At 31.3% G+C, this 71892-nt stretch overlaps 9 protein-coding genes and 1 non-coding gene across 10 annotated transcripts in view; 5 read left to right on the top strand and 5 right to left on the bottom strand.

The window, feature by feature from the left end:
• Positions 1-3751, bottom strand: part of LOC106752657 (exocyst complex component EXO84B) — a 9549-nt gene extending 5798 nt beyond the window's left edge. Inside the window, exons 1-2 of the mRNA XM_014634385.2 lie at positions 3294-3751; positions 1729-1826 (exon numbers count right to left, since the gene is read on the bottom strand). Of these exons, the coding sequence (XP_014489871.1) occupies positions 1729-1826; positions 3294-3443 (248 nt within the window). The 5' untranslated portion in view covers positions 3444-3751. The remainder of the gene's footprint in view (positions 1-1728; positions 1827-3293) is intronic.
• A 2025-nt stretch (positions 3752-5776) lies between these two features.
• LOC106752634 (ATP synthase subunit epsilon, mitochondrial) lies at positions 5777-7455 on the bottom strand. The gene is made up of 2 exons (XM_014634346.2): positions 7195-7455; positions 5777-6020 (listed from the first exon to the last, which is right to left on the bottom strand). The coding sequence occupies exons 1-2, from the start codon at positions 7376-7378 to the stop codon at positions 5992-5994; spliced, it is 213 nt and encodes a 70-aa protein (XP_014489832.1). The 5' UTR covers positions 7379-7455; the 3' UTR covers positions 5777-5991.
• A 12662-nt stretch (positions 7456-20117) lies between these two features.
• Positions 20118-24008, top strand: LOC106752660 (probable xyloglucan glycosyltransferase 5). Its single transcript, XM_014634388.2, has 5 exons — positions 20118-21354; positions 21676-21984; positions 22085-22375; positions 22644-22757; positions 22843-24008. The coding sequence occupies exons 1-5, from the start codon at positions 20629-20631 to the stop codon at positions 23485-23487; spliced, it is 2085 nt and encodes a 694-aa protein (XP_014489874.1). The 5' UTR covers positions 20118-20628; the 3' UTR covers positions 23488-24008.
• A 2161-nt stretch (positions 24009-26169) lies between these two features.
• LOC106752654 lies at positions 26170-30955 on the bottom strand. Its single transcript, XM_014634382.2, has 8 exons — positions 30817-30955; positions 30506-30725; positions 30365-30427; positions 30143-30282; positions 29671-29708; positions 29531-29576; positions 26946-27110; positions 26170-26683 (listed from the first exon to the last, which is right to left on the bottom strand). Exons 1-8 carry the CDS (start codon positions 30926-30928, stop codon positions 26508-26510), a joined length of 960 nt encoding a protein of 319 aa, XP_014489868.1. The 5' UTR covers positions 30929-30955; the 3' UTR covers positions 26170-26507.
• Positions 30956-31073: 118 nt separating this feature from the next.
• LOC106752655 (glutamyl-tRNA reductase-binding protein, chloroplastic) lies at positions 31074-32945 on the top strand. Its single transcript, XM_014634383.2, has 5 exons — positions 31074-31477; positions 31571-31642; positions 31745-31849; positions 32142-32291; positions 32394-32945. The coding sequence occupies exons 1-5, from the start codon at positions 31106-31108 to the stop codon at positions 32631-32633; spliced, it is 939 nt and encodes a 312-aa protein (XP_014489869.1). The 5' UTR covers positions 31074-31105; the 3' UTR covers positions 32634-32945.
• Positions 32946-33085: 140 nt separating this feature from the next.
• Positions 33086-35986, bottom strand: LOC106752602 (exocyst complex component EXO70A1). Its single transcript, XM_014634313.2, has one exon. The coding sequence runs from the start codon at positions 35226-35228 to the stop codon at positions 33204-33206; it is 2025 nt and encodes a 674-aa protein (XP_014489799.1). The 5' UTR covers positions 35229-35986; the 3' UTR covers positions 33086-33203.
• An 882-nt stretch (positions 35987-36868) lies between these two features.
• Positions 36869-43307, bottom strand: LOC106752645 (coatomer subunit beta-1). The gene is made up of 4 exons (XM_014634361.2): positions 41061-43307; positions 40291-40803; positions 38201-38286; positions 36869-37421 (listed from the first exon to the last, which is right to left on the bottom strand). The coding sequence occupies exons 1-4, from the start codon at positions 43107-43109 to the stop codon at positions 37217-37219; spliced, it is 2853 nt and encodes a 950-aa protein (XP_014489847.1). The 5' UTR covers positions 43110-43307; the 3' UTR covers positions 36869-37216.
• A 19573-nt stretch (positions 43308-62880) lies between these two features.
• Positions 62881-66336, top strand: LOC106752664. The gene is made up of 6 exons (XM_014634396.2): positions 62881-63196; positions 63599-63731; positions 63851-63924; positions 64537-64622; positions 65088-65664; positions 65760-66336. The coding sequence occupies exons 1-6, from the start codon at positions 63095-63097 to the stop codon at positions 66036-66038; spliced, it is 1251 nt and encodes a 416-aa protein (XP_014489882.1). The 5' UTR covers positions 62881-63094; the 3' UTR covers positions 66039-66336.
• Positions 66337-70063: 3727 nt separating this feature from the next.
• Positions 70064-70136, top strand: TRNAK-UUU. The gene has a single exon. It is a non-coding gene; the product is annotated as a tRNA-Lys (tRNA).
• Positions 70137-70971: 835 nt separating this feature from the next.
• The window catches only part of LOC106752598, a 1019-nt gene continuing 98 nt past the window's right edge, over positions 70972-71892 (top strand). Inside the window, exon 1 of the mRNA XM_014634311.1 lies at positions 70972-71292. Coding sequence (XP_014489797.1) covers positions 70972-71292 — 321 coding nt within the window. The remainder of the gene's footprint in view (positions 71293-71892) is intronic.

Genomic DNA, 71892 nt, shown 5'->3' with positions numbered 1-71892 from the left:
ACAAGAGTAATTAATAGGATCCAATTAAACTATTTATTTAAAATTGTTCATTAAAGAATTGAATAATAGAATTTTTATTACTTCGTTATGTTTTTTTATTGCAATAATTTTGAAATAATTCTTGTCATTGATAATTTTTGTTTTTAATAACATTATTAATTTTTTTTCATTTCCTTAAATCATTTCATTGTTATCTTAACATTTTTGTATGTTTAAATATTAATAATTCAAAAAATTTATTTTTGTATTGGTATTTGATTGTAATGTATATAAAATACAGGGGTGTTTGTGTAAAGTTTAAGAAATAGACTAGACAAAGGATTTTGTGTAATCGGTCAAAATCTGTAAAAATAATATTTATCTCAATTTAATTTAAAAAGAAATGTTTGTGTTTGCCTATATCAATTTATAAACTAGGAGGGGGTTTGCGGAAGTTTTTTTTAAGATAATTACTTTGGTTTATGAAACGTAAAATGGAAGGGACATTGGAGTAATTTAGCGGGAAAAAAAAGGTACATGAACAACTCTCTCCCCAACCAACATACCCAAACATTCAGGGATGGAGATATTTCTCACAAACAAAGAATGACCAATGTCAGAACCCTTTTTCCAATGATATGCTGATATAATATTTATTTGATATCATATGATGTTACAACTAAAATATTAGGACATTTTTAGAATTTTTAAGCACCATAAGATTTACACAGATTGCGTACAAACCACTGAAACCAGAATTTTCAAAACCAAACCAATCAAATTGGTAAGCAGTTCGGACAGACTTCTAAGTCGAAGAATGAGAACCCCTCAAAACCATTAAAATAATACAAACTGATTGTAGTCTGACTGGCCAAACTGATTGAAAGATCATTTTTATTCCTCTACCACTCAATACTTCAGTTATGACAGAAATAAAGGCAGAACTAGGGTGTGGTAGATGACTGTTTGTTAAACACTAAAGCATTGGTGTTTATTACTAAGTGATTTTGTTTATATAGATTATCATGGTTTGTATGCATGCTTTGTGAAAATCTCAGTATATCAGAGGGGAATTTCAATTACAGATAGTTTAAATGGACCCAATGAATTTAGGGGCTGATGCCACAAGTTTTACATGTGCTCCCAAACAAGAATTTTCAAAATTTTATTTCTCATCATCCATTGCCTGAATAATTGTTTCTGTAGTTAATTGTCAATGATGTTGGACCGGTTTGCCTGTAATTATCTTTTTTTTTTTAAAAAAAAAAAAGGTGCCTATTAAAATAAGCAGATTTATGTTTTTTTTTTTTTTGTGTTTGTCTGATATTGTTATCTTAAAAATAAACAGTTTTCCGCTTTTCTTAATAAGCAAATCTTATACTGCTTCTTCAATAGCTTGATTTTTCCAAAACATTTATTTTAAGTTTAAACAAACTAACCCTCATATACAATGATTTTCAAGAAACAGCTGCATGTGACGATTATGCAGTTCAGAAAGATCCATTGCCTCTTTCTCTTTCTATCCACATTAACTTACTATAGTATCATTACTCAATTATACAGAATTAGAGATATATTTTAGTTTCTATAACAACATTTGTGTACTTAAGTATTTAATATATGTATGCTAATATTGTTTACAAGTCTAACAAAATTTTAGTGCGATTTCAGCACCTTGAATCTCTTTCTTTATTAGTAAAAAGGACCAACTCAGTTTTCAAAATATTGATACAAACTGGCACAACTAACCGTATGAAGGCTGCATAGTTAGCATAGACACTTCGACGCATCTCCTCAGCAGATGCTTTCTTCAAGTCCACCAAATATGAGCACAATTGTTTAATTTCCTGAGGAACAAAGTAGCATTACTTAGAGCATATTTTTAACATCTGAAATCTTAGATTACAGCTGTTTTTTTTCAGAAAAAATCTTTGAGAAATAAGCTATGTTTAGGAAAATAACTTAAATTTGAAAGAAAATCTGGAGAAATAAATTGTTCTTTTAACTTGAAAATCTGAAAGTTACGATCATTTTTCAACAGTTCCATTTTTCCAGCATCGTACACTCTTTTTTATATGCCAAAACTGTTTTTTTTTTTCATCCAAACGAACTTAATTATCATACAATCACTTTTCAACAAACTTATCAAAACATAGAACATTCTGAATATAACCAATAATACATATAATTGATTATTATGATAATATAATTTTGAAGTTGTCCCAAGCATACCCTTGATGTGAAGGTCAAGAAAATTTTTCTCTACCTGGTGGGAACTAGACGGATCCAACAACAGGTTTCAACACTACATATGACTAAAGCCCTGTTTGGATAATTTTTTCCTTAAGCCTTTATAGGAGAAGAAAGTAAGAAAAACAAATAAGCTTACGTAGAAGTTAATTTGTAGAAGATCTCTTGTATAGCTTCTCCAAAATCTTCTTTTTAACTTGCATAAGCTAATCTCAGGTTAAGGAGAAACTTTTTTCATTTTTCTACTTATTTTCTTCTCCTTCTAGTGCTTATGGAGTAGTTTGTCCAACTCTAATTGAGAAAAAAGTATGCCTAAGTGGCTATCACTACATGTTGAAAGCTATTTCACAACTACATGAGTCTTAAATAGATGTTGAAGGAGACATGTATCTAATAGCACCGAGAAGGTATGAAAGAAACTACAAATTTTCCCTTTTCAGCCAGTAAAAGGAGTCAATTACAAGTAAAAGCTATCTCAAACTGTAAAATTTATGAATAACAGGATTGACAAAGGATATCACATGTTGCCAAGGTGTGCCACATGATACTTCAATAAAAAATAAAGCTTGTCCTCTCTTGACTTCCTAGCTTTAAGGAGTGGCTTTATTTTGAATTAAAAACAACTTAGATTCTATTGTCAAGAGAACATTAAAAGAAATGAAGCATGCAACAATGAACTTCATATATCTAAGTCTAACCAGTTGAATGATCTTCATAGGCCTCAACACAAGCATCATTTAGGTATAGCTAATAATTAAGCTCCTATTATCGAGATATCAATAAATACTCAATTAGAGTAACATGACAGACAAGAAAAAGAAAGAGAAATCATTCACCAAATATTCACTGTATATTACTGTCGTTTGCTTATGCTGTGGCAGAACAATGCATCTCCCCGTGAGGAGAAATTTAGGAAGCATCTATAAACTTGCGAATATAGATTTATAATTTAAACAGAGTTTCGAAAAAAGGAGGTACTACGAACAAACGCAATTGAAAAGGTGTGGAACGGATCACTGAATATGCAACTAATAGGAAACGGTAAAGTGGAAAACGAAAAGAACCTTATCGTTGAGCGAGCAATTGGACTGCACATAGGACTCTGCGTCGAATTTTTCAGTCTTGAACGGATTGAGACCTTCTTCAAGCTTAGGTCCATTTTCCTTCGCATTCGCCACCGAACTTCTCGACCGAGATGTCTTCGCCGTCGCCATAACCACAGATTCCAACTGAGACGAGATCACCAACCACCGAACTTTAGGGTTCAAATTCAAACACTGGAATCCAAAACGTAGATCGATCTACGCACGAATAAGAGAGTAAGCTCACTCAGCAGCACAGAGGAGAAATAGAAAAGAAGAAGACTCTGTTTCCGTTTCGCTTCAATTTCAATTTCAATTTCAATTTCAATTTCTCTGATCCCTAACAACGCGGTGAAGGCAAGAGTTAAGATTGCCCCGGAGAGAGAAGAGAGGAGAAGATTGCCAGCACACCACGCCTTATTTTTCTTTTCTTCTCTCAAAATAAAATAAATAAATAAAATAATGTGCTTTTTGCTCTAACTTCTCCAACTAATAATTACTTGCTTCTCCATATACACTTTCTTTTTGTTTGTTTACCTGTAAATGATTTACCCTTTTCACCAAAAAGTGATGTTTAAAATAATCAAATTAATGCCAAATCAAAATATTTGGTGGTAAGATATTCAATTAGACAATAATACTCACGTAATTTTTTTTTTTACAATATTTAAATATTATTTATATGTCATCTTGTAATTGATTCAAAATTATTCTAAAATTAATAATAATAATAAATACCACCATGAACTAATTATATAATAAAACTAAATGAGATTCGAGTAAAAAAAAGTGTTATATAAGTATATTATCCTATTTAATTATGGCATTTTATTTTAATCTTTTAAAATTTTATCCATCGTACATCCTCCAAATGAAGAATGTGACTTACTTGATTATTAGGTAGAGAGTTGGATGTATAGGATGGCATGAGATGGACTGCGTTTTATGATTTGTTGTATTTTATTTTACACATTTTAAGAAATAAAAAATATAAAATATGAAGATAAAAAAATGTTATCTGGCACTCATTGAAAAAGGTTGAATTAAGGAAAATAAAATGAAATAATTGATTTATTTTTTTCAAATAGAGTCAAAATTGACAATGAAATTATAATTACTAAGATTTCAGTTAAAACAAGTACACACAGATTACATCTTCATGTCTTAAAGTACATCATTACCAAGACCTTAGATTAGAGGCAACACGAGGTTCATATAGTAGAACGTAGCATCATTAACCAGTTATTTTTTTTTCTTTCTTTTTTTTTTTTGCTAAAGGAGAGTTTTAATAGTTTGGAATGGTTTTTTTTATCTAAACTATTTTTAATGATATAATAAAATCCTGAACATTTTTTTTTATAATTTAAACATTTTTTGGGTATTAAATTGGGGTGGAATTATTGTGTACTATTTTTCCATAGGAAGAATGATGAAGGAGTCATATCGTTGAACTTTAACATGTAATTTTGTTTTGTATTTATCTCTTTTTCGAATATGGAATAGGTCTCACTTGGTACAAAAAATAGAAGGATAAAGCACATGCACGAGACTACCTGAAAAGAACAGCAAACAGCATAGCAAAATAATCAATATCAGCCATTAGCTGGCTATTTGAACAACTCTTTTAACTTATACATATTTCCTTATCTTCTACATTTCACAAGATCCGTTAAGAAAACATATTAACTGCTTTGTATTATTTTGTAATTTTTCTGGTTATCCTATGATCTTTGAAGTAAAATTAGATTTAAGTTTTAATAAGTAAACTTCTCTACATATTTTATCATAAATATATCATGGTGTGTGCTGTAATGATACTATTACTAATTGAAAAGTTAATAAATAAAAATTTTCATGAAAACGTGTTAATGTACCTTAATGTGAAAAAAAAAATTAAGAAAATAACTTTGAACTGCATTTTCACATTTTGAGAATAAGTTTACACTTGGAACATTTTTTGTCCATTTTTCATTTTCCTTCTTCGTGAAGTGTTTGTTTTGACGGAAGAGATTGAAAAACGACATTAGCACTTGCATTATAGCAAGTGCTGCCTGCAAATTTTGCTATTGGATTAGTCTTTCTGTTCGTAAAAAATTATTTCTTTCACTCAGAATCATTAGTGCCATTAGGCCATAGCTAATCACAAATCATTAATTACAAAATGAACCCTTAAAAAGACATTCTAACCACAAAAATGACTACTTGCAACATTACTTGACAGATGCATTGCGTGTGATATCATATATCCCACTTTTCTTCAAAAACATCATTGAAATTACAAAGGCTAATAAGAACTCAGTATAATAAAATGATCCATGGAGCATTCTGTGTATATGAATCTTCGAATATCGTAAAAAAATGTATAAAACCCGATTCATTTCAATTTATTCTAGGATTATTTCACAAACTTACGACCCAGCTTAACATAGTTGAGCAGCTTTCTCATTTCAGGACCTGGAAGCAGATTGAAGTGCAAAACCACTTGTCATTAAGTTCAAAATCATTTGTTTAAACTTCATTATTACAAGAATAACCATCTGAATCAAAATCCAGTAATGTTTTTTTTCATGGAACGAAAAAAAACAAAGAAATTAAACATAAAAGACCACAAAAGGTTCAAAATGACAATCAACTTCCAGATCTCAATGATTTATGCATTTATTGCTTCCAGCATTCCGAATCACTGCCCTGGGGTGTCAGAACGAACAGCTGAAAAAGAAATTTGAACACTTTGGTCAGAATACACGAACATGATGTTAGCTGAAAAACATTTGGCGATGAGTAACAGCAAAATATGATCAACTCAAGGACCCCTTCTAGAAGTATGTTTAGAATTTCAGTAAAGGACATATAGAGAGTATCCTTGTTCAAAAGTTTGTTCAGCACTTAAAAGTGTGTTTAGAATGTTTTATCCAAACATCACAATATCCTATTCAAATATTGTATTAAATTATTTTCTATTGATATACCAAAATAACTTTAGCTTAACAAGAGAACCCAGCACTGGTGAACCAATTGTCCAATAATCCGTATCACTAAATTGTGTTTGCAGCAAGGTGAAGTTTTGGTTTGCGAAAATATTTTCTATTTTCAATCTGTTAAGATTTAGAAAATGTGCTATGATGTCACCTCTTATTTTCAATTTCAATTTCCTGTTTACTTTTAAAAAACTATTACAATGGCTCATCAATAACAGTGACAAGGGACTCCCATGGTTACCCGTGATACAAAGCACAGAAAACAGAAAATAAAAACAACTTATTGGAAATTTTAACCTGATTTTAAATACATTTTCTTAAATTATTTTCTAATGATCAACCAAAGATACTTTAGCTTCATTTTCAGTTTTCTTCGAAAGTGAAAATAGAAAACACTCAAAGTAATATGACAAGCATTCTCCATTAATCCTTAACAAGTGCAACGCTTTAGCTTAACAAATCTTGTTCCCACAAAATAGGAACCTGCAGACATGGATGCCACGATCAATATACATGCATATAAACACATACATACATGTAATTAAGACTAAAAAACGGAGACAAAGGTTAGCGAACCATATCAATAGCTTTTATCATCAATTAAAAAACATAGAAATGGAGCATGCCAAGGGAAGGATCTGGTGACAGCTAATTCGCACAAAACGGGAATTGATCCTCCCACGACATGATTACGAGGAATATAAACGAAGATAAAGATCAAAATTTGCCATGCCAAAATTAGGGTTATTGATTTTGGCGAACGAGGGAATCTATTCCCATACTCCACACAGAGATAAAACGTATAACAATGATTACAACCTTTTCATCTGAAATTAAAATGAAATCTATGTGGATGCAATTAAACGAAACAGATTATGAAAATTGAGAAGAGAAGAGGCGAATACTTGGTTTTTCAGGCTTGCCCTCGACCCATTTGGAGAAAGAGAAATGGACCTTCTCACGAGAGAGGGCTTCGGCCTTGTAGGGTTCCTTGAGGCAATTTCTGACGAGATTGGCGCATATGTTAGAGTATGTGATGTAGGTCATACCCGCTGCTCTCCAAAACGGCACCGCTCCGCTCGACGCCATCTTCACACTTTCTTTCTTTTCCCAACACTAACACTCCTTCTCTCCGACACCGTACCCTTTCCTCCTTAACAACACCAATGCATCGAACCAATCAGACACACTATGTTATATGGGCTGTCTCGAAACCCACTCAAGCCCAGCCCAGCCATTCGTTTTACTTCTCGGCCCACTTATTTTTCATTTTTACTTTTCTACATGTTATCCGTTTTATTTTAGGTTGAAATATAATTATGTTCTTTTTTCTTCTTTTTTTAAACGTAATTTTAGTTGTCCTTCTGAAAACTAAAAATATTTATTTATTTAACTATCTAAATAAATAATAAAGGAGACTTCTCCTAGTCATTGGATTGAATTTTCAATATTATCGATCTTGACAACTTCAATATTTACCAATTCTATATTCATGAGAACCACATTTTTCTTATAATTTTTTTTTATCAAAATAATTAAAGTTTTATTAATAAAAAAATTTGAATACTTCACTTTATAGTTTGTCATGTATTAATTATAGATGTGAAATCCTTTTATAGAGATGTTTATTTACTTAATTAAAAAAATTTGAATTGTTTTAAAAACATTGTATAGGGAACCTCAGTTATAAAATAATATTAATATTTATCGACTTATAATATTTACTTTTTTGTAATTATCTAAAATTACATAAGCAAATGTTATAGATTCTTGCTTAATAAAATATGTAACATCATTATTTAATTTATGTATTCTAATTGAATGTTAGAATAAATTTTACACATTAATATCAATCAATATCTTGATAACAGAATTTAATCAACAAATTCTTATAAAATAGTTTAATAGGGTAAAATTATAATTAGCTTACTACCAAATGTACATCTAACTTAAAATTTGACATATAAAACTTAGAATGATGTTTATATACGGTATTTTCAACGAATCACATGTTAATATATAAAAGAACATGTTTAATATATATGAATCTTCTAAAAATATCTAGTGATTAAACAACAATTTTGAGATGTGACTATATTTTTTTACATCTTATTAATCATGTTTTAATTGATATTTGTAACATTCCAAATATATAATAAAACATAATCATATAATATAGGCGTCATCATCCAAATAAAAGAGATTGGTTAGAGTAGACTTACGATTAGGTACAGGATTACAGTCATCCAGAATGGCCTAAATTTAAAGCTTTTAATCACAACAAAGTGTTTCAGAGTAACCTAAGAAGTATCTCAAAATAGCATAAGATAACTAAGAGAAATCCAAGAAGACTACACTGCAGCACCAACATCCTTCAGTACTTGCTCCAGGGGTACCTCCTTAACATCTGCTCACATCCAAGTGGATGATAATCGCAAACGAAAAACATACTCAAGCAACACACAACACAGAAGTAAGGGTGAGCTAGATACACAAGTAATATAGATATGGCACAATCATTCAGTATCACTATTTTCAATTACATATAGAGAGAACAATCAAAGGCATACAATTCAAACCATGCATCAAGTACTCAACACGACTCATCTGAATTTGTATAACTGTTGAACTATTGGTCGTCTTTGCACTTGCATAGTTCAGTTGGCCCTCCCCAACACTGTGCAAGGTAAATCCTCATATCAGTTTATGTCTAAACTCTAAGACTATAGACGAGGACCTCCCTCTACTTTCACCACTCACACCGTTCTTCTCTATTTGAGCATGAACAGTGCTTTGAGTAGGGATAGACTTACCATTTCAAAGCTCCATACAATTATACAAGACAATAACACAACCTCTACAACCACTTCCAATCATCTCACCCTGAGATGTCCAGTTCATACTCAATTATATCATTCTATTCCACAATCATATTCTTTCAAACCACGCAAGCCATATATGTAAACATACCTGACACTCTGCCAAGCAAACAACATTAATCAATCCAAATCGCATGAAATCATTCCATATAGATTACCAGACAATAACAGTCACAGAAGAACCACTAAACAACACAAAACCTCGTAACTCATACTTAGACAAAGAAAATGGCTTTGAAACCATCACCAACAATTTCAGAAAGGTCTAAAACCCCCAAAAAACGACCTAAAGAACGTCCAAAATTGATACTTAGAATCCAGATTACTACCTAAAACTGTCCTAGATGATTTTCCGACGACAATTATCGATTATCATACATAATAATCGATTATTTACGAGAGCTTTGAAGAAAATATGACTCTCTGACTAGAATAATCGATTATCAAGTGAGATAATCAATTATTCTTATCAGTTTTTGATAGCAAACTGATTTTTCTGTTTTTGGTGCATATGAGACATATCCAAATGATCAATTTAAAATTTGTAACACTAATATTGATATGAAACATGTTTATAGATGAAAGTAAAGTATTGCATTGGTCATTTGGTAGGAATTAGATGTACTAAACCAACTCATTCCCCTCCAAAACATCAAACTCGATAACTAAAGGACCTCAAACCCAATTCTAACACTTTGTACCTATTTGGACCAATTTGGTGACTCAAATAAGTCTCAATCCACATGCTAAGACTGCCTCAATGGCCCAATTATACCTAGAACACCCACAACTCAAAACCACTACCTCACTTCCTCTCAAGAGACCACAAAACACTATATTTTTCCTTAAACTTCTATCAAATTCAACTACAACAGATTTAATACCCCAAATACTCCCAAGCACTTCCAATATGTCCAATTACAGCAACTAATTACATACAATTCACTTAACAGACATTACATTACAATTTCACAAGTTCCATAGCACAATACATACAACTTAATACACTTAAAAGCGAACACACAGTCAAAACAACATACAAGTTCAAACTCCATCACACATACCCATCATAAAATCAATTTACAGGAAATAACTAGCTCCCCTTACCTTGATTCAAAGCACAATTTAACTCACAAAATGCTTTAATAACGTCTCACACAGTGAAGAACCCAACCGGACCTACAGATCACCATTTTGGTGATGAAGAACAACCCCCTTAAATCAATTTGAGCTAGAAGATGGAAAAAGACACTAAAAGATCACATGCACAACAAAGTTTTTTCATGCTCAAAGCCCTATAAGCATGAGGAAAGGGAAGAACAACATACCGGCTGAATAACGAGAAACCAATCGGTTCAAGTCGAAGCTCTCGACTCCGGGAACGCGTGACCACCACCTAAACGAAAATACATTGGTTTAGTGAGAAGCAGTGATAGAGAGAAGACAAATGACTAAAGGAAAAATGGGTTCTAAAGAGAAGCTCTTATGAAAGAAATGAGCTGAACTTTTCTCATACTTTTATAAAATTGTTTTTCCTTTTAATAAAAAGTCCACCCCTTTTTACTTAATATTATTTTCACCTCATTTCCTTTTAATATATATATATATATATATATATATATATATATATATATAATATGTTTAAAAATATACTAATTTATCTTGTAGATTACATGTTACAAATGATATAAATAAAATTATCTAAAAAAAAGTGAACAAATATTTTATTTTTACATATGCAAAATTTAGGACGTTTTGAGTTGGTTAAATATTAAGTGATATTACTTAATAATATTATATATTATTTAAATTGGATATTATAATTACATTTAATTTTGTATACAAATATTTTTTTCATAATGCCGCTGAATTATATTTAAAATAAAAAATGGATATAGTTGAATTAATAATTAAACAAAACTACAGATAATTCATGCTTAATTAAAAGTTATGAAACTAAAACTATATTTTAGAAAAAATGAATGTAAACATTGTGAATTTTATAATATATATATAAGTGGAAATTAGATTTTAAATTGAAAAAAGGGACAAGATATAATTTTTCTCGTGTAAACACACCGGGTTGCACGTGCAATTGCCACATCCGACTTGAACACATGTTAGGTCCTCCGATTCTCAAGACGCATAATACCTCACATTCGCTTAATTATTGTTTTATGCATACTATATCTATCTTTTTTTGGGTGTTCCTCCCTCCACCCCCACACCATGCTTCCTCCACCTCCTCAAATTCTTTTAATTCCAATTCTATCCTATTTTCTTGAAACCCTAATTTGTTATCTCTCTCTTATTCACTCACCGCACACCCCACCCCCACACTTTCACTTTCTCTTTTCTCTTATTCCTCTGTTCCCCATTTCTTGATTTCCATTTTCATTTCTTCTTTTCCTTTTTTTTTCGTTTATTATTTTAGTCTTCCATTAACATTAAGCAAGTCAAATCAATGAGCCTACTTTGGTTTTTCCACAAAAAGAAATTGTAAACAAACCAAAGCAGCACAGAGGAACTCCTTAAAAGATCAATGCAAAACCACGGTAAGAGAAAGTTCACTCTGCATCATCTTTTTCTTCTTCTCCCCTCTCCTTATATAACCATGCAAAAATCATTTTCATGTTTCAAACAAACCAAGATCATTTCACTGAGTTCACAGCGAAAATTATAGCATTAGAGTGTTGTTACATTATATGGAAGTATATCAATGGAAAAATATCCAAAAGATTTTTATCCACTTCTTGTTCCAGTGCCCATGGTAGGTGGGACCAAGTAAGACCAGTCCCAAAAGACTCCATTGGCAGTGTCAACAAGGCCTTTCATTTAGACCCTTTTCTCCACAAGATCAATCTTGGAATGGTATATGCTTATATATAGTTATAGTATATATTCCACTGAGTTAACACTGAAGCTATAAGCTTTAAATACCTTTCTACCAAATTGGAGAATATCCCTATAATTGCATGCTCAACGGAAATGAACGGATGTCATATCCATGAGCGGCTATCAGTTTCCGTTCATGCTTTTAATAAAAATTTTTTTTCATTTTTTAACGTTTTATTGAAAGGTAATTATGGAATGGGGAGGTGGAGGACGCATGTGTGGGGGTGCAGGGAGCAACACCCTCTTTTTTTTCATATTTAATTTTACAATAAATTTGAAGAATAGTATTTCAAATATATTATTCCTTTCTTTATATCTATATATATATATATATATATATATATATATATATATATATATATATATATATATATATATATATTTATTTATTTATTTATTTATTTTAGGCTTTGGTTCCGTGGTTACATAACACTTTCTTAGTAAAAAAAAACTTTTAATTTATAAGAGAATGTTTTATTAGAGAAACGGAATAATAGAATTAAAATTATTTTATTATTCAATTTTTTTATCAAACAAATTATCAATTATAATTATATAATACTTATGAGTATTTTTCTTCTTTAAATAAAAAAAAAAAAACTTCATTGAAATTAAAATTTATTTAATGTCACAGTTAATTATGATTTTTTTTTTATAAAATTTAATATATATTAATTATTTCTTAACTAATGTTTTTAGAGACCTTAACTTATTATACCAAACAATTCTTTTAAATTTCACCATTATTTAGTATTTTGGGACGTAGGATCAATATCAATGGTCGGACATCAAGTAAATCGTTTAGGGTTCAAAAGTTGTCTCAAAAGTTAAGTCTTTTCATAATCACTCGTCTGAAAGGTATATGCAAAAAACACTATGGTATCAAAGTCGTTGTTTGATAATTTAAGTATTAATGATGTAGTAAATGTATATCAATTGTCTTTTTATCTTGAATATTGACCAATTAGGACTTGCATTTCTAGATTTTGGAGTGAACTTCTTATTAACATAAGACCAATTACACTTTACATATAAGTTGGTTAACATTAAGGTTAATTATCTTGGATATTGACCAGTCAGTTCCATTTCCCAACCGTCTAGTCCTTATGGTGGCTCATTTACATATTTGAATGAAGGTTGACCATTTAGTCTGACCAAACTATCATAGAATACATTTAAGATTTGATCTTGGACTATTAGAAACTAATACAACAACTTTCAAAATTATTTTAAGAAGTATTTCTCCCTATATATTAAAATATAAAAATCATTTCACAATTAATTATTAATATAGTTAATTCTCAAAATCAATTTTTTGTATATAATTTAGATATTTGCTTATTAAGTTCGATGAACAAGTACAAATCATAGAAATAAAAACATTTAAAAATGTGTTCTCTAAAATATTTTAATATATATTGAATGAAATTTAAATAAATTATGATTTTTGTTAGAATTGGTGACCCTATATGTCAATTCCAAGAGGGGATAAATTGGATTTGAACCAGTTTTTAAAAGTCTTCGAAAAATTTAAGTTCTTGGAATTTGTTTTCAAAGAATTCTTTAACAAACAAACGAAAATGCAAAAACTAAACAATAAACACCACAATTTTATATTGGCTCAACTCTCAATCGAGTCTACATTCAGTCCTCCTCCAAAAAACCTGAGTTGGAGGAATTCCATTATTTATAATTGTCAAGAATACAAGAATCTCTCAATGTATCCTTAGACTCTCTCAATCATAGAAAATCCTAATCAAGAGAGGTTAAACACACACACTCTCTCAATGTCTTGCCTACCCAAAAAAGGAAAATACAAAGTACAAATTATGTAGAACCTAGGTGCACTAACAAATGCATATCTCACAATGAAAAACACAATTGAATGCTTGGTTGACCACTTTGCCTTTCTTAAAGCCTTCAAAACCTTGAATCTCTTCAAAACTTTGGTTGATGCCTCCAAGAATGTTCTAGACAACTTTGGATGTGTTATTGTTTCAACTTTGATCAAAATTAAAATGTTCTTCGTATCTGAAACCAAATTAGAACGCACACACACACACACACACACACACACACACACACACACACACATATATATATATATATATAATGCAAAACTGATGCACTTAATCCATTATGTTAATTTCATAATCGATTAGGTTATTTCCTTAATCGATTAAAACAGACAACATATCCCTAGTGTAGAAATTAAAACATAGAGACTAGTTGGAGTCTTCTTCTTCCTTCTTTTGTTCACCTTCAAATTCATCTTCTACAATGGCATATTCATCTTCTACAATGGCTTGATCCTTCAACTGCTTGCAATGGAACAATTTTTTTGTCCAATGCATCAAACTTGGACATGTATGTTGAGTGATTTGATACCAATGTCTGCAGCTATTTCAACACATATTTCTCAAAATCATTCTCTAGACGCACAACAGGGGCAACAATGGACATATCCACATTCACAGGGTCTATATCTTCTCCTTCATCTCCGTGTGGTTCATCTTTGAAAGCCTAGCTAGTTTCATTTTTACGAAGGCCCATGTGATGCAATGTTGGCTTTGCAATCTTATTTGAATGATTAAACCCCCCGATTACTTCATCTTGTAGATCAATATTATAGAATTCAAACACCTTTGACAGGAAGATAGCATATGACAAGCTAGCCATGGGAAGTCCGGTGTCCTTAATCGTGTTGTCATTGATTGCCTTAGCCTAATTAGTGTGAATTCGATATATATATATATATATTGTTGAGTTGAGCGTGATTACTCCCCTTAGGGAGAAGAATCCATGCAAGTACAAAGGCATAAAGCCTATCATAACTTTTCATTCCCCCAACAAGATATGGGGTATAGTCTCATGGTTCATCTCGATACCTGAGACATGTTTTATATCTTTCAAGCTTATTCATCCCAGGAACACCAAGGTGTGATCTTTCTCCCCACGGGAAAAATCCTGCTATTGATGTCTAGATTTCTTCATCCAACTTAATATTTACCCCTTTTACCCTAAAACAAACCTCCCCATCAACAACCTTCAAATTTGCATAAAATACCTTAATAAGATCAAGGTACCAGGATCCTGTCATTTCTATGAATTTGTTCATCCCTTGATAGGCCAACCAATCTTGAAAAACAAACCCTTCATGACGAAAAAAATTGATATCTAGATACTTATTAGGAACAATGTTATGAACCTTCTAGAAAAAAATGAAGTTTGTTTGTGCTTCCTCATCATTGATCCATCCATCAGGATTAACAATCCTTGTCTTCTTTGTAGCATGCTTGACTCTTTTAAGGCGTGAAAATGAAGCCATTGAAGTGTTTAATGGTAAGAAGGTAGATTGGGATTTTAGAGATTTTAAGAAAAGGGAAGAACAATTTTAAGGGTTTTGATTTTGAAAATGTAAGGTAGGAGAATGGAAAAATTGCTCGAGGAAGTGGAAAGAAGTTTTGAATTTGAAATTTGAAGAGAAACTTCCCTCAGAGTATAAGATTTTGAAACCGTTTTGAGTAGGTGTTGATGTGATCGATTAAAATGAAATTTAATAGATTAACATTGGAGTTTAATGGATTAAAGTAAAGAGGAAACCAATTTGTAGAGATTCAGAACCCAGAGGAATTGATTATGTTTTAATGGATTATGATTTTAATCTAATCGATTAAAGTAGAGAAAAACCTTTCTGGACAAGAAGTAGAGACATTTTAATCGGTTAGGGAATTTATCTAATCGATTAAAACAAACAAAACTAACTTCTTGACAATTTTAACAGTTTTAAATTGGTGTATGTAATGCCAAGATGTTTCTAACTCCTAAGATGTACAACCAATATGAAGAATGCCCAACTCATTCCTTATTGTGTAGAATCTATCCTTGGATAGTGGTTTTATAAAAATGTTAGCCCATTGATCTAATGTATAAAAAAAATTCAATTTTACATTCCCCTTTAGCTACATGATCTCGCAATATGAAGAATACCCAACTCATTCCTAATTGTGTAGAATCTATCCTTGGATAGTGGTTTTATAAAAATGTTAGCCAATTGATCTAATTTATAAAAAAAATTCAATTTTACATTCCCCTTTAGCTACATGATCTCTTATGAAATAGTGTCTTATTTCTATGTACCTAGTTTTGGAATGTAATATTGGATTTTTAGTAAGGTTAATTGCACTAATGTTATCACATCTAAGATGAATTATATCTAAAGGGATGCCATAATCCTCTAGTCGACTTTTTATCCAGAGTGATTGAGCACAGCAGCTCCGAGCTGCAATATACTTAACTTTTCTAGTGAAAACTACAAAGTCCAATTTTATTGTCTATTCCTTCTTTTTGACTTAGACAAATTTTTTCACTTATTCATACTTTTCTTATCTTCTTCATGCATTACTTGACTTGACTTATTGTGGTTTTGATTATTTACTATTTTTGGATTTATCTTTAAGTGTCATAAAATTTTAATCAATTTATTTTCACACTTCTGTGAGTTCAACTTAGTTACAGTTGTACCCTACCTTAAAATATTTAAAAAAATATTTATGTAACTAAAATATTATTTTTAACATGTTTTTGTGTCTCTTGTTCAATAAACCAAATTATAACAAATCCTAATTAAAATATTTTTTTAATATAAAAAAATCAATTAAGAATCTAAATACGTATTCTTTTTGTCATTTTTAATTAAATAATCGTACCTTTCAATAAATAAAAATAATTTTTATTTAATAAAATCAATAATTGAACATCTTTTACAAAAACATAAGTACATCATTGTTGTATTTAAAATTTCTCACTCAAATTTTTTTAACATTATTACAAAAAATATTTTTTGTAAATTATACTATTTTAATATTTTTTAAAATTGTATATTTTTTTAAAGTGTATTATTTTTACCATAGTTCAATAGTGTTTATTAAGTCAATCTATTTAAAAATGTAATAATATTTTTAGTTCTCAAATAATGTAAATATTTATAAAGTAATTTTATTTGAAATTTTAATTATTTAATTTATAAAATGATAATAATAATAATAATAATTTGATAAAATAAAAAAAATATTAAATAATTAATTCTAAAACATTTTATAGATAAAATATTTTATTAGTCAAATAAAAATCTAGGAGGTTGTTAAATATGGAAACCTTAATTAAAATATATATAAAAATTGAGGAATATGTGTGAAAATGGGAAGCTAATATTCTTACTATAATAAATTTGAATTTTTTTTGGATTTCCCTCTTCTTTTTAAGTCTATCAGACTCTATCTCTGTATCTAATAATATTTTCTTAATTTTCTCTTCCTAAAGTTTCATTTCGAAGGATAAAAGGTTGTGATTTGTGTATTTGATCGTGATTCTGATAGTTCCCTGATATTTGATTGGATTCGGTGGTTCTTTTGGGAATCGATTTTTGTTGAGATGACTTGTACAAGGGATAATGTTCCTGAGGTTCTGATTGCCTTCATTGTGGACCGAAATCTATATTGCAACCAATTCAATCAAACGCGGGCGATCTTACGCAGTGAAGCTTCGACACTCTTTGTCAATTCATGTAACATCCCAATAATTATAGTATTGAACTATAATATAGTTATTACATCCTTGATATGATAGAACAGTCACAGAAACGATGAATAAAAGTTTTCCTCAATTTTATACAAACTATTATTCAAATTTTGAACTTAATACAATCCAAACTTAAAACGATTAAAAACAAGGTTCTGAAGAAGAAAATGATTTGACCTTTTTGCCCTTGAACACATCTGATTTAACCTTTGCTCAATGCATTTTTTAATACAAAAATTAATTCAAAATGCCACTTAAACTGGAGTTTATTGAATTTGAGGGCAGACTCCTAATTGCTTCAATTTTACACAAAAAAAATCCAATTGAGACACTAAAAAGAATAACGACCTATTTGAGATTCACACCGAAAATAAGGATCTAGTAAGACATTAAACCTTAAATATGTCTAAGAGTAGTTTTTTATATAAGTATTCTAATCTAACAAATTGGTTAACAAAGATATCGATACAAAGAGTTTTAGAAAAAGTAAAAGTAAAAATAAAAATAAATTATTATTATTAATCATTAACGACGATTATATTTTTTTATTATTGAAGACCACTCACAATTATTGTGTATAGTTAATAATAAATTTAAGATTCAATATATCTTATTTTTTATATTAAAATTTATCAATATTCAAATTAGAGAATATGATTTTATATATGGATGTAATATGACAAATTTTATATTTTAATTGATTTAAAGTGAATATTAGAGATTGTTTTGATTCAAAAGTTTTTACATATTTTTTAGAAAAAGAAAAACTATTGAATTGATAAATTAATTAATTTAGTGGTTATTCATACATAATAATATAAGTTATTTAATGTTTTATAAGTGATTTAATATTTTACCTAAATACATTTGTAAATGTATTTTTGTTTCATAACAAATATAATTTACTTATATTTGGTGAAATGTAATTTTTACTATAGGTTTAATATGATACAAATCCTGTATTCTTTTATTTATTATTTTAATAATTTTTTATAGGTAATGATAAATGACGAATGATATCAAAGTTCATACATTACCTTATTTGAAAACACGGCACAAATACATTATATTTTATAATGGATTGATTTACTTGATAGAAACTACAACATTTTATATTAGAAATCACAATCAAAACATAAAAAATAAAATTATAAAAATAAATTTGATAAAATATGTAACAAAATTATAAAAATATGTTACTTCTGATAATTATAATTAAATCTCTCTAAGAATTTTTTTTATATAATAACCGAAACTAACAAATTAGTTAACGAATATAATAGTACAAACAATTTAATAAGGTAAAAGAAAAATATAAGAATAAGTTATTAAAATCATTTATACAATTAATCATTAAAGACGTTACATTTTCTTATTCATTAAATACCACTCAAATATGCTATGTTTTCTTTTAAATATAATGGATTGATTTTGTTGAGAGAAACTATGTAACGTTTTGATATAAGAAACAACAATTAAAACATAAAGAATAAACTTATAATGAAATATGTAACAAAATTATAAAATATTTTACTTCTGTATATGGTTATAATTAAATCTGTGTAGGAGTAGTTTTTTTTATTTAAATAATCGAAACTAACAAATTGGTTAACAAATACAATAGTACATTTTTTTTAAAAGGTAAAAAAATATACATATAAAAATAAGTTATTAAAACCATTTATTATTATTAATCATTAAAGATGTTATATTTTCTTTTCATTAAATACCACTCAAATATATTATGTTTTTTTTAACTATAATGGATTGATTTAGCTTTTAGAAACTACATTGCAATATTTGATATGAGAAACATCAATCAAAACACAAAGAATAAAACTATAATAAAATATGCAACAAAATTATAAAATATTTTATTTTATTAATGGTTATAATTAAATCTGTCTAGGAATAAATTTTCATATAAATAATCGAAACTAACAAATTGATCAACAAAGATAACAGTACAAAGAATTTAAAAAAAGGTAAAATGAATATAAAAATAAGTTATTAAAATCATTTATTACTATTATCATTAAATACGTTACATTTTCTTTTTCATTAAATACCACTCAAACACATTATATATAATTTAAAATATAATGGAATAATTTAGTTATTAGAAACTAACTACATTTATTTTAGAAGGACAAACCAAAGAAAAATTATATATATATATATCTTTATCATTCTTTTCTATTTATTTCTATCATGTTGTTTTTTGAGACATATATGCTAATGATAGATACTATGTAATAAACATTGTAAGATGACAAATTATGGACATATTTTTCTTAAACAGGTGATGTTTTGTTATGAAGGGCTACACTAAAATGTTGGAATGGACATTGTTAAAAATATTATCTTTGATATTGTAATTAATAATTAATTTCCATAAATGAGAAGAACTTGGTTGAAGATCTTGACCCATATATTAATAAGGAAGAACATGGGTGATTGAGTGATATGGTCGTGTTCTTACTTGACCAATGGAGAGAGTGATGACTTGCCTCTGACCCATGGTAGAGTTAGTCAAGTTTTTTGTTTGTTTGTATGGTTTTATAGTTGCAGTAACTCGTTGATTAAACTAATCATACCCACATGGATTACGTTTGTCTTCAACATTGGAAGTGTAGTAGAAGCCTTAGACCAACCCATCTTGGTAATTTCAAACTCCAATAAAGAAACCAACCAAGCACACACTCTCTTGTGCTTCTCTACAACTTTTTTCCCCGCATTCAGACCAAACAACTCAACTCAAAGGATTCTAAACTCGTGGATCTGACACAACATAACTCATACGAGTTTCTGGTTCTGTCCTTCCTTTGACTGTGTTTTCTGAAACTTGAAACACAATGGATTTTTCGGGTTACTCGGGTGTGGTGCTTTGTGGTAACACTTCAGTCTTGTGAGTTGTGAAAGCTTGTGTGAGTGTTACTGTTTGTGGAAAGTTGGTTGTTGTTGTTTGTGGTATTGAGGGAGCAAATGGGTCCAAGTGGAACCATAGATTTTTCAAAGTGGTGGGTTAAGGATTCAAGTTCAAGGAAGGGGAACCCGGTTGTGGTGACCATGGAGAACCCCAATTACTCAGTGGTGGAAATAGATGCACCGGACTCAGCATTTCAGCCGGTTGACAAGGAGAGAGGAAAGAATGCAAAGCAGTTCACATGGCTTCTTCTTCTGAAGGCGCATAGAGTTGTCGGTGGCCTTGCTTGGCTTGGGAATTCCCTTTGTTCATTGCTCCATTCTGTTAAGAAAAGATTGTTCTTGGGGCACGTGGAGACTGAGATGTCTGCAAAGGCGAAGTTTTTGTTTCGGGTGATTCTCACTTTCCTGGTGATGGCTTTGGCATTCTTGTCCTTTGAGCTGGTTGCTCACTTCAAAGGGTGGCACTACTTTCACAACCATAACTTGCACCTTCCAGAAGCTTCAGAGATCACAGGATGGTTTCACACTGCCTATGTTAGGTGGTTGGAGTTTCGAGCAGACTATGTTGCTCCCCCAATTCAGTCTCTCTCAACCTTCTGCATTGTTCTCTTCTTAATTCAGTCTGTGGATCGAATACTTCTCTGCCTTGGTTGTTTCTGGATCAAATTCAAGAAGATTAAGCCTGTCATTGATGGAGACCCCCTCAGTTCACATGATTTGGAAGGATCCAACCAGGGATATCCTATGGTGCTCGTTCAAATTCCCATGTGCAATGAGAAAGAGGTGACACACTTTTCTTAATCCTACCCCATTAAAGTTTCGTGCTTTCAAGCAAAAACAAAAAAAAAAAAGTTGTCGGTGCCAAAACAAATCAATCATGAAGTGGTTCCTTTGAACATACTATTATCATTACGATTATTCGTCCCATCTTAATTTTTCTTTCATCATAAAGTTTGCTGTGTTGAATTATAGTACTAATGATGATGATGATGTAATTGTCCCGTTTTGATTATTTATCTTGAAGGTAGATTATTGTGTTGATTTTTAAGGATTGCAACTCTTCCTGATAATGATGTTGATGAGTTTGACATTAAGTGCATGTAGGTGTATGAAGTATCGATTTCAGCAGCGAGCCAACTTGATTGGCCAAAAGATCGGTTGCTTATTCAAGTTCTGGATGACTCTGATGATGAGAGCATACAGTGGTTAATCAAGGGAGAAGTCTCTAAGTGGAGCCAAAGAGGTGTGAATATAATCTACCGTCATAGGAAGTTCAGAACTGGTTACAAAGCCGGTAATCTAAAGTCTGCAATGAGCTGTGATTACATCAAGGATTACGAGTTCGTTGCTATTTTTGATGCTGATTTCCAACCAAATCTAGATTTCCTCAAGCAAACTGTTCCACATTTTAAGGTGGCTACATCTTTTCCCTTCTTCCTTTCTTGTTATTCCGAATGATCTATCTATGCTTTAGTTCCCAATTTTGATTCTTGAGTGTGTGTGTGCTCTGCAGGGTAATCCTGAGCTGGCATTGGTGCAGGCTCGCTGGGCTTTTGTAAACAAGGATGAGAACCTATTGACACGACTCCAAAATGTTAATCTGTGCTTTCACTTTGAGGTTGAACAACAGGTGAATGGGGTCTTCCTTAATTTCTTTGGTTTTAATGGAACTGCTGGTGTTTGGAGAATAAAAGCACTTGAAGAATCTGGTGGCTGGCTTGAGCGAACAACTGTAGAAGACATGGATATAGCAGTCCGAGCCCATCTGAATGGTTGGAAATTTATCTTTCTCAATGATGTTAAGGTACATGTTCTGCTTTGTTTTATTTAGTTGTCTTTTGGGTTTTAATCAATTTGATGTTCTCAGTTTGTATCAATTTATATTTGCCTATAGCTGACAATAACACCTTTTGTATTTATTGATTTGGAAATGTGGTATGAACTTGGATCGTATGAAATAATTATGTGAAGTAATTCATAGACGTGTTACACTAACTTTTGGGGTGAAACAACAGTGAAAAACTGTTTATGTGAACAATTCAGCTGCAGTTAGTCTAAAAAACTTCTTTCAGGTGCTTTGTGAGCTTCCTGAATCATATGAAGCTTATAGGAAACAACAACATAGATGGCATTCTGGTCCTATGCAACTCTTTCGTTTGTGCCTTCCAGCAATTATAACCTCAAAGGTGATGATGCATTTTCTGTTACTGTCTGTGCACTGTTTGGTAGTAAAATACAATCTAAACATGTTCCGATTTCTCAATATTGCAGATTGCGTTCTGGAAGAAAACCAACCTAATTTTTCTGTTCTTTCTTCTTAGAAAGCTAATCCTCCCATTCTATTCTTTCACATTGTTCTGCATCATTCTTCCTTTGACAATGTTTGTCCCAGAAGCCGAGCTTCCTATCTGGGTTATTTGTTACATTCCTGTATTCTTGTCCTTCTTGAACATTCTTCCTGCCCCAAAATCCTTTCCCTTCATTGTTCCTTACCTCCTCTTTGAGAACACAATGTCAGTAACCAAATTCAATGCCATGGTGTCCGGTTTGTTCCAGTTGGGAAGTTCATACGAATGGATTGTTACAAAAAAAGCCGGTCGGTCATCAGAGGCTGATCTATTAGCAGCTGAAGAAAGAGATTCAAAGGCCATGAGTCTCCAACTTCACAGAGGAACTTCTGACAGTGGACTTTCTGAGCTTAACAAAATAAAGGAAAGCCAAGAAACAGTTCCCAGACCCCCTGTGAAGAAAATGAACAAGATATACAAGAAAGAACTTGCCCTTGCATTCTTGCTGCTGACTGCTGCATTTAGGAGCTTGTTATCAGCACAAGGCATGCACTTCTACTATTTACTATTTCAAGGTGTTTCATTCCTCCTTGTAGGCCTGGATTTAATTGGAGAACAGATGAACTAGAGGATCAGAAAGGATGTGTAAAATACAAAATTGATTGTTACAAACTTGAATAATTACAGAAGCCAACCAATCTGGATTGCTACAAGACAAATTGGTTTTCGCAGTTATATTCATGGTGCCTGAATAAGGCTCAGGTAACATGCTGAAAGCCACCGTGGGTCATATCATAAATAAGTGTTATTCTTCAAGGCATTTATAGATTTTATTTTTCATTTTTTTCTTCTTGGTTTTACTTGTCTGTCTATTGTTATCTATCACAATACATTCATTTTTCTTTCCCTTTTAAGTTTTCTGTGACGTTGAGCTGATTCATTTTGTCAGGATAACCCTGTTGCTTACATCACTTTTGGTTCATATGTATGTATCTATCTGTTGAATGACACTGATATGTTACAACTCCCAACAAATACCTGCTCCCTTCAATGCCAAGGTTTATATGTGTCTGGATCCAAATTTCACTACATGACATTAGTGGTAGAAAACCATGATGAATACAAAACCATGGTGAAATCACCACAAAAGTACACATTTTATGCTTCAAAAACATCATGCTATGGTGGCTATTTAGTATGTATTTAATGATTGTTTTTGTGAGTTAAATGCTGAAAGTAGTTTTAGAATGGTAAAAAAAAGGAAAATAGTGTCGGCAGGGGAATGTTTTAATTAGTGAGGATTTTGGAGCTTGGATTTGGACAGGGATGAGAATCATGTGAGTGTCCCACTTGGACCCATTTGTTTTAATTGAACCTTTAACATAACCAAAAAGATAATTTAGGTCATACTTAACTCCCAAAATTCGACCATGTCAATCGCCATTTCAATAATTGTAAGGCACATGTGCACATACCTCTCAGGAAGGCTGGTGGACCCTGCTGTCTCAACAAAGCTTTTCTTTTTATGCTTTTCAAATACTTAAGTCCTGAATCCATCATAACAAACATGCTCTTTCTTCACCACTTTTCTAAGAGATTGTAGCCAAGATTCTAAACGAATTTAAAAGGGAAAATCTTTCCTCTCAATAAATTTTTGAATAATACTACTGGTTTACATGATCTGCCCACTTTACCAACTAACACTCAGTGTACTTTTACTCTCATCTTTCCATCTCTGACATAAGAAGTACATTTCATATTTGTTTTTATGTCATTCAATCTTTGATCTTACTGGATGTAAAAGAAAATAAAGACACCCCCACTATCTTCTAAGATTTTTATGACAGGAAAAATAAACCATCATACTTGTTTCAAGTAAAGAATCCATTTTCTTGGTCTCAGTCTGATGTTTTTTAAGATTCAGTTTTCTTTTTCTTTCAGCTGTCATATAAATCTTTCTTTTTTGTAAGAAAGATTTGTTTGGGAAAGCATTTCTTTCATTCCATATAGGTTGTAGGAAAGGAGTGTGAGATGTTTATTGACAGGACATTCGACAAAAAGCTAGTTACCATCTTTTGGTTCTGTGCTGTTGACCGTGTTCATCTATCTCACCTCATTCATAATCAACGCTCAAAGCATACAGTAATAGATAAGGGAGAATCAGTGCTCGTGTGCTTCCTTCAACCTAATTGTAGTAAAGTGCAAACCTCAATTTTCTGATATTCACAGGAGGAACACAGAAGATAGCATACCTAACTAAGAAGGATGAACAAAAATCAGTACCTTTTGTTATTAAACTATTTTTTTTTTCTATATTTAATGTCTAACACAAATATAATTATTAAAAAATAACTTTAAATATAATTCAGTCTTATAAAATCAGAAATAAAAAAATAATATACAAAACTAAGAATGGTGAAAATAAAAAAAAACAAGTAACTTTCATTACCAAACTGTTTATTTATTATATTTAATGTCTAACACAAATATAGTTATTTAAAAAAATATTTTAAGTTTAATTTAATTTTATCAAATTAATTTTGTAAAATAAAGTTTGTACATTATATATTAATTTAATATGTGGTTGACATGAAACTTTCAATGACAACCATGATAAAACATTCCTCAATACTTTTTCATTGTACTAAAAGAAAGAGTGAAAATTACAAGATTTTTGGTTTGTGCAGTGCTTAACATTGGACCCACAATACTCTACCGGCATATAATAATATACCAGAGTAAGGTTGACAGAGAATTGGTCATGGAAAAAGCTTGAATCTTGTAAGAATATGTTTTAAGAAAGTTGTCATTTTATGATTTAGGATTGAGTGGAATAGACGGCCATGGCGCCATACTGAAGGATCCTTGGAAGTTACTGCTAATGCTGCCATAATCGTGCAATCTTTGGACCCTTCATTAAAGGTGACACCAAGCTTGGCCCGTATTGCCAAAAGCAGTGTCCCTCTCCCTCTATTTCCAAGTGTCCTATGCACTCATTCTCCACCGACAATTACGACCTTGAAAAAAACAAGGAAAAAAGACATCTCACCATTTAGCATTTAAATTTTACACCGTATGTTTGTGTTACTGGTTCGTGTGAATCACGTTCGCTCGAGGTTTCTTGGAACAATTTATAAAGCAGTCAAAAGTCATCTATCAACAGTTTTTAATTCATATGTTAGCTCATTCAACTCAAGGCAGACATAAAAAAATTGTGTTGTACTCTGTAATTAAAACTTTTTAGTTGAGGAAAGGGAAATGCAACTTTTCTTCTATGCGACATCACATGTGGGGATGTACTATGCTTGGATGTTACAAAAGAAAACAGTATTTCAACCGAAATATTTAATGTGTGTATGAAGTTCAAGCTATCTTGAGTTTGAATGAGGATACTAAACATTGCTCTGCTGAGAATGTAGCAGTAACTTCTCATTTCACCTTATCTCAGCCAAACATGTGACATTACATCTAACGTACTATTCTCTTGACTACTTCTGCAATGAGTTCTGTACAAAAACTGCAAACGTGGACACGAGTCATACTTCCGTCATATATGCCTTAGAAACTTGTCTGTTTGCACATCATTGATATGTAAACAACTGTTAACCGTAGAGTCGTTTTAACTCCAAGGGAGCATAACCACTATCTTCATTCATCTTCTCGTAATGATGTGTAATCCTTCACCATTAAAATCTCCCCGCATAGCTTTCGTGGGACTTGCTCCAGTTTAGTACCCTCTTGCCATGCTTGCCCAACTGAGACCCCAGGTCCTAGATGGCGAACATACACAACAATTTGATCGTTGAAAGGATAAGGATGCTTAGCTGCATAAACAAAAGCCAATAAAATTGGGGGCATAAGGGGACTTTGAAAAATAACATGATCACCCTGCTTGTTTCTAGTGTATATTACAGGGAAAACCAATGAAGAGGTATATAGAAAATAATGCAACAAGAATACACCATGCAGATATCTATCACAGGACTTAAATTTTAACATATAGAACCAATACAATTTCTTTAAAAAATGTAACATGTGTACTTTCAGAACTGAGATTATCTCTTTACAAAAAAAAGAAGTTGCTACCTGGTCTTGGAAAGCCTGATGGGAGCTCTTTGATATCATATAGTCCATCCCCAAATTCATATGCTAAATCGCATGGCTGTTCAGTTGACATCACTACCTTAAGTTGTCTCACCGCAAAATACAAAGGGGAGAAGGAGTCAGCAACTGCAGCCAAAAGTGAGCCACCTGGGAAGTTGTGGAATTAAAAAAATATAAGTTAATATTAAGGACAACCAAGATTTAAGCTTAAAACAATGAATCACAAAAACATAAAAGAAACAAACAAAACCAGGCACCAGAAATGAATTCATCAAGAGCCCTTTATTAAATCACAATGATATCAACATCTTAAAGAAAAACAGCAAGATTATACAACTAATTCTTTCTTCTTGTATATGTCTATACAGATTATTGAAGCATTAGGGCTCAGGAACCATATGATTTAACAAACAACAGAGTGACCACTAAACAGGTAAAGATGTAAACAAACTATGAAAATGGACATGTACAGTATTTTTCGATCTACTGATGGACAACCATATATAAACTTATTTTCACGGTATCAACCTTGGTGAAAAGAAAAAGCGTATAAATTCAATATTATGGATCAATTTGAAGTATTGTGTATGAGAAGAAGAATAAATTACTTCTATTACTAACCTGTTGCATGCGAAATGTGGGCGACTAAGTGTAGTTTATCCAAACAATATGAACAATCAAGAAACTATATAAACATAATATTTGAATTTGGATGTGATAAAAAAATCGTTAAGCGACATGCTCAACTGATCTATGTTTTATACATATGAAAAAGGGAACAGAGGACAAGTTATATATTATAACAATCAATACACCCAAAAAGCAGCTATATGAATGTTGTACAATCCGATAACAGTCATAATTTTATCACTTCCCTCAAGCTGGAGGGTATAAATTATATGCACCAACATAATTATATGACCGTCTGGTCAGCACTTACCCAAACAGTCAAACGAAGAGTTACAATTGGTGAACATAAAAACGCCCTAACCCTGCTAAGTCTTGTACGGTCGGTTGACTGGCTGACTGATCATCCAAATGCTTAACCATCTCCAATAATCAAGTTTATAAGTAAAGTGTACTTACTAGTTATTAGGCCATGATTAAGTTTATACTAATTATAAGTCCATCTCGAAACCTCTAAATACGAGTTTCAGGTAAAGAGATAGATGATTGCATTTATCTTGAATTTAAGATTTTATTGTATAACCGAACGATCATATTATTGGCCGAGCATATAGGAGAACTTTGTAACCTAGACTCTGAAAGTGTCGTTAGGAGGTTTGGAGAAAGTGTAACGTGGAGTATTTTGATTGTTATCCCAGATCTCATATCGAAACATTTTAGCCCCCACCTTAAACATTTTGACATCCACCCGAAATATTATATAAATTGCTATTAATACAACATCTCAATTACAAAATTCCTAAAAAGGGACCAATCAAGTAACACAGAACATAGTGGGTTAACATGAGTAGTAGTTGCCGAAATTGTGAACATAATGGTTCAGCACTCCTTAGAGGTATTGTCGTTGTTTCCGAAGTATTAGGAGTGATGAACCTTGCCCTCTAAAACTCAGAATATTATTTTGGACATTTATGATCCATTGTAGAACAGGGAACGTGACTTATCAAGTCACAGAACTATCCGATATATGGAGAAATTATCTATATATGTTTATGAAAAAAATTATCATTTTTATTAAGAGAAACAATAAACATGAAATGAAGAGAGAACGGATATCATATAAATAAATTGAATAATACAAAAGATAAATTAATAAACACACATATCTCATGTACCCTTTGGTTTTCATGTAATTATTTTGTTTTAAAAGTTTGAATTATTTGTGTAGTAGCTAGTAGAGATAAATGAGATTTACCAATGAATACAAGATTATTTCGTCTAGTTCAAATTTTACTAATTTAAAAACCCAAGCTCCACCTACAATTAATTTAAATTCACATTATCCAAATAATGTTATGTTAAACATTTTTAATTATAAAATTCGGTTATATATATCTCAAATTACAATCCAGCAACCAAGCACAATCTTCTACCCAGTCCGTCCTATCATTAACCTGCATTTCTCAAACCATGAAAAGTCAAACTTCATGGATTCTTGATTTAGGTGCTTTTGGTCACATTTATGGTACTACTTCTATGTTCTCCTCTCTTTCTTCTTCTAAATTTCCCCATTTTATTACATTAGCCAATGAGCCCGAAGTGTGGCCAGAGTAGTGATTATTGACTTATGTTGTCACTATTTATTTTTTCAATTTTTCTAACAAGAATAACGAAATGCCTATCTTCCAATGATTCAGAAATTTGGATTATGTGCTAGTATTCGGGTAAAACATATAAGTATATAGTTGAATTATTCTTTTACCCACATGTTATGTAGTTGGACTTCACTGTGCATTCACAATTAGACTAACAATACAACCTTGATGTGCATATTTCACAAAGTGCCACTACATTTAAGATTGACGAGCATATATTTCACTAAAATTATAAATTGTGTAAAGGTATCCATGCCATTCGATGCCAAAAACAGAGAAACTTACTTATGATTCGCCCGTAGGCCTCTCCATCCTTGCAGGTAAATATGGCCTTCAAAAGTATCAAAAGAGCCAATTCTTCAAATAAAAGTAGTAACTACTTTGTGTACAAGAGCAAAAAAGTAAAAAGGAGATGATGAATTTACCTTTCTAAAGGAATTTATCCAGGAAATTATCATTGGTCCTATGTAACAAAAGTTTAACATTGACATTAGTTTTCAAACTTCAAGATGGTAAAAGTGAAAAACTAATACACACGAAACCATGACAAATACTTTCAACACTAAAGACACGTTGAGCGCAGCATTAGTATTGGAACATGAAAGAAAGTAGGTCAAATTTACATGAAAATAAACATTTCCTAATTCAAATGAAAAGTATTTAAGAATCCAGTAAACTGAAGTAGGAAAAATCATATACATATAAGAAGAGGGAAGGGATTTTGAGCACTAGGATTGACGTGTGCATGGTATTAGGAAGCGAAGTAGTCCATCCCTACATGTGGACGTGAGAAAAGAATGGGGCAATAGGAAACAAAATGCATTCATTCATTGTGTGATATTTAATCTAACCTAGACAACTCCCAAACAACAACGATGATCCAATCAGTTCACTAACCTCCACTTGTTCTGCAGTTATAATATTCAACCACAACATCATCGCTGTTGGAGCTGGACAACAGTGTAGATGCACTTTTCTTCACCAACTTGGGATCCTCATACCGTGTACCAGCTATCTGCCAAGCCATTGACACAAGCCTGCGCAAAAATTTCCAGTGCTAGGCACTGTAAATGCAGAACAAAAGCATTAAAAGGAAAGAAAAATAAGGAGTGAAAATACCTAGGTTTTAACAATCGCAGTAGTCGATGTCGCCTTTCCTCAGGAATATCTTCAATCTTTTTCCTGAACATAGAGAGTGGGTGTGTAACTGTAACTGAGAGAGAATAAGAATTAAAGCTGTAGCGTGTATGCATGAGTTACCATAGGTATGCAGCGGGATTATAGGAAGATGGGTCCAAAGGAATCAAGCCCTTAGGAGGATCAATAAATGTCACCACGTCTTGTTCATCCAAGTAAGTCTTTTTACCACTTGGAAGAATTCGAAAGGGTTTATCATCCCAAGGTGACACATTCAATTGATTGCTTCGAGAAGCAACTCCACAAGTAGCACCTAAAACCCCATTTCTGTACAATCCCAAACCTACAAAATCCAATCCAAAGTAATTCAACACAATTAATTTCAGTTCAGTTTAGGGTTTAAGGTAAAACTGTCAAGTGATGCACCAACGCACCTCTCGACCGTGGAAGCATTCGGCAGGAAAAGGAACGAGGAATCGGACGGTGATGATGCCGCCGCCACCATCTCGGTGGTGTCAACGTGAGTGTCGCCGCTGTTCCTGCCATCAAAGTCTAAACGCCAGCACGCTGCGTCTGGGGTTTGTGGATAAATAAAAACGCACCAAAACGAAGTGTCGTTTAGTTACTGTGCTAGAAAAACGACATATTGAGGTCCTTTCTTCTTATCCTTTTTACGTGCTTTTCTACTTTAGCACTGAGAGTGTCTGCGATCTATCTGAAGAAATGCTGCTTCAAATTCAAACGAGGCAATTCGGTGCAGCGTGTCCACGGGTGAAACTTGCACCCGCAAGCGAAACCAAGAGAAGTGGCTCTGTTTGGTTGAGAAGGAAGAATGGAGGCCCAAAATGCTCGGTGGCGGCGGCGTCGACGGCCCAATTGGAAGTGAAGAGTGAGAGCAAAACGAAGCCGTTTCCGGCGGAGGTATCGAGAACCCTAATGGAGTTGGCTAAGGTGGGGACGCTATGTACGTTGACCGAAGAGGGTTTGCCTCTGGGCACTGGGGTTCGATTCGCGGTTGAACCCGAACATGGTACTCCCTTGTTCTGCTTCAATTCCAGTGATAACACTAACATCCCTTCTTCTCTTCATGTTCAGGTACCTCATTTTCCCTCTCTTTCTCTATCTGTCTCACTGCTAATTTATCTATTCGATAAGTTTTTTTTTTTCATGTCTGTGTTTGTTTATCAGTTTGAACAATTCGGATTGCGCACTCCTCAATGCACTGTTCAAGGAACTCTTACCAAACCACAGGATCCAAAGGTAAGTGTAACTAGCTAGTTTTAGTTTAGTTCCCTGTCAAATTAAACCAGGATCATGATCATCGATAAAAATTCATCACTGGGTGTGCATGTGTATGTGCAGCGTTTCGTTTCTGTGTGGAGGAAGAGGTTTGGAGAAGAAGTGGATCAAGATTCTATTTACATTATTGCTGTGGATCGGGTACTGCAATTGGAAGACATTCAGGAGGTAGAACTCATTACTTAACCCTGATCTAACCTTGAAATGGAACTTAATTAGACCTGTTTGGGTGATTCTCTTTGTGAACACTTCTCGGAGAAGAAAATAAGAAAGATGAAATAAACTTCTGCATATGTTAAATTAATTCATCCATAAGTTAAAATCATCTTCTACAGAAGTTAAGAGATAGGTTTTACTAGTTAACCTTTGCATAGGTTAATTCTAACTATTGGGAAGAAATCTTCCCATCAGCCCTTTAGCCTCTTATGCTCGTGAATCATTATTTGCATTGCAACTGTAGGACGGTGTTTGGGTAACCTCTTCAGATTACAGCAATGCTCAACCGGACCCACTTCGAGACTCTGCACACAACTTAGTAACTGAGATCAACACCAACAACATGGAAGACATTACTCGCTTCTGCAATGTCTACGTTGATTTGGATTTCCTGGTTTGTCACCAACACTACTCTATCTATGTTTATTTGTCTTTTAAATAATGTCATCCAAAATCAAAACGCATTGCTTGTGTTGACTTTGAATGGATTTGGAAGGTTTCGGAGGCAAAGATGATATGGGTTGATCGCTTGGGTTTTGACATGCGGTTGTCGTCCCCTCACAGAGGCATGTTTGAGGTCCGCATTCCCTTCCCTAGAGAAGTCACGGATGAAAAAGGTGCCAAGTCTACGTTTAATTGTATGTCACAACTCGCTTGGGAGGTTGAAAGAAACTTCCAACATCCACACTTTCCAAAGGTTAAAGAGTTGAAGCCAGTCAGATCCTCTTTGCTGTAACCCACGTACCAATTCTTCAATCTTGGTCAAACATCATCCATCCTAGCTTGTTTTTCAAAGAATAATATGACAATGTTTGTCACACCTTCATTCAATGGCCTGCTCCATTGCACCTACCATTGGGTTTCAAAACTCAGGTTGAATATACTCAATAGGCAATGATTTTGAGACCAAATCTGGGTCGAATGGACTAAAATAGGCGTTTGCATATTTATTAATAAACTCATATATCTATAATTATGAGATTTATTTTACCAGCAGTATACAGACATTTGCTGGCTACATAAATTTATATATCTATTTTCTTGAGAAGCATTTATTCATGTAAGTAAATAAGTCTTGTCTATGTCTACCCTTTTTTTTGAAAAAGATGGAACAGCCAAATTTGTAAAGCCAAAAGATAACATAGTTACCAAAGTCAGTCATTCTTATTGAAAATAATTAATTAAGCTGTAACAGTGATAACATACAAGTAACAGTGAAGGCCTACTTGCAAACGGTTTGTAACTTTGTACACACACATTACCAGAGTACATTAACATTCATTCTGGCAAGTACAAGGAAAAGAAATCATATAGCTGCTAGAGTTAAGCGAAATTGATGACTGAGATCTTTTATTTTACTAATTAAGTCTGCCTGTTTAATGCTACTACCCTTCCTCTGCTTGGTCTGAAACAGAGACCTAATCTTGTTCTCCAAACTCTCTGCTGAATATTTCATAAGTTTGTCAACCTTAGCATCATTTTCAGTTGTCAAACAATAGTTTTTGACATAGGCCCTGTAGATTGGTATAAGACCTTTGGTCAAATGCTTGCATACATTTTCCCTTAGGATCTTATCGGAGATTACCCAATCAGATTGCTTCTTGTATCTTTCCTCAAAAGCTAGATTAAAAGCAGTTAGTCTCTTTGCCAAGTCTTGGCATGTCACACTTGCACTGGAGGGTGAAAGTATGTCCTTTTGTACTCCAAGAATAGGCAGAAGCTTTCCCCAGCTGTTCCTCAAATAAAGTGCTGCGTAATAGTCCCTATATTGTTCGTGTGCTCTTAACCAAGAATCTCCCATCATATTTCCAAGTACTGTACCCCTCAAATTGCAGAAATGACAGTGATTATTCATCATAAAAAGGTAGGACAGGGTGATATCTTCATAGGTCTTCGACCAAGCATCCAAATTAACCGCAACCTCCTTGATTGCGTTATACATTTGGCACAAAACAATACCCTCTTCGTAGGCTTCCTTTCTCCAACTAAGATGTATTCTCACAACCTGTGTCAAATGTGGCCTATAAGCATCCCCAAGCAGTTGATTGCAGTAATCCGTCACAAAGCTCACCAGCCTTGGAACGCTGCCATCTGGGGGAGGAGAAGTTGGCCTTTGCAACTTCACTTGTGCTGGAAGTTGCCAGAATATCTCATTGGCACCATTGACAACTTTTTTTATAAGATCCTCTATCACAGTTCTAATTTCTTTACATGCTTTTGCACTGAAAAGTTGGTTGAATTTTAGCCTCAGGTCATTTAAGACCCTGAATATCGACAGCAGGTTCAACAATTTGAAGGGGTCATTTTTCCTCTCAGTAACCATCCTTCCAAATCGAATAAAAGAAAAAATTCCTGATTCAATGGCAATCTTTGCAAAACACCCCATGCATGCTTCTGGACCAATTTTCTCAAAGACAATAGCAGAAAACCTCCACTCAATCTCAAGCAGTTGTTTAGCAAACAACTCCAAATGGTAGCCCCATTGGTCTATGTAACTCTCTATAGACTGGACAGCCTCAATTTCAGTTGTTGGAATATCCAAGTAACTCAAATCTAAAGTCTTCAAACCTCTCCGAGCATTCATGCCTCGAACTTCAACATATATGGATTGCAACTTGTGTAGCCTGCCATTCGCATTTAATCTCTCTACGATGGAATGCAACTTCCCCGCCAAAGAACTTGTCAATGGCAAAATATGTTTGGCAATACTGGTTTTCTGGCCAGTTTGTGGTGATGCCAATGAAACCAAAGGAAGAGGCACTGAGTTTGCTGTCAGAAGCCTGTGGAACTCGAGCTCTAGTTTGTCAAAAGCAGTACTAAGAAGGCCTTCATCAAGACGAGCACCTTTCTCCTTGACCTGCAATTCTTGCAATATTCTGAGATATTTCTTTACCTTCAACAGGCAAAGCTCATTGGTGATTGCTTTGTCTTGAAAGAGCTCATAAATGTCCTTCAGCCAGCCAACTGTCAACCTGGAATTGTCACTGAGAAGCTTCAGTGCTTCCTCAAGCTTCTTTGTATCTGAGACATATGTGTGTAGATCAGAAGAGGGATCTGTTAAGAGAGATTGCTCCAACTGATGAACAGAGTCAAGAACCTTAAGGAGTGCAGCAGCAGAACATAGAACACTGTCTATACCGTGCTCAATGTTGACAAATGAGCACTTTTGCACTGAGATGGGTCTAAGGGAAGCTTGCAAAGCCAGATATCTCTGGTTAAGTAGCTCCAATCTCGACCCAGATTCATCTAGTGCAGAGGCAATGGCGCTTGATGTTTCCAAACTAGTTGTCAAACATTTTCTGGCTGCTTCAAGATTCTCCTTGTTCTCCATATCAATGGAAAATCAAGTGCTGACTCGAAATGATTACTAGTTTGGCTTTTAGATTTACAACTAAACATAAAGTTTGGTCCAACGAAAAAGGTAATATTTGTTGGTTTCTTGTTCATCGTCCTACTCACATCTCTTCACCAAACTCAACAAACAAAGTAAAAGGGAGTTAAGGCTAACTTCACTTACAATACAAAAAATCTCAGTAATGTCAACCACCAGGTGGTAGAACTTCCTTGAATTAGCGCACCATATGCACAACTAATTTCTCAAGCCATTGTTTATTATTCATTCCTCATCTTGTTTTGTGTTAGTCAATCCTAGCTTTGATGTTTCATTTGACGACCAATACCAGCTACTCTAACTCTTCCTTCAACTGCCTCAACGATCAGCCCAAAACTTACAACGGAATTCTTATTTTTTTCTGCACTCAAACAAATCTCGCAGTGATAAAGCAAAACATGTGACCAAGTTGTTCTTATTTTACACTACACTGGTTTGATTAACAAAGACAACCCGGTCCAGGTCAAAAGTTTGATTAATTGTTTAACTTACTATTCATCTTAATCTTTCATTTTATTTTAAATTGACCACTAACATTAATTGATTACTCTATATTTTTAAAGGGACTAAAACGAAAAAAATAACATTTTTGCAACAATAATAATAAAAAAATAACATAAGGAGCATCAACGAAAACTAAAAAAATATTTATTGGACTAAAGTTAAAAGTAAACATATTTATTTAAAAAGTTAATAATATTTGCTTATCAAGTATCCACGACTAAAATTAAACACTAATGATCAATAACATAAAATATAGTAAACAATAAGAATCACTAATGATTTTTTAAGTAAAAGAAAAACTAGGTTTAATTGACTATTGTGAGTTTTCAATAATAATAATAATAATAATAATAATAATAATAATAATAATAATAATAATAATAATAATAATAATTAGTATCGAGCATGGGATACAATTTAAGTTAAATTGTCATGAATTTCCCAAAGAGAGTAATGAATAATTGTTGCATGAAAAATTATTAATGTTAATCAAAATTGATCTTTTTCTTATCTATCCTTACTTATCACTTACAAATGTCACTTTGATTTACTCTTTCTAGATACATTAATTAAGTCAATGATAATAATATATAGGGATCATGAATGTCGAATAGAGATTCTTCAGTTCCACAAGTTATCTAGAAACCGACAAGATAAATGGTGGTTAAATTTTAATAATACAAAGTATATTAGTGATTTTTCATTTATTTTCATTTTTTATTTTTTCAAGCACAGAAAATCAACGTCTGCATATTCTACTGATTTGTCCTGTGTAGCCTAGTCAATATCTTCGTCTTCCGACGCAACGAAACAAAACATAAAAAATAAATAAAAAGGAATTGAGCAGTTGCAGATTTGTGCTACAGTAAACTCTACAAAAGAGACTGAGTCAAACAGGCATATATCTCCGAACTCTTGGTTCTTGTAGAGCAGGTAGTTTTAACTCATTCGTAATGTTATACACTTACAGTTTCTAAACTGATCAAGGAGGGCAATGACAAAATAACCATGACATAGGAAGAAAATGAATGAAACAGAAAAGAATGGAAACCTAGAATCTAAAAGTATCAAAAAGATCAACAAAGGACAGAAACTACAATTTATGAGTAATGATTATTATTCTAAGACATAAGCACATATGTAAGGTCAACCAGAACAAACAGTTACTAGAATGATTCTCATATCAATATACGGTGTCCGTCCCCATGTGTAGAAAAATAAAATATGGGATCCAAAGAAAGAATACAAACAAAATTGGAAATTCAAAGGGAAAAAAATTAATACTAACAAAGAGGGCAGCCACCAAAAGTTACATAATTTGAAGCAATAATTTGGCTTGAAGTGAGAGCTGCCACCGGAAGCTACACAATGTTGATGGACATACAAGCTGGGAAACAGCATAGAAAAGGGGTCATTTGCTCCTATTAAGCGGTTCCCTTCTGTTTCAAAGTTATCTTATCCCCAAGACTGAGGGCAATTCCCTGAGTTTTACTTCTTATTCTGATGTATCCACTCAACTTGCCATCTGCTTGCTTCTCGATGCTCACATTCACCAAAGCATCTTCCCCAAAAACACTCTTAGCATAAAGGTTTGCAGCAAGGAAACCACACTCCCCTTCCAAAGCAGATCTAAATAACAGGAGATGATGATCAAATTATATGGAATGGGTCCCATCTAATCAAGATATAAATAGTAACATGAATCGCTGAACCTAATACTGTCTCACAATTATTGATGTTTCAGATATGAAGATACAGATAAGAAGTATCGCAACAAAATGAAGATGCACAGAAAAACAACATTTGAAAAAGAAAAAAAATCTGTTAAGCTTGACTGTTTACACAATCAAACTATCAACTTACACAAACACTTAATAAGAAATTTTTAATTGGATTTATAGAAATTATAAAAAAATTCGGGATTCAAAAGATAATGAATCCAATTAATTATTTCTTATTCAAAAGGCCTCTGTGGCAACTGATAGTTTGATATAACAGTCAAGCTTGACAGATTTTATTTTTTTTTTCAAATGCTGATCTTTTCAATGTTCGAATTTATTTGGACTAATTTAGTCCTGTATCTTCCTTTTCGTTCTTAGAAAAATGTTGAAGGACTAAAAGTAAGGATGGAAAAGAATAAGGGCATTTGATGCGTTTAAAAAATGTTCAGGAGCAAAAATAGAAATCCTAAAAGGTTTAGAGACGGAAAAAAATATTGATTAGCAAATTTTTTAAGAAAAATATTTCAAAATTTTTAGGCATGCTTATTTATTTAATTTGAAAACATTGTTCATAAGAAAAGCAAAATTGTCAGAAGTTTTACCTCTTCGGGTATGTTAAAGTAGAGATAATATTTTGTGCGTAAAATAATGTCTACAAAAGGGCCTCGGCAGAGTCAGAGAACTTACGGTGGAGTCAGGCACTTCATATTTGTAGACTTGATAATGTGGGTCAGGAACTCCCTCTCATCTTGTAATACTGTATTTACAGCAACCTAAAACACAAAATTTATTAACAGCGAATCATAAATATCATCCAGTTAATACAGAAATACATTGCCTGAGTACATGAATCCCTATCACATTTGTACTCCTGGAATAAGTGATACCTTACCACCCACAGATATGCCAATTTTGGCAGCATATCTGTTTAATAAATAAGTATATTTAGAAACATGAATGAGATGGGTGCAGCATGAACTCGTGATTATGGTTATTTTTTCTTTCAAGCAGTTTGGCTGCATATGGTGACACGAGATAATCCAAAGCCATCCTTCCTTCACACATGATAATAGCTTACATAGAAGACTCCAAAAATAACAGTAGCTTTGCTCAAATCTGTGATTTACACATCTCAGGATGAATTGCATGACTGTTATCCCAATAGGACACTCAATGACCGCCCTCCAAATTGGAAAGAAACTCGCCTAATTCTAACTTCTTTACAAATTTTAGGAAGCAGCTTCTGAAACTCCGTTCTTAATCTCCTTTCGTTCAATGTTTACAGTGTTAAGTATCACAGCACTTTGTTAACCTGGTTTATTGTATTTCCTTTAATATTTTATGTTTATGTTTACCTAAAATTAAGTCTTTTACCTACATTTTTTAGACATAATGTTTCTTTGTCTAACTTCTACATCTCGTTTTTTAGACATTTTTTAGACATAATGTTACATTTCAGTAAGTCCGGCTTAAAGAAAATAGCTTTATTGTGTTATTATAGTAGAGATATGTTTCACTAAACTTGAAGTTGTTATATTTTACTAGGTTAAACAATTTTAGATATATTTTATTGGGTTAAACAATTTTAGATCCCTATAAAAATTTAGATTTATAGTTTCAGCCCTTCTTTTCATTTTGCTCATTTTTAGTCTCACGTTTATTTTATCCATCAATTATTTTCCCAGTGTCGTTAGATGTTTGCTATTTTGTTGCCCACTTTTAGCCACTACCAGGGACTAATAACCATATAACCATAAATAAAAATAAACATCGGACTAAAACTGGACAAAACAATTTTTAGGGACTAAAAATTTTACAGGGTTAAAAAATTATTTAACCCCAATCTATTTATTAATGTGACTTTGAGAGTGATTAAATATTACTACAAATTTTCCATGAATGAATATATTTTTTAAAGAATTTATTTGATATTTTAATATCATACCCCGTTCTATCCATATCAATTTATACTAAATTGTATAAATTATCCTAAATTACATATCACAGTGGGATATTCGACATAGCAGAATCATAGGTTATAGTTGCCACCCAAGCTAAGAAACTAAAGAAAATTCAAAAATGGCACCTAAATAAAATGAAATGGAAAGTACAAAACCCCCACCCCATATCACCTAAAAGAGCCGAACTAAAGAAGCAACGGTATAAAGTACTCATTTGTTATCACGTGTCATTATCATGCTAATTCATATTAAAATGGAACATAATGGAAAGGTAACACACTCATTAGTAAAATTAATATAATTATTCAGCATGTTACATTTAAGCACAACGAGAGGATGCAGAATCAAACATAGAAATTCTAATAAAGTATCCATCCAAATCCTTCACAAATAACCTACGTCTAGGAGCTTAATCAAATGGTGTGTTTCCTTATAAAGTATATTCTTCTTATTACCAAATGTAACCGGCAAAGAAAAGGTCTTATCAAACTTTCAACCTAACTACCATTGACAATAACCACGAAAAGTATTAATATAAATAAATGAACTTCATCAAAATATCATTATCTCAACAGTCAAGATGCAAACCATGAATGAAAATTCTGTAGACAAGACACATTCAAAACTAATTAAAAGAGTATTCTGACTAGTTAAAAGAGTATTATATGACTATAACCGCAGAAGTACCAGAAAGGTTTCTCTCTAACAACTTGTTATAATGGAAGTGGGGTTGCTATGAGCAAAAAAAGTAGCCCTATGTTTTTTTACCATTTGGTTAAAAGACTTTGCTATGAGAGAAAGAGAAAAGATACGTACCTTGTTTTCCCACTCAAACTCAGCCCACATAGTTCTGAATGCCACATCAGCACAAGATGCAGGAGAAATGTAATCCATGATATCAATGTGGATATCATTTAGAACAATAACTGTTCTCTCCAGAACATTAGAAGATGTCTCATAAACTATGTTACCAAATATAACTCCTGTTTCAGTTGACGAAACCTTAATGTTGGCCTTAATCTGTTTGCTTGATTCTGGAGCCAGAGTATAGTTTTGTGGACGCTCAACAAGTTTGAGATCACCCATGGTTGCCAACTCCAAACAGAGATTCTGAAGAGTTTCCTTGGTTCGGTTGATGACAGTAACATCAAGTACGATGTCATAGTGGTGCACTGTTACATATGCTTCAGCATAAACAGGGTCACTGAATCCAGTCAGCTGAAGAATACGATTGAGCTTATTTGCGTCATCTCCATCCTTTGTAAACTCTCCAGTAGCACGTTTGAGATCATCTTGAACTTCATCTTCCAGCTCAAGTTGGCTCATACCCTGAAGAATGTAGAACAAAAGGATACAAAGAATGTACATTAGAAGAAACATCAGAAGAGCTAGTATATCCGCACATTAACAAATGTTGCAATGACGTTGCAATGTTGCAATGCATTTTACCACAACTTAATATTTGCATAAATGTAACAATATCACATCATGAAAAATGAAGAACTCAGGGATTATAATAATAAAAAAAAGAAGTAATTCAGCTATAACCTTCTGAAAAGAAGAGAAAATAAAGGAAGCTACCATACCTTTCTGCTCTTCAGATGGTAAAAATCAATAAGATCATCAGGCTGTGCATTAGAGATTTGAGCCTTCGCTTTAATCTCTTCAGTCTCACGACGCTGCTTATCTGCAAGCATTTTCACAAAGCTCTGTCTGCAAGATTGCAGCCATATCTTCCTTATCTCATCACCCGTATTGCATAGCAACCTAATGCAGAGAACAATCCTGTCATAAGAATCATTATCAATTGGATGCGGAAGAGCTGAAGACTGGCCCAGTTGCAGCATTGAAACAATGATCAACAAGGCCTGTGTGGTTGCCTTGTTAACTTCAACTTTTGAAGTCTGGACCTCTTCCAGCCTTAAGACAAGTTTTGTGAGTGTACACGCAACTACTGCCCCAAGAAAGAAATCACCCGAGAGAATGAGTGATCTCAAGTTTCCAACAGAAGACAGAGACCCCTGTACTAGGGTAGGTGGTGACATGGCTGTTTCCAGGGCAGCACTCTGGGTGGCATAGGTCCCATCCGCAAGGATGGCAGGCCTCCTAGAAGATACAGTGGTGGAGTTTACCTGCTGTATGGGTTTTGATGAATCCTGACCATCTCCTTCATCGGTAATAGTATAAAACGGAAGATCACCAAGACACTGCTTAATGGTTGCAATTCCACTCTCAACCTCCGAAAGTGACAGGCAATATTCCCCAATTATCCAGAGCGCACATGAACACACCCTGGCAGCACGGATTTGGTAGAAAGTGTCCAAAAGCCTGGTGATTATAGAAATCCTCAACTTGGGGTTGGTCTCTATGATCTCGCGCACAAAAACAACCACATCCATGGCAGAAGCCACATTGGTATCCCCCAAGAAGTCCATCAAGAGATGCACAACAGTGCTGGCCACCTCCGGGAACTTAATGGCACAAGTATGTATAGCCTGGACAAGCATCTGCCTGTACTCCCCATTTTTCTCGTGCTCCCCACTCTGAGTCTTAACAACCTCTTTTTTAAGCATCATAACAACCTCATCAATGTTCCTGGGGGTTATCAGCTCGAGGGCAATATCGAGGGTCTTCCTCCTAATATCATGATTGGGGGTGGAAAGAGCCCGGAGGACATCCATGACCATCTCCACCATGATCTCCCTGTTGGAACTCTTGAGCTCGTTCAAACGATCAAGCACAATGAGCTTAACATTGTTGTCACTCTGAGAAAGCAATAGCTGACAGTAAGTGCTAGCAGCAGCCCTAATGGCAGTGGGAGCAGAAGAGAGCGAAACAAGGGTGCTAGCACATTCATAGATAACAGCAGTTGAGGAAGCATTCAAAAGGGCTATAATAATCTTAATATACTTCCCCTTCTCCCCCTTGTTGCTCCGACAAACCTTTCTAATCAGCTCCAGCACCACCATCTGGAGCTGCTCCCCCCAGTCAATAATTCTATCTATGTTTGCAAACAGATAATTGATAGCACGGTCCTGAGCGCATGAGAAAAGCATAAGAAACGCGTTTCGCTTACTGGAAGGATCCTGTTCGGAGGAGAGGAATTTGTCGACGATCTCCGGTGCGCTGTCGAGCAGCTGCTCCCCCTGGGGAAGCTTATAGACAGACATGACAGCAAGAACGGCGTTGCGGCGGACGAAGGGGTGGCGGTGCTCGAGGTTGGAGAGGATGGATGGGATGAGAGGCTCGATGATCTCAGACTCATTGAGGCGGCAGAGGAAGCGGAGAGTGACACCGCGGATGTACTCATTGGGGTGTTGAAGGTTGTTGCGGAGGTTCTGGCAGATTAGGATCATCTCAGGGAGAACTTTGCCTCTGGAATCGGTCTTGTCGATGATCTCGAGGTAGAGGAGGAGGAGCTTCTGGATGGTGTGGTCCTCGGAGGGGAGGACGTAGCGAATGATGGTGATGAAGAGCTGTGGAATGGTTTCGCCGTTCAGGAGGAGCATGATCGCCTTCTTCAGCGCATCGATCTTCGCCGCCACGTCGTTTGCCTCGAGCGCCTCCTTGATCTCGTTGGCCAGCGCCGGCGTGCCCTTGTCGAAGTGGACAATCAGAGTGCAGGACTTCTCCATTGCTCTGAAATGAAATGCAATTGTCTGAGACCAGATCTGATTTCGCAAATTCCAAATCACTCACAAACTTCCCAATTAACCAAGATGAACAACACCAAGAAGACCAAGCGCAAGCAGATCTGTGGGATCTGAGTGAGTGAAACAAAGAACGAACACGCGAAAAAAACACGCTCTTCAATGTCGTTGCTCGTTTTCAGTTTTTAACACCATCCTATTAACTATCACCCGCTACTTGGGCTTCCATGCCTTTACTGGGCCTCAACTCAGTTTCTGTCTCGGGCTCTTTGTTCCTGCACCCTCCTTTTATCTTACTGCACCTTCATAAAACTCATAAATCTCAAATTATTTCTTATTAAAATTGTAATAAAAAGATAAAAATTATTCCTGAACTCTTATTTTTTTTGTTATGTATAATTATTTCAAACTTAAAATTGCAAATACATATTTCAGAATGATTTAAAAAAGGTATTATAAATCTAGAAAAACATTTACAAAAATTTCTTTGATCGAGTTCTCGTAGAAGAGGGATTGGGCACAATTGGGCAATGAGAAGACGAAGAAGAGGATACAATTATAATTTCACCAAGCCTGTGGGGACTGTAGGAAGAAAAAAAGGGAATACAGGAAGAAGCGGCCAATGAATCGGCCACCGCCAAGTAATAAAGGCTTTTACTTTCTTCACTCTTACAATATTTTCACGCACTCCTCCAATTTTGAAAATTACCATTTTATCTTCCGTGATTTTCGAAATACATATTTTGGAAAAATTTCTGTAAAAATTTTTCTGAAATTTATGAAACAAGATTTTCGGGACAAAACTTTTGAAAAAAAATTCCAAAAGAAAATTTTCAGAACAGAATGTTCAGAACACAGCGTGAAATGCATTTCAGAATAATCATTCTCAAATAATCTTTTCAAAATAGGATTTCCGAAATAAATTTTTCAGAACATGTATAATATCTTGTAAAATGAATATTTCATAATACTCGTACATGAAATATATCTCAAAAAGAATTTTTCGAAACAGTTTATGGGAAGAAGTTATTTTTGTCTTCTTCTTCCTCTACCCCATCCCCTCAGCCCCAGACGCTTCTTCCGTTAGTAACTGTAGAGGTACAGAAAGCAATACTAGTAATGAAGAGATTCTTGTTGGCTCCTATTCCGCTTTTGAAGGGCCTTTTGCCTCCCGCACCTCCATGATTTCTTTGTGCACTCCGAGTTTTTGAAGTGACCCTTATTATTTTATAATAACATTGATTATGGAGGTGTCAGGTACTGATTTTTCAAATTATGAAATGAATAAAATCTTTAGACCGACCAATTTCAAATAATAACTTGAGTTTGTTATTAATTATATATTATATATAATATTTAGTTAAAATCGGACATGTTCTATATTGTAGGAGTCTATTAGAAGTGATAATATATTCTAAATACCAAAGACTATTTTAATATTAAAAATTCAAAAGTATAAATATAATTTCAGTTAATCAGTTTTATTATTTAAAAAACATTATTTTTCTAAATTATATGTTTGAGACAGTTGAATATCAGACTTTATCGTTGAGTGGTCATTTTTGTAAATGGTTTGGTGTTAAGTAGTGATAAGGTGTCGTTAAATGCAGTTATCACTACATGTTTGGAACTAAATTCATGTTAATTCGTTGGGCAAGAAAAATTGCGAGAGTTTTAGGCTTTGTTCACTTGAGTAAATTTGGGGGAGAGTAATTGAGAGGATTTGAAGATAAGTTTTTTTTGTTGTTTATTTGAATAGATTTGGAGATAGGTGAGAGTGAATTTGGAAGTAAATTGTTTTAATCTGTCACATAAATTAAATTCTACACTAATTCTCACAAACTTTACTTCCAAATCCACTCTCGTTTACCTCCAAATTCACTCAAATAAACAACAAAAGAAATTACCTTCAAATCCTCTCACATCCACTAAATTACTCTCTCTCAAATCCACTCAAGTGAACAAGGCCTTAACGTCGAGCGCTCCTTATTGTGAGAGGTTTTGCACTATGCATTAGTCCATGCCCTAATGTGGTTTTCTATGTTTTATTCTCTGATTCCTTGTTTGTTTGAAGTGGTTTACTTTGGATTATACACTTATTTGTTTTAGATTGAGATTTTTTAGTGTGTATGTAGGCTAAATATTGTATGATATAGTTTTTTTTTAATGAACAATGTGATTTGAGAGAATTTCAAGAAGATATTTTATGAAGTGGTAAAGTTAGTGTATACATTAACATATGGAAGGTCAGAAAAGGGATATCTTGAACTCTAATAACTATTCTCAAATACAATAGAATGAATTATATGGTGAGAGTGATAAAAGGTCCTAGTTTATAGACATTGGTTTGGTCTTAGGCATGAAGAGGACTAACCTTATAGGTAGTAGGGTGATAACTCCTTTTTTATAACTATGTAGTGTATTCAAATGCATTCTTAGTTTATCACTACAAGTGAACGCCTAGATTGAAGCCCTATGTCAAAGGAATGCATTTGAATAATTGAGTTAGTGTCCATTGTTATGTGAATGTATGAATCTATGGCATGTTTAACATGTGTGATTGATAAATTGATGCATTATAAATATCATATTAAACTTATTGGTACATTAGTTTACTCTTCTATATGTGTTTGTTGTTGTGTTTTGTTTTTTATTTGTAAATATCATCTTAATGGTACGAGCAAGTGAAGATATTTTTGTGGAACAAGTGTTAGGTGGTGAATAAACTTAAGTATAGTTTAGAATCCTACTTTTTATATTTTTTTTGAAAATGTTATAATTATGTTTAGATAATTATAATAGTATTTTATATGTCCTCTCGAATTAATTATTTTGTTAATATTGAATGTGTGATGATTTCTTAAATAGTTTAATATATTAAAATATAATGTTATATATATATATATATATATATATATATATATATATATATATATTTTCAATTATGAATTCTACAAGGATAAAGATTTTATATAAGAAATTATATCATTTTTAATTGAAATAGAAATATGAAACCAAATTTGACTTTTATTATGAATTGTATTGCTATTAATTAAAAAGATATTTATTTAAATTTTGAATTATATCATGCATATTTAGGCATGAGTTTCATAATTTACAATCCAAAATTAATCAATTTTAAATTATATGATTTAGAATAATAAATTTTTATTCTTAAATTAAGAAATTCATAAATCATTTTCTCAATTTAGAAGTATAATTTTTTTATCAATTATTCTATAAACAACTTATAGATTTCTTAGCCTTAAACTTTGTCTAGATTTTAACAATTTCAAGAAATTGAAATATATGAAATTTGAAATATTTATAATTAAATTATTTGTTTGGATTGAATAATTAAAATATGATAGATATTAATATTATTATTTGAATAAAGTAGTTTTACTTCGTTTTAAGACAAAAATTTATTTGAAAAATGTTTTGATATAGTCTGATTTCATTATCTATCATCTTCTCTATTATTTTTTTTCTTCCAGTATATATCACAATTCTTCTTTCAAGACCAATGTTTCAATTACAAAAATCTTAATATTGATGAGTAGACGTACTGTTTTTTTAAATTAAAAATAAAAGAAATCAAAATAAATCATTTGAATATATTTTATCATCATTCATGTATTTAACTTTTAAAATTAGTTACAAAAAGATCAATACAAAAAATATTTTTAATATGAGAACAATATTAAGTATTATTTATCCTGGGTCTTGCATGTTGAAAGTGTTCCTTTCTAGATGTCTTCAACTTCCGCAATTTTTTATTTATGCGTTGCTGAATTGAGAGAGCATTCTTTCCTTGTGTTTTAATTTCTGATCTTTTAAACGAAATTGTATTTTTATTATGATATAAGGATCGACACTGCAAATAAGAGATAGGATTTACATAAACATAACTTTTCTTGTATAGAAAGAAACAATTAAATAAAAGAAAGAGATTAATTATGCAAAAAAAAAATTAAGGCTACGATAAAGTAAAAATTCAATATTGTATTACTTACCCATTTGCAAATTAGTTCATTGGCTAGTTTTCTGTTTGAATTAATTTCTTCATCGGATTGTGATAAAAACAAGACTGCCTGTCAACTCAAGACAATGTTGAAATTATGAATAGGTTATAAATATTTTAGCGGATATTTTAGACTCTATGAAGAAAACAAATTAGTCATAAGATCAGATAAATCATACATTTCCAATGCCACTATTCTTTAGATGTTCCCTTTTATCTTGGTGCTCTAGGTCCATCTGTAGAACCACAAAAATAGAATAAGATTCTAAATAATCCTAACAAAAATAATAACATAAAATATTATACTGCTATAAATTCTATATACATCATTCAAAATCTTCAAAATTTTTGTGCGTATAGTTAGATTTGGCAAGCTTCCATCGGGAAGTGGTTCAAGCCAATTCTTTAATACAGTTAGCAATCCATGATCTAAAAACTCTTGTTGTTTCCTACAAAATAATTAGTCAAAAAATTATTAAAATTATTTCTACACACTTCGATAAACATATTAAAAAATACGGTTTAATTTGGAAAATTAAGTTTCTTTATTATGAAACAATTCAAACCTAATTAAATATTAAAAATTAAAAATTAAAGATTAATTAACCACATACTCTGAAAGGACTTCGGTAAGAAGAGACAGCTTCTTAAGCTTATTAATGGAATGTTGTCCCTCTCTGTTAAGATCACAATCCTCCTGAGCAGCAACTTTAAACTCAATCATGACCTTCATGATTGATAAAGGTATTTCAGTAGGGTTTCTCTCGTTTCTTTTCCTTTTTCTTTCTATTTGGACAATCTCCTTGATTTCTTTATCCTTTTCATCTTGTTTTCCCTAAAAATTTCATTTAATATACAAAAATACATAAGAACAACCTTTCAAAAAAACACTAATCCTAAAATCAATTCCAAATCAAAACAACAAAAAAATACCTTATAATTGCTCTTAGTAATCATATTCTTCATCTCCATGAGAGAAGAAATTATGAACAAAAATTGAAAGCAAAGCTTCTTATTGAAGTGAAAGAATTTTTTATTGAAGTGAAACTTTTCTAAGTCAGATACATTATTATATAAGATTTTTACAGATAAAAGATTTAGATAATATATCCTAATTATCTTTAAATAATATACTGATAATAAATCAAAATAAAATTTACTTTTTAATCTTAATATGGTATAATAATTTTTAAAAATATTAAAATTTATCAATATCAAAATATTTAAATATTCATGATCAAATAAATAAGATAATTTTAAAAATATATTATTTTTTTCTTAATCTTATAATATTTCTGCTATAGGATAAGACAATTTTAAAAGATTTGAAAGATAAGGTAAATTGGAAAATATTATATTGGAAATAAAAGATGATATTAAAAATATATCAATATCGTGATCTAATAGATAAATTAAAATATATTAGTTGTATACAAATGCAAAAATAAAATAAAATTGTATAGATATGTCATACTCAGTTTTTCACTTATTGTTAATAGAAAAATGGATAAATTTTTTTATTATATATAATTATGTTTATTAATAAAAAAAATTAAAAATATATTAAATTTTATATCATATGAAATATAAGATAATTTCTAAAATATAAGATGATATTAATATCTTGTTTGAATACTTAAATTAAAATTAAAAAGACGTTTAATTACTCATTAAACTTTTTAATATGTTAAAAGAATGTAGATTTATGGTGATGATGAAGGTGAAAAAAAGGTAGATGATGGACATGGTGAAGGAGAAGGAAACTTCTTCACTTCCTCCACCTTGCAATTAGTTATGGCACACAACAACAGTTTGACAAGCAGTAGCAAAATGATATAACCATAATTTCATTTAATTATTTGTTAAATTTTTTCTACATCATTCTTTTTTTATTTTTAAAATTTACACTTCAATTGACCTCAGCGTTTCACATTTTACAAAACTTGACACTTCATTCATTTTTGACCAGATGGACATTTACACTGTTAGGTTTTTAATACAGTAAGTCAAGAAGACTAATAACTTAAACTGTTTTTATAAAATAAAAGACAATAGTGAACTCTTAAAAAAGATAACTTTGAATACATGATCCAGGGACCAAATAAATATTAACCTTTTAAATTATTTTATTCAAAAACAAGATAAAAGGTAGTATTTATTCGAGATTACATAATTTAAAATTTAGAAATTTTCTCCTTAGAGTGAAGTTAACTTATAACATTTGAGAATCTATAATCCAAAATCCATAATAATAATGAAACTCAAATTAATTTTCCAAATTGTTAAATCGAAAAGATTTTGTAATGGTACCATTTAACAAACTTTGAACATTTTGATTGTTACAGTTGGTATAAAATAATAAGGGAAACATATCAAAAAAATGGATGAAAGAAACAAAAGGCTTTATATTTTTGGAGCTTTTTCCGTCCAATAGCTACTTCTGTACAATTGCGGTCCAGTTCTGAAAAAGCAAACCCACTGTTGACAGAGATTGTTTGTTTCATTTCAATGAGTAAAAGCGACCTTAGAATACGAAGATGAATATATTACATTGTTATAAACTCAAACGTATTTGTTTCACACTGAAATACAAGGAAACGGATTATTGGAGGCACGTGTCAAAAGTAAAAATCTAAACTTTTTATATTCAATTATTTTTACCTATAATAATGTCTATAATAGTGGATTTTTAACCTAAGGAAGTATAACAGTTTTTTCTAAATTGTTTATTTGGTCTTAATTTTTATTTTTATTATTCAATTTGTTTTTTTTCGATTAATTTTTAATTTTCATTAAAAAGATTCAATTAAATCATTTTCATTATATTTCATTCTTATATACGTGTTAGTTTATAATATTGTTATATATATTTTTATTTTATTTATTTATTTAATTTGTTGGTTTGTTTTAATTTTTTTATCACGTGTTACGACGTAATTGTGTCAAATAATGTCATGTGACAGTGCAAGGGTAAGTAATAAAAATTGAATCAAACCAAAAAGTAGGTGGATTAAATATGTTTTTGGTCCCTTAACTTTTAGTGAAAATTGAAATTAGTTCCTCTTCAAAACTTTGGACCAATTTAGTCCCCAATCTTTAGTACGACGTGGATTTATTTGTTTTAACCAGATTTTGTTAACTTTATTTGATGTTTCCACCACGTTTATAAGTTAACATTGAAAACCAAATGTGTCAAACAGTGTAAACAACCCAAATACTATCATGAAACGCGCTTGAAACATCAAATAAACCAAGAAAATTTAGTTAAAAGGACTAAATTCATACATTTCTAAAGTTGAGGAACTAAATTAGGCAAAAGTTTTGAAGAGGAACTAATTCCAATTTTCACTGAAAGTTAAGGGACCAAAAACATATTTAACCCAAAAATAGATTAATGGTCGGTAATAAAATTGAATATGTAAAATGAAATAAATAGATATCAATGGTTGATATCGATAATAAATTACATGTTTATGATACTTGACTCGACCCTAGTAAAATAAAGATTTAATATCACTTTAGGTCTTTATTTTTGTTCAGAATTTTAAATAGGTCTTTTTCTTTTTTTATCTTTCAATTAGGTTCTTATTTTTATAAAATTGGATTCAATAAAGGTTTTCAGTCAAATTGATCAAACACGGTTAAGTTAGGTGTTACATGGCATGTTGATATTGTAATTTTTTATTACGTGGCATTAAAATCGTGACTGGACTGTGTTTTTTTAATTTTTGAATTAAAGAATGAAGGATAAATAGTGGAAAGACGTTTTACAATAGGGGCAAAATTGGAAAGATGTTTTTCCCTTCCACGCCCTTCTCTTTTCCTCTCTCCTTCTTCAGGGTGTTGGGGGCCTAAGGTTAGGGTTTCTGAGAGATGTGGGATGCTCCGGGCATTGATGAGTCTTATCGCGCGCTGTTGGAAACCGTTCAGGCTCGGTGACGACGCTAATGCTGGAAGAGAATGCAAGGACAACCTCCTTTGGTTCCGCGACATTGGAAGGTTCATTGCCGACGATTTCTCCATGGTCGTCGTCCAGGCCAACCAGGTCCTCGAGGACCAGAGCCAGATCGAGTTCAGGCCCTTCGACACCTTCGTCAAAGTCTACAACAGCCACAGTTGCCTCGACTGTTCGCGTTATGTTTGTGATAACTTGTTCCGTAATCTCCAAGGTTAGCAATTCAATCACTCCTCTTCTTTCTCTGTTGCTCTTTTCTTATATAGTTTCACTTCAATTCTTGATCATGAGTTTGAACTGTTTTAGTGATTTCCGCTTTTCGTGAATTTATCTTTGCTATTAAAAGTAATTGCGCTTTTCAGTCTTCACAAGATTCACGAACAGTTGAAAGGTGTGTGTTGGTTCTTATCTGCGTTGGAGTTATGTGTTAAATTTAGAAAGGATTGAGCCAGAAAATTGTGTTCCCTCTTGCTGGAGAACTTTCATATATATATATACAAATAATTACAATCTGTCAAGCTGATTTTCAGCCCACTAAATAAGCTAAAATATCATATACATTTATTACATTTAATTATCCTAATTAAGAGAATAACCAGCCTACTAAATAAGATAAAATATCATATACATTTATTACATTTAATTATCCTAATTAAGAGAGTAACTGTTGCATATCTTTTCCATTCATTGACATCCCCCTCAAATTGATGTTGGTGAATCTAAAAGCATCAATTTGCCAAGTAGAAAAATGTTGTGCTCAAGTTGGAATCGACGAACGACATTATTTTGACTATAAATCTTCTGCAAATAAGACCACATTGTGCTTGCAGTCTTGTAGGGAGGAAGATTCAGGACAATGTTCGAATCCACGGAACTTAGGATCCAGGCCATGACTCTAGCATCTTTGGCGGCCCATTTAGCATGAGCAACCTTATCTTTGTCTTTGTTAGGAGCAGGAGTGCTGCCATCAACATGACCCCACAATTCTTTTCCGGTGACAAAAAATCTGGAATTGGAATGCCCAAGCAGAGTAGTTTTTTTTCGTTAAGGCGAATGAACAAGACGTCATATTTTCGGAACCCATGAAGCTACGAAAAACAAAGACAAGAAGAATCGAAAATCGAAAGTTCGAAAGTCGAGAGTCGAGAGTCGAGAGTCGAGAACAAGAGTCAAGAACGAGAGTCGAGAACGAGACTGAAAAAGAAAACGCAAACTAACCTAGACTGATACCAAGAAGAATTCAAAAAAAAGATTAAAGAAGATGAAGAATAAGAAATATTCAAGAAGAATTAAAAGAATTTATCAAGAACAGTTCAAGAAGATGATTAAAGATTTAAGAAAAAGAATTGAAAAAGATGCTTCACAAAAAGAAAGACAGATGCGAGATAGAAACTAGAGATTGCCCATTGAAGCATAAATGCACAGGTTGAAAAAAAAAAACTTTTAGGGGCCGGCAGACAACAAAGACAGCGGAAGCGGATCAGACAGGCTCTGATACCATGTTAAATTTAGAAAGGATTGAGCCAAAAAAATGTGTTCCCTCTTGCTGGAGAACTTTCATATATATACAAATAATTACAATCTGTCAAGCTGATTTTCAGCCCATTAAATAAGCTAAAATATCATATACATTTATTACATTTAATTATCATAATTAAGAGAATAACCATTGCATATCTTTTCCATTCATTGACATTACGTGTCTCTATCGACCTTTTTTTCTTTCTTTTTTTTAATATTGTTACGTTTATATGTGGAAAGTTGATTGTTGTTGTGTGTTTAGGATCTTTTGGAGCCATTTGTATGTTGTTATTGTCTTAGGAGTGGTGTTTGTGCTGCAGCGATATTGGCCGAGTCACATAGTGTTGTGACTTCTGAGGTCATTCAACAGGCGTTCTGGTAAACTAAGGAGGGATTCACGGCACTTGTTGTAGAGTTGTGGAGCTCCCGGCCACAAATTGCAACCACTGGAACGTGTTGTTTGGTTGGAGTTATTTGTTGACATACGCTGTTTATGGCGAGTCTTGGAGATTCCCATGTTGTTCGTGCTTCAACTTGTTCCAGTCGCACATGCAACGTTATTTGTCGTCGATGTTCTTCATCAACCAACAATCGTGCTTCGAATCGAACAACAACACACTTTAGTTTTCTCCCACGAACTCTAAACCTCAACTTTCCCCAATTTTCATTTGGATTTCGCAAATGCAGAGGACAATTCTCCTTTCAGCACTTAATTTTATTTCATTTCCAACTTTGCCCTTACTGTAAAACACCCTTCCACTATTTATCCTTCATTTTTTAATTCAAAAATTAAAAAAAACACAATTCAATCATGTTTTTAATGCCACATAATAAAAAATTATAATGTCAGCATGCCACGTAACACCTAACTTAATGGTGTTTGATCAATTTGATGGAAAACCTTTATTTGATCCAATTTTACAAAAATATGGACCCAATTGAGACATCGTAAAAAAAAAGAAAACCTATTTGAAATTCTGAACGAAAATAAAAAGTAACATTAAACCTAAAATAAAATATTTGTAAATCTTAACATTTGCCACCGAACCACATAGAATCCCAAGCCACTTCACACAACTCTAGGCCATTGAACTACACATCTTCTCCCATCTTCACATGCAAACAACACTAGACATTAACTTTTTCTTCTTATCACATCCCTTTCACTTTTTTTTCTCTTTCCCATTAAACATTCACTTTTACCATTTAGATATTCGCATATAAGGACTAAATTAATATTAATACTAACATGACATTGTTATCAACACATATGTTGACTTTGTCACATAACATGATAATAATTTAATATAAGACAAAAAAATAAAAATTAGAAAAAATGAACATATTATGAAGTGACATATAACATGTATAGAGGCAATATTAAGAATATTAATGTTAATATAACAAAATATTTCATTATCATTTTAAAAAAATAAAACTTATTTAAAGAAAAATAAGAAAACCAAATTAAACAATTGAAACCAAAATTAAGATAAAGAATTTTAGCTTAACTTTTTATATTTGTTATAAATTATATTAAATTCTAAATATAAGTGAATTGCCCCCTTCAAATCATTCATTTAAAAGCACTAATTGGTTATTAGATTCCCAAGATTGTTTGTAAGAAAAAAAGAGATTTTGTTTAGTATACTCAATGCATATTCCTTAGATTTGTCTCTTAGTAACCATGAATTGCTAGAAAGTTTTAATAAATCCTAATGTTACTTATTTAAGTATTATTGATATAAAACAAGAAAGAAAGTTTCAACATCCCAACAAAAACTTGATTCTAAGAGTTATTTATATATGCTTTTATTTAAACACTAAAAATGACTTCATATTATATATTTCTACAAAATTTTATTATTTATCCAAAATTTCAGTACAATGACTTTAAATTGTTTATTTTTCAATTATTTATATAAAACAAATCAAATATATTAAATTTTAACTTTTTATTAAAGTATTTTAACTTTCACCAAATATAAAAATATTAAACACATATCGTTTATCTCAACTAAAAACCAATTCATTTTAATTTTGGTTTAAATTTTTTTATTTATATATTAGAGATTCCATATCAATTAGAAATAAAAATATGTAAGATTATAATATATAAATGAGGTAGAATAATAAGTTAAATTTGTAAAGTTGAATTGATCATAATTATTTATTTATTAAGATAATATCAAAGTTATTTAAAAAGTGTATAATAAAGTATGTTAAGACATGAATTCACTTTTTTTTCTATATAATTTTTTTTCATATATCTGAAAAAAAAATTAAAATAATGTTCCATTTGGTAAATAGAAAAAAGAAAAGAAGAAAATAAATTAAGTATGAGAAAGATTGATTGGTTGAAAAAGAAATCAACAAAACATAAGAAAATTTTATTTATTACTAATAAATTTATTTTCTTCCTTCTTTTAATATTATTATTATAATAAAAAAAACATATTTAAACTAAATTTTGAACATCCATTTAAACATATTTCAGCTTGAAAAATTCTTTCTTTTTTCCTCTTTTCTTTATTGACATATTCTTCATCTTTCATATCTTTCCATTATCTATACCAAACCTCACTCATGGCTATTTAAATACCTTACTATTTTCCAACACAGCCAAATAACATATACTTGTTGTCTCTTCCTCTTCTTTGTTCCTTTCTTTAAAAAAGAATTCACATACAAACAAATGACAACTGCTACACATGTCCTTTCTTACTATCCACTTTATAATAATATTTCATGTGCATAATTTTATTTTAACCATCAATTTCATTTTCTACAAACATAACTGTCTTTTCTTCATTTTTGTTAAATGGTATTCATGTTTTTTTTCTTATGTTATAATGGTTGTTCTTTATATATATATATATATATATATATATATATATATATATATATATATATATATATATATATATATATATATAGATTAATTTTCGGATGAAAAATTGAAGTGCAATTTTGATAGATGATTCTAGTAACAATGTTACATAAACAGAGAGTACTAGAAATAGGAAATTAAATAAATTTAGAATTTTTACCATTAATGGAAATAATAATAGAATGTCCAACTTGATGAGAATAATATATTATAATATAATATAATATAATAATATAATATAATATAATAATATAATATGTATCCATATTTTCAGGCGATGAAACAAAGGACAGGGATAAACTTTAAGATATTATTTTTTTCCAACTAGATTGAAGTAATGTGTAATAGTATTGGATTATAATTTATTTTTAACTAAATCGGGTTTACAATACAACTTCGTATTATAATAATACGACTTTAAGAAGGAAAAAATATAATGCGTTTAAGATTTTTGAAATTTTAGTAGTTGAAAATTCTTATTTTGATGGAAACATTGCAAAGAGAAATAATTACATGTATCTATAGAAAAAAAATATTACTTTTTAAATGTGATGATTTACTTTTGGGAAATTTGATTTCCATGTTTGTTTTAAGGAAAAAAATTCCATTTCTATGTTAGTTGTAAGGAAAAAATAATTTCTATATTAATCATGAAAAGACAATAATTTGTATGTGTATTCTTTATTTGCAGTTAAATATACATTTAATGCATTGAATTTGAAAAGCATTTAATCATACAATAAACGTACACAATCAAGTTAATAAATGTGTATACTTAAATGAGTTATAAATGTACTTAATTATAAATAAATAAAATATAACTTTCTTATGGTACAACATGATCATTCGGTTATCTTAAAATTGGATGAGTCTGCATGTCTAGAAAATGGGATGGGAAAACTAAGTCGAAATATTGAACTGAAATGATAATTAATGTTAAAAACGATTACATTTAAAAATATTATTATCAGTTTGATCGTATTTAGACTATATTAAAGTTTATTTTAAAATTTATAAATACAGATATTATGATTTCAAAATCTATAAACAACATATTATATTTAAAAAATATTTATAGTTATAACTGTCAAATTTTGATGTTTGGAGTAAAACAAACAAATTAAAGAAATCAATTGATCTCGATTCTGTAAATCGAAACACTTACTTTATAAATAAATCGATGAAAACATTATAAATTTACTAAATTATAAGATAAAGAAAAAAATATAAGAAATTACATTTAAGGAGAGATATAAGATAAACATAAGTAATGGATATTGTCATACAATGTTTAGTAACTAAATAATTTATTTTATTTGTTGTATTCATTTGATCAATTTTGTTTTAATGAATAAGATTTTATGTTATCTTAAAAAAAAAAAGATTTTATTCTCCTTTACACTTTACATACTTGACATTATTTGAAAAAATTAACTGAAAACCTAAATATAAACTTAACAGTTAAATATGATTTTGGTCTTTTAACGTGAATTTAGTCATTTTAATCAAAGTTTATTTCATATTTTAAATGTATTTTTCAATTAACATTAAAAAAATTGTATTAAGTAAACAATTCAAATATTATTATGAAATGCGTTTGAAATATTAATTAATCTTTTAGATAAAAAAATTAAATTCACATATTTATAAAATTAAGAGACTAAATTAGAACAAAGATTTAAAAAATGACTACTTGTAATTTTGATTAAAAGTTAAAGAATAAAAAATATATTTAACCCTAATTATAACTATTACTTAAAGTTATGTATTTTAATACAGTTAATTCACAATTTTATTTTAAAATATTCATTTATATACTATTTTTTTTCTTAATTTTATAATAAGTTTTTAAGTATTCACACATTCAAAAAGCCCAAGAAATGTTTTCCTAGAGTAATTGTTAATTAGAAGAAATTTCTCTATAAATGAGATAGCCAGAAATCAAAAACAGTAATAAATTATTACATCAATATCTGGAGTCATTACTTTTATCTTCTTTTCCCATAAATATAAAAACTGCTCTCTTCATTAATAAACATCACAACTTACAGAATCATGTGCACAAAATAAATAGCATTAATTAAATGAGTGAAGTAGAGCAAGAAGATATATTATATGACAACTTCCACGTTTGATTTCTTTTTAATTTATTCGAGGTTGAATCAGTAATTTTTTGTTCTGTTATCTTTATATATATTTAGTCTCTTATTTTATTTTTCAATAAATTGAATTATAAAAATGAGTTGAATTAAAATTAAGAAAACTGTATACAAAAATATAAATTAAACTAAGTTTTAGAAATAATAATAATAACAATTAGAAACAGAAAGGAGGATTTAGCGGGAGATTTTAAAGGCATGGTTTGAGGCGGATTAGTAGGGATTTGGAATATCTAATTCCTGTCATTCATTTAATTTGACTACACATATTAAACGACGTCGTTTTTTAATCACATTCAAAAGATTTATGAAAAAGACACATAACTAATACTCAATGTAGCTTTGGTTGACCTCTCAAAACCATAACCCATTCTAAATCTACTTACGTTATACAATAAATAATTAATTAACAATTTTCTTTGTACTAATTGAATCCGTTTTGAAAATTTGGGAGTTAATGTTTAACTGTTTATGTATAAGTGATTTGCGTATATCTCGGATAACAGAATCAGTGTAGCTTTTTGAAAAAGAAAATTAGAAATTTTCATTAGAATCTATTTATTTAGGGGCTGATTAAGTGGTTATATATATATATATATATATATATATATATATATATATAGATAGATAGATAGATTTAATTTTTGAAATTAAACATGTTTTATAAAAATAGAATTAAAATAATTTCCAATTTGATTTTAAAATGTTTTTATATTTGTTTTAATAAGATATATTGTCAATTTTGGATTATTGAATGTAGTAGTAACGTAAGTATGAAGTTGAAGTTTAAAGGGAACTATTAATTGTTTCTACTAGACATATGAGATATATTTATATTAGAACTCTATTAAATAATTAGTATTTAAACAGGCTTAAACATCTACTTCTAAACAATTTAAAACTATTAAGTGTAATAAAAATTGTATTGATTTTTCAATAGTTAGAAAAAAATAGTTTGTGACACTCAGTTCACACTATCACATGTGAAAACATTTTTCTAATTAAGAAATTGTTTTAGTATGAAACTCCTTTGTATAAAATAAAATATTAGATGAATACATTTGTAATTTTTTTATTAATACGGTAGTTACTATGAGATTTTTTTGTTAGTGACAAGACATGTGTTTATATAATTGTATTCCGTTTATGATGTTTTGATATTAATATGGTAGTTCATCATTCTATTTTGGTGGTTAAGGTTTTACATGCGATAATATGTGTTGAAAAAAATATACAATTAAGAGGTCAACATTTTTAGATGTTAAAGATACTATTTTAATCATGTTTTTCTTTTTCAATAAAGTTTATTTGTAAAATAATATTCTTTTCTTTCCAATAAAATAAAAATGAAATTTTATTTTAAATTATGTAGTTGTGTTAATTATATATATATATATATATATATATATATATATATATTAATTCTGCTAGATGTGTATGTTATTGTATTGTATGATCCATGTTTGATATGATGAAATTGAATGTCTTTGTTGTCTTGAATGATGTAATACGAAGTTGTTTTGATGTTGGAAATTTAATTCAAAGTGTTTGAAGGGAAAATGAATCAAATACTTAGGTGGTAAAGTTAAAAAGGGAGGTTTTGATAGGTGAGTTTGAGAAATAGGTGTTAGGGTGAAGAAACAACTGTTTCAGAACTGTTATTTGGTCATTTGTAACATGTTTGGGATGATAATTAGCTAATATGTGTTAGAATGGAGTAGTAGTCATTTTGGAGTATCTGCAAAGTTGTTTAAGTGTGTTTGGGAGTTTGAACTAGTGAGATTTTGAATTTTAAGTTATGTGTCAAGATGGTCATTTTGAAGGGTGTTGGCAAGTTATTTATGACTTGTTAGTGTCCCTAAGTTAATAAAAAATTAGTTAGAACTAGAATTAAATTTTGGTCTCAAAAGTGAGGTTTAAGTTAATTTTAGATCTAAATCTTGTGGTAAAACAACTTTATATTGGTTTATATACTTTTGGTCAAGTCCATTTTAGTTTAGAATACAATTTATGAGTGTTAGAAATTGGGAAAGATACATAGAATAGGTCATGAGTGTTGAGGGATTTAAATTCTGCAGTTTTTGTGCTATAGAATTATGCATTCTAATTGAGCAAGTGTATTATAGCTGAGCTAGCAGAACACTTCTAGTTGAGCGAGTGTAGTCGTTGAGCGAGTAGAACTTGTTGTTTCTGTATTCGTAGAGCAAGTCATGGTGGTTGAGCGAATGGGCTGATAGACACTTTTAGCTGAGCGATCAGACTTGGTAGCTGAAATATCATATTTTCAACTAAGTTTTTATATATTTCTTAAGGTGTATTTGATGAATCTGATGGTTTGAATGATTGATTTATAATACTTATTGTGAAGTATGAATTGATTTAGAATATGGATTAGAAACAAGAAAATGTTTATGGTTTCAAATGGATTCAATGTAAAGGTGAAATAATTAATATCAATGGATTCAAAGTTATGAAGGTTAGTTCCAAGGTAGAACTTCTTGGTATGGTTTCAAGTGTTGTCAATCTTGAGGGTTATCCTAACACTCTAATGGTCATACGTTCTCATATAGAGAGGTTTGACGCATGTGGTGAGAGTAGTAAGAGGTCTTAGTCTAGGTGTTTTCAGTATGGCTTATGACGTGGTACAGACTAACCTTGTGATGTGTGGTAGGATGAAACCCAATTGGCAAGGGCTTTGCAAAACAGTAGTGACCAACATTCATTCTAAGTCCAGACAATCCAGTCAAAGTATTGTCATGCATAAAGTGGATGTTCATTTGGTGTGAAATGTATATCATTGTATAATGTTTAAATGTTTATATATGTTTATATATATATATATATATATATATATATATATATATATATATATATATATATATATTAATAATTATTTGTATTCTAGCTTATCTTTACTTTTATCTGTTGTATGTTGTTTTTTCTTTTGCAATGATGAGAGTTTAGGAATCAGTTATTCTAGTGAGAGATGAGGGCGAAATAGATGAATTGATAAGTGGATCTATAGAGATTGATCTATTATATTCTTGTAGATTTGTTTTTATTTAAGTAATTTTATTATTATATATGTAAAGTAATATTTTAATAATTTTATACTATTAAAATTAGAAGTTACAAAACTAAACTTAAAATTTAATTTTTAAGATTATTACATATATTCCTGACAACAATAAATAATTATATATATAAATAATTATATATATATATATATATACACGGGGTTTGTTAACTTGTGTACGCTTGTTTTTCAGTTGGTACATTTTAGCAATGTGTACCGGGTTTCAGTAGACAAAAATACCCTTATATGAATTCTAAGATTTAAGGTTAAGGGTATTTTAATAATTTTCATTCTCGAAATTAAAAAAATAAAAAAAGAAACCCCCAAACCCTTATCCACCTCTCTCATTCCTTTCAACCCTTTCTTTTTCATCTCTTTCACTTCGATATTTTCTCTGTCATCCCTACTCTAGCCCCAATTGAAAAAAATCAGAAACACTTGTCTTATTTTAATAATTTTCATTCTCAAAACTAAAAAAAGAAATCACAAACCCTTACTCACCTCCTTCATTCCTCTCAACCCTTTCTCCTTCATCTCTCTCACTCAAAGAGATTTTGAATGAACTTTTGTCGGAAGGTGAATATGTCAATGACTCAACTCTTTACAAAATTAAATCGTTTAATAATAAGTGTTTTTTTAGTTGAGGTTAGTGCAGAGATGACAGAAAAAATGTTTGAGTGAGAGAGATGAAGGAGGGAGGTGAGTAAGGGTTTGTGATTTCTTTTTATAAGGCAAGTGTTTCTCATTTTTTTTCAATTGGGGCTAGAATAGGGATGAAAGAGAGAAGGTTGAAGTGAAAGAGATGGAAGAGAAAGAGTTGAGAGGAATGAGAGAGGTGAGTAAGAGTTTGGGGGTTTCTTTTTCTATTTTTTTTAATTTTGAGAATGAAAATTATTAAAATACCCCTAACCTTAAAACTTAGAATTCATTATATATAAGAATATTTTTGTCTACTGAAACGTATCAACTGAAAAACAGACGGACGCAAATTAGCAAACCCCTATATATATATATATAGATATAATATTTCTATTGTGAATAAAAAAAACAATAAGAAGAAATCCTTAATAGAAAAACGAGCAGTCAAGTTTTTGTGACAGAATTAATCTTAGAAAATGTTTCACATTTATAAGAAAAGAAAAAAGAAAAGTTTATTTTGAGAGGGTAACATATTTTTATTGGAAGGATAAGTAGTTTTCAAAGTTGATATTTGACAATGTGTGGCCAATGGCTTCGGATCTGGAGCTCAGACTGAACAACAATATACAATTAATTACTCATTTGTTCTTATTAACGGCTCTTTTCCTCACCACCATATTCCAATCAAACTACTTCACCATCTCTGCGTTGGCATCACATTTTTAAATACATCTCAATTTTTAAACACCTATCTTCTTAAACTACCTACCACCATCCCAAGGATCTTAATAATGCATATACTTTTATGCTCCCATATCTTATATATATCAAAATCATTGCATGTAATTACAATAAACTTAAAGCTAATCGTTTTTTCCTAAATTTCATATTTCACTGTATAAAAAAGGTGCTACCAACTACAAATAATTTGAACAATAAATAATAAAATAAAATATTTTTTACATTGCTAAGTAAAAACGTCCTTCCATTGAACCACATACCATAGGTAAATATAGAAACAATTTAACACAATTTTCTAAATAATTATATATATTTTTTTTGCATAAAATCTAATTACATATAATTAACAGCTATATCGTTTATTATTTAATTATGGCATTAAGAATAAATGTTAACACTTCAAATAATTAAGAGCATTTAATAGAATTTATTGAGTATTTCTCCATCAATTAATTGATGGAAATTTCTCATAAATGTTGATGTTATGAAAAGTTGATCTGATGGTTTAGTGAGTAAACCTAATAGAATAATATTAAAATATTTTAAATTATGACACTAAATTATAAATTATATTTTTTCTGTGTGAAAAAAATAAGTGAAAACAAACATTGCAGGTTACACAAAAATATAGGAAAACACACGTAAGATCTTAGGAAGAACATCATTGTCAGTAATAGTGTCGGTGATGAAGTAAGGGAAACAGAAACTCTCACTCTTTCTCTCTTTCCTCACTAATTATTATATTTCATCTAGTTAATGCATCAACTTGGGTTTTTGTCTCAGTATCATACACTGTGTTCCCCACCTCCATGTGCTGCTAAAGCTGCTTCCTTTCTTCCGGGTCTTCATGTTTCACTGCTACTTTAAGTTCACTACTCATTCTCAATTCTGATCCTTCCCCATTTAGATATTTTTTCCAGATTCATTCAAAGACACCCTTTGCAGCAAAAGAGCAGGCTCAGATCATGGGAGTGGATTTAAGGCAAGTGGTGGCGGGTGTGCTCACCCTCACAATGTTCGTCATGCTCATACACATGATCAAAAGGGACCATTTTGATGCTGTTGATGTAAGAAATTCTTGCTTCTTCTTTTTCATTGCTGTCTCTAGCATTACACACACCACTTCATTTCATTGGGTACTCCGAATTGTTACTGTCAAACAAGTAGCCAGGGATCTGGGTTGGTATCACAATGAACTGAATGAAACTCAAGGATCAGGTGAAACCCATGTTGTGTTTGGTTTTGTAGAGAAGATAGATCCTTGATTATCACAATTCTTAAATTAATCAGGCTCTGGCCCATTTTTTGTACTTCAATGCCAGACTTCCCTCACAAAGTTTATGTGTGAAAGAAAAAAGAGTGATTTCAGTATAGTACATGTCTTTGTTCTTTTCTAATGCATGTTTCTTATGACTAGTTATTCCTCTTGTGATTTGTCAATATAATTACAATGACCTTTTGCTCTGTAGGATAAACAACCTGGAACAGAGGATTTCAGCTTTGACAATACAAACTTTGAGACTACTCATGTTAGAAAGAACATAGGGATTTGGAAGGGAGATGCTGATGAGTTAAAGCCTTGTTGGGTTAAGCCATCCGAAGGTAAAATTTGATTTTAAGGCCTTGCAAACATTCGAGGAACTTATGTCGTGTACTAGAAAGTGATACCTGTGTTCCATTTTTTTGTCGGTATTAATTAATATTTTGGCAATGACTTTCAGACAGCAAAGTGGAGCAGACTGAGGGGTTTGTTACCTTTTCATTAACCAATGGCCCGGAGTACCATATATCTCAGGTAACATTCCACAATTGCTCTTGTCTCATTGAAGAGTTGCTTATGTATAAGTTATGTAAAGATGCTTCTCTCCTTACGAAAATGGATCAAACAATTCCTATTGGTGATCCTTTCCTTTTGCTTTTGGCCTACTTGCTGATTTTAATTGATCAATGCTCTCAATATGTTAATAAGTGGATTCAATTCTCACAAGGGTTGAATTAGGCTTAAAGTTCATTTTTTAACATGGAATTAGAGTTATTGGAACGGTTCTATATTGAAAAGATGAGTTATTAAAAAGTTCTTTTTTTACAGAGAAGCAGGGAGCTATATAGCCTATGATATAGAGGCTACAGAAAAAGAAACTGAACAAAATGAACGAGAGAAAACAAAACTAACTAAAACTAAAAACAGACTAACTAATATTCTTGATTTTGAATTTTCTTATGATCAACCTTCTTGCTTGCTGCTCTGTCAGTTTCCAGAATATTTCACTGTTAGTCGTTAGTTCTGTATTATTGTCTCATAACTCTTAATGAAGTTTGATCATGAGATATGTATGTCCCCCTCTTAATCCAATATTTCAATTATTTCTTCCCACATTATGTAATTTTCTGGTTATTCCTTGTTCAGATAGCAGATGCAGTGCTTGTTGCTCGTAGTCTTGGGGCAACACTTGTGATCCCTGACATCAGAGGAAGCCAACCTGGTGACAAGAGGTTAGTGCTGAGGGAAAAAATGCTGATGCAAATTGCTTCTCCTATTTCAATTTCTACTATTGTTGGACAAATTAGTGAGTGAAACGGGTGTGGTGGGGTGTGAGTAAATTTTGCATCTTTTTTAAGAGTAATCAAAACAGTTTTTTCTAGCTCCTTATGCTTTTTACTGTGATTGATGGTCATCTTATATTGCCAGATGAGGATAGAAAAGACCATGCAAGTTTAAAGTTAAAAACTAGAAAAATGACTCAAGGTTTTCTGCTTTTAACAGATGAAAAGCACTTCTATGCTTTGTTATTTTCATGGTCCATTCATATTCAAGCTTGTTTTGGATGCAGCTTACTTTGAATACGCCACATTCTGATGACATTGTTAAATACCATACTGTTCAACTCAATTTGAAATAAGTCTAATTTACTTTGCTTACAAAGCATTTGCATGTAACTAATATAACATATGTCTCAGGAACTTTGAGGACATTTATGATGTCGATGTGTTCATGAAAAGCATGGAAGGAGTGGTCAGAGTGGTAAAGGATCTTCCTTCTCACGTATCAAAGCATAAAATCGCTGCCGTGAAAGTTCCAAATCGGGTTACAGAAGACTACATAGCCAAACATGTTGAACCTATTTATAGATCAAAGGGGAGTGTGAGGCTTGCCACTTACTTTCCTTCAATAAACATGAAGAAGGCAGGGGAAAAAAGCGATGCCGATTCTGTTGCATGCTTAGCAATGTATGAAAGCTTAGAGTTGCAGCAAGAAATACATGACCTTGTTGACTCAATGGTGGAAAGACTTAGGACTTTAAGCCGAAAATCAGATGGCCAATTTATAGCTGTGGATTTGAGGGTTGAGATGTTGGATAAGAAGGGATGCCAAGGAAGTGATGGTAAAGAGAAGAGTTGCTTCAATGCACAAGAAGTTGCAATGTTTCTGAGGAAGATTGGTTTTGAGAAGGATACTACTATCTATGTGACACAATCAAGGTGGGATGAGAGCCTTGATTCTCTTAAGGATTTGTTCCCTAAAACATACACAAAGGTGAGATATTTGTTCTTACTTTACCTTCACATACACAAACTTTGTTTATTGAATGTTCAGATATAAGTTTCATACTTTCTGTCAAATTGTTTCAGGAATCTATCATACCTGCAGATAAGAAGAAAAAGTTCCTAGAATCTGAAGATTCTGAGTTGGAGAAAGTGATTGATTTTTACATTAGTGCTGAGAGTAATGTTTTTGTACCAGCAATTTCAGGTCTATTTTATGCAAATGTAGCTGGTAAGAGAATTGGGTCTGGTAAATCACAGATACTGGTTCCAGCTAATATTCCAGATTCATCTGCTTCTGCCTCCAGTTTTTTGTCCCATTATGTCTCCAAGAAAAACCACTTTGCCTATTCTTGTTACTGTTAGTTCCAATGGAAGACATTCTTAGTATCATGTAGCAAATGTTGTGTACCAATTGTCCTGAATGATGCTTTCAAAAATTTACCCTTTTGGGGAATTTCAGTGTTATGGCCTAAGGCTTTTTTGCTTGAGTTACTCTCATTTCACATGTACACAGGGCTTTCTCTGAACTGGTATTTAGTTTGTAAAATTATGGCTGCCCCCATATTTGATTTTCATAGCTGGTCAAACAATTGGTATTCCATTCATTGGATGTTTTAGGCACACCATATAATATATTGTTTTGTTGGATATTCACTGCAAATTAACTTGTTCAGTACCAAAAAGAGAGAAACAAGAGTGGTTTTGTTCTGGTATGTGCTAAGATTTCATTCTATTTTATTGTAAAAAAAATAGAAGAAAAATATCTATTGAGATTAGATATTGAGTGATAGTGATCATGAATTCTATCTCTGTTATTCTGTTGAAAGTTACTACTTTTCTTTTCCATTTACTTATACCTGATACTGATATGAAAGGATAGGTAACATTTTACGTTCTTAGTTTTTTTTCCTTCTATAAGTTGAGGTTGAGAAATTTAGATATGTTTATGTTGGAGAAGGACTCACTTTATATAAAATTAGAGCGGTCAAAATGCATCCCAACTTGCGGGTAAACCCGGTCCACCACGGGTTTGGATTAGGTTGAGTTTGAAAAAATTGTATTTCTTTTATATGGGTTAAATTTAAACTCGACCCATGCAAGTTGAACCTCGTGGTGGGCCAGGTTGGCCCACCAACCCACCTACCTAATTTTATTTTATTAAATTTAATTAAACACCCAAGTTGGGAATGAAATTTGGGAGTTAAATTTGAATTATAAAAAATTTGTAATTTTTTTATTTAGAAAAAATTGAAATTAAGTGAGTCAGTCAACCCGTTTACCCACTAACTCGTGTTGGGTTGGGCTGGATTTGAATTGTTCTGACTCGCTGATAAATGAGCTAGGTAACCCGTGATGGGTCGGGTCGAGTAACCTGTTTTGACAATTCTATATAAAATTAAAAGATCATGATATTTTAATAACTTTTTTTTAACAATTTTTTGACAATAAAATTATGTGTGACTATTTTATTAATTTTTATATTTGAAACCGACTGAGATATCACATTAGCGGTGATAAAAAATTTATCAAAAAAAAGTTATTAAAAATACATTTTTCAAAACTCAATTCAAAGGATTCATTGTATTAATAAAACCAAATTTTTCTGTTTCAAGAATTGTTTGACTTTACACTATCCCTTTTTAAAGAAGAGTATGAAAGAGAAGACAAAACCACATATTGCATCAGCTTTAGGTCATTGAAATTCGATTTCATGAATAATTTTGGAGTCTTCATGATGTGAAGTATCCATTGATTACTTATATATAAAGTCAATAATCAATATAAGAATATCAGTTTAAGAACTCTTAGATGAAAAGATATTTATAGGTTTTTATGGTGTTTATGCGTGTTTATTAATTTGTCCAAAATCTTTCATTAAAGCTGCATCCACAAAATTATTTGTATTATTTATTGTTTATTTATATGATGTAATATTTCTAGATATGTACAACCAAAAATTAAAACACAACATTTATGACACAAAAAAACGGTAGATATCTACATTCAGAATATAGTACACCCTATTTGAAAAATAAGAATAGCATATTTTTTTTCCTCAGTTCAAATATCAATAAAAAAATTTTAAAAAGAATAAATGATGACATAAATAACTATAATATATATATATATATATATATATATATATATATATATATATATGAGAAGCTACCTAACAAATTACTAAATCTCATAAAAAATTATAAAAAACATTGATTTTTATATGGTCACACAAGGAAAACAATATTATGTCTTACATAAATACAAATATAAAAGCCAAGGAAGGAATATATTTTATGTACAACTATAATTGCTTAGTAATCATAAAGTTTTACTTAATTTATGGATTAACAATAAGGATTAATTGCAATTTTATTGTTAAATGTCTCAAATATAACATTACAAGCATTCAAATAATATTATAAACAAAATATTATAAGTTTCGATTAAGAAAATTTTTAGATATATATTTTTTAAAACTTTGAATTATAGAAAATAATTATTCAAGAAAATAAAACTAAAGATGAGTATGCTGATAAAGAAAAAAAAAATAACTTAAATTCAAAAAGGGAGTGTGTTTCGTTGATGACCATAGTGAGAGAGTTATAGCATTTTCATTGAAAGACCAAAATATAAAAATTAAATTAAACTTATTTATAAATATAAATAAATTTAAGTTATAAAAAAGGTGACTCACTCTTTGTCAAATTATCGAAATGCGATCAAATCCAACAACGATCATTTACAAAAACATAAATTTATCTCTTTTAAATTTGGAACTTCATGATTTCTTGTGAAGAAATAGAAAGAGGCTCTCTTTAATATATAGTCATACATACTTTATATATGGATATTTATTTGTATTTTTAAATAGAAGTAGTTAAATAATAAATGATAATATTCAAGTGATTTTTGTGGTAAACTTAATAAGTTTATTTTTTAGAGTTTTTTTTTCTTAGTCTGTCTATTTTTTTCGTATTTAATTATTTTTAGTTTGTATATGACATTCGAGTTTTTTACAAAATTATCTATTGACTAGTGATTTTAATGGAGTACATCGATTGTATTTGAGTTGCTTTTAGAAGTAATTAAAACTTCTTATGCATTTGATAATATTTTAGGATTTCTGACTTGCTTTGGTCGTTTCATAGATACAGGAAGCTATTTGCATTGTTTCTAAATTTTAGATATGCTGAAATTATTAATTGTATGACTCTTTGTTGCGATTTGGTTGAATGGTTAAACTATTTGAAGGGTATGACCTATTGAATTGGAGTTAGGTTCCTAGATTTTATGAATTGGTTGTATGGTGAAATGTGAGGATGTTGTATTAATTGTATAGAAATGGAGATAAATTGAGTTCATGTATGTTGTTTGATTCGTAATTGGTGTGTCTTGAATTCTGTATATGGTATTGACTTGAACTGGTAAGGTTGGACTAACATAAATATGCAAAATTATAGAGACTCGTTGGGTGAGAAACTGTGTCGTTAGACGAGGTCAAGGACAAAACGTAATTGACCTAGTAATCGTTGGACGAGAATATTCTCGTTGAGTACTCTAAAGTCAAATATATTGTTATAATTACTTTTGGGATGATAATAATAATTTATTCTAGTTTGAATTATTTAGTCTTGAAAATTAATTGTAATCCTTATTTTATTAATAATATTCTATTAAAAAATGCTACAATAATATATATATATATATAAAACATATTTATATGTTTATAAATGTTTATAACAAACATATAAATATTTCTTTATTTTAATACTGTTGAAGTTAATATAATATTATTCTCTTTGTTTTCTTATTTAGTTTTTCTCAAGATAACCCAAAATGTGCACCTATAAAACATTATAGTAAACAAAGTTTTGTTATTTTAACTTGTATGCTCAAAATTTGATATTTAAACTATTTTGTTAGAATAAATCCTATTTTGTTCTTTTAAAGTTATTCTGAATATGTAATCAATTAATTTTATAAAAAAAAGAAAGTGATGATAACAATTTTTAATATGCATACATTTCTTTTTTATTGATTTAAATTTAATTAATATTTTTTTATTGATTTAAATTTAATGAAAATAATTGTGAAAACCACAAGTTTGAGTGTTTTTTAAAAAAACTGTGTATGTTTCTTACACATTATAACTTCTTTTAATTTCACAATCGTCATTGTTCAAATGCTAAATCTATTTACTAGTTATTTAACGTTTTTGGATATTTATATAATAATTGATTTTTTAATTCATTTAAAAGAGGAGAAACAAAATTAGGTTGGATGATTGAACTTCCATGGAATATATTATATAGGTCTTCTCCTTTGTCGTCATATATTGTTTATTATTAAAGTTTAATATTTTCAAATGTGACGTAAGCATTCAACGGGCCGTCTTAGCTCAGCTGGTAGAGCGCATGGCTTTTAACCATGTGGTCGTGGGTTCGATTCCCACAGACGGCGATTTTAGAATTTTAGTAAATAAAGAATTATCCATGTTTTTCTCTAATTCATTTTATGAATTTATTATTTCCGGGCAATTAGGTTCCTTTTTGGAAATTTTTTTTACTTTTCTTCCATGAATTTTCCTAATATGCTTAATATAATATTTGATTATTTTACTATTAAAAGCTTGAATTATAAATAGATAAATGAGTCAATTGAGCTTTATTTTATAGAAAATACTTTTCTAAAATTATCAAATTTTTTTGTTTAAACTCCTTTTTGGTCTCCAAGTTATAGGAGAGTGTTCAGTTTAGTTCCCTATTTCACCAATGTCAACAATTGGTCCCTAAGTTGAAAAAAATATTTCAAATAAGTCTCACCCGTTAACAGCGTAAGAACGGCGTTAAACGTTGGTATGATGTGGCAAAGAAGTTATGAAACGTGGCAAAAGGATGTTATATAGGAAGACAGATAAGATAATACACTTTGAATGGAATAAAAATTATATATTGTTGATGGTCGTGGTCGTGCTTGCCCTAAGATAGATATTCATGTGGATGGAAGCAGGTTAGGTGAAGGAGCTGTTGAGGTGAACGATTTGAGTTGAGGCTTGATGGTAAAAGTTCCTCGTTGTCAGACAAGGGTTGTTCTTCGTTGTCAGACATGAGCATCAACATCTATTCTTCGTTTGAAGTGTGTGCCCTAAGGTAAGGAAGTTGGTTTCTGTTTTTGTTAGGTGCGTACCATAACCACGGGATCTGGTGTTGGGGTGTTCTCTGTTTGGGGTTCTTTTTGGTGATTGAGGTTGTTTTCTTGAGCTGGATGAAGTATTATTTCATTTTTTCGAGAGGCAATGACAAAGAATCAATGTTCCTCTTGCTCATGGGGGAGCTCTCATGGTGCTTCATCATCAAGAGGAATGGTTGGCAGCCAAATGTGCTATTGTGGAGAGCTTGCTGTATTGAGAGTGGCAAAAACTCCTAAGAACCAGGGAAAGCATTTTTGGGGCTGCCCTAATTACAAGCGGACTCATTATGAAGAAGTGGGAGGATGTAATTTCTTCAAATGGCACACTGAAGATATCGGAGATGAAAGGGATACTACAATTGGATGGCAAAGGAGAAAGATCATTAATTTGGAGAGATCACTTTTGGTTTGTCAGAAAAGGGAGAAGGTCTTAATATCCATGTTATGTATGATGGGGTTGATTATCATCATCCTTGTATGTCGTATGTTTTAATTTTTTTGAAGTAGTGTATCTGTCACATTTTGTGATGAATAACTTGGTTATATTGTAATGGATGAGATTGAGGTTGTAATCAGAGTGTTGGTTGTAATCAGGTTGTAATGAATGACATTGAGGTTCTAATGCACTTGGTTATATTGTGTTACTTTAAGTTGGTTATATTATAATGTTTCTCACTTGAAGTTGATGATATCAGAATATGCTTCCATAAACTTGTAAAATGTACAAAGCAATATAAAAGTACAAAGCAATTGAAAAATGATAATCAGAATCTGCTTTCATATAAAGGTCTTTGTAATATAAATATGATGTTCAAGGTCAAAGTACACAGAGCAATGTAAAGTGATGTTGTTGTTAAGAAACAACTCAGACCAATCTAAAGATGTACCTGTTGTTAACCAAAATACATTTGAAGTCAACCAAAATACATCAAATATTATCCAAAATACATCAAATATCATCCAAAATACATGACAGCTACATATCCAAACTACAAACTAAGACAATCTAAATTGGTGTTGTTGTTTG

Source organism: Vigna radiata, unplaced genomic scaffold (assembly GCF_000741045.1).
Source record: "Vigna radiata var. radiata cultivar VC1973A unplaced genomic scaffold, Vradiata_ver6 scaffold_153, whole genome shotgun sequence".
NCBI lineage: Eukaryota > Viridiplantae > Streptophyta > Magnoliopsida > Fabales > Fabaceae > Vigna > Vigna radiata.
This window is presented reverse-complemented; position numbering and strand designations above follow the sequence as displayed.

Coding starts and splice junctions, on each gene's coding strand:
- LOC106752664 (XM_014634396.2), top strand. CDS start 63,095: ATGGGAGTGGATTTAAGGCAAGTGGTGGCGGGTGTGCTCACCCTCACA. Junction 63,732..63,850: donor TTGGGTTAAGCCATCCGAAG/GTAAAATTTGAT, acceptor AATGACTTTCAG/ACAGCAAAGTGGAGCAGACT. Junction 64,623..65,087: donor AGCCAACCTGGTGACAAGAG/GTTAGTGCTGAG, acceptor CATATGTCTCAG/GAACTTTGAGGACATTTATG.
- LOC106752602 (XM_014634313.2), bottom strand. CDS start 35,228: ATGGAGAACAAGGAGAATCTTGAAGCAGCCAGAAAATGTTTGACAACT.
- LOC106752645 (XM_014634361.2), bottom strand. CDS start 43,109: ATGGAGAAGTCCTGCACTCTGATTGTCCACTTCGACAAGGGCACGCCG. Junction 40,804..41,060: donor ACCATCTGAAGAGCAGAAAG/GTATGGTAGCTT, acceptor TACATTCTTCAG/GGTATGAGCCAACTTGAGCT. Junction 38,287..40,290: donor AGTTTGAGTGGGAAAACAAG/GTACGTATCTTT, acceptor TTTGTGTTTTAG/GTTGCTGTAAATACAGTATT.
- LOC106752634 (XM_014634346.2), bottom strand. CDS start 7,378: ATGGCGTCGAGCGGAGCGGTGCCGTTTTGGAGAGCAGCGGGTATGACC. Junction 6,021..7,194: donor GGGCAAGCCTGAAAAACCAA/GTATTCGCCTCT, acceptor TTTCTTTTTCAG/CTGTTCGTTCTGACACCCCA.
- LOC106752654 (XM_014634382.2), bottom strand. CDS start 30,928: ATGGCAGGAACAGCGGCGACACTCACGTTGACACCACCGAGATGGTGG. Junction 30,428..30,505: donor AATCCCGCTGCATACCTATG/GTAACTCATGCA, acceptor CTCTATGTTCAG/GAAAAAGATTGAAGATATTC. Junction 30,283..30,364: donor CTGCGATTGTTAAAACCTAG/GTATTTTCACTC, acceptor ATTTTTGCGCAG/GCTTGTGTCAATGGCTTGGC.
- LOC106752655 (XM_014634383.2), top strand. CDS start 31,106: ATGCTGCTTCAAATTCAAACGAGGCAATTCGGTGCAGCGTGTCCACGG. Junction 31,643..31,744: donor CCAAACCACAGGATCCAAAG/GTAAGTGTAACT, acceptor GTGTATGTGCAG/CGTTTCGTTTCTGTGTGGAG. Junction 31,850..32,141: donor AATTGGAAGACATTCAGGAG/GTAGAACTCATT, acceptor TTGCAACTGTAG/GACGGTGTTTGGGTAACCTC.
- LOC106752660 (XM_014634388.2), top strand. CDS start 20,629: ATGGGTCCAAGTGGAACCATAGATTTTTCAAAGTGGTGGGTTAAGGAT. Junction 21,355..21,675: donor CCATGTGCAATGAGAAAGAG/GTGACACACTTT, acceptor AAGTGCATGTAG/GTGTATGAAGTATCGATTTC. Junction 21,985..22,084: donor AAACTGTTCCACATTTTAAG/GTGGCTACATCT, acceptor TGTGCTCTGCAG/GGTAATCCTGAGCTGGCATT.